This window comes from Corvus hawaiiensis, chromosome 1 (genome assembly GCF_020740725.1).
Source record: "Corvus hawaiiensis isolate bCorHaw1 chromosome 1, bCorHaw1.pri.cur, whole genome shotgun sequence".
NCBI classification, from domain to species: domain Eukaryota; kingdom Metazoa; phylum Chordata; class Aves; order Passeriformes; family Corvidae; genus Corvus; species Corvus hawaiiensis.
The window spans coordinates 19,928,834-20,000,922 of NC_063213.1; the positions used below are offsets into that span (position 1 = coordinate 19,928,834).

The 72,089-nt window shown below is 38.4% G+C and overlaps 1 long non-coding RNA gene across 2 annotated transcripts; it reads left to right on the forward strand.

Moving 5' to 3' along the window:
• Nucleotides 1-17,908: 17,908 nt before the first annotated feature.
• On the forward strand, nt 17,909-26,314 carry LOC125321999. 2 transcript variants are annotated; one of them, XR_007201800.1, is made up of 4 exons: nt 17,909-17,966; nt 22,889-22,959; nt 25,174-25,261; nt 25,372-26,314. It is a non-coding gene; the product is annotated as an uncharacterized LOC125321999 (long non-coding RNA). The 2 variants fall into 2 exon arrangements; XR_007201802.1 differs by having other exon boundaries at nt 17,911-17,988.
• Nucleotides 26,315-72,089: the final 45,775 nt, after the last annotated feature.

Genomic DNA, 72,089 nt, shown 5'->3' on the forward strand with positions numbered 1-72,089 from the left:
AGACAAGACTTAAATCTGAGAGCCCCTTCCCAAAAATATCATATTCATATTATCATATGACCATTCTAATTTTAAACTGTCAAACTGTAACTGAAAGACTTCTGTACAGTAGCAGAAAGTCAAGCAATCACAGTTACCCCAAAGTGATCCATTTTTAACAAGAATTGACAGAATTCTTTCTTTTGATGTGACAGGTAATAATTGCATGGCATCTGCTTCCAGTTAAGTGGCGCTAATGCAATAGTTATCTTGAAAAAGGAATAGGATATTAATATATTGGACTAAAAAGGGTTCTGGGTAACTGTTCTTATTACTCATCTCTGCTAAAAGAAATTAGTAAAATCAATTGAGAGGTTAAAACCAAACAGTGCACTGATCAGTGCACAGCATGAGCACTATAATTACAACTAGTAAAGGAAAACATTCCATAATATTAGGAAAAGGTGTGATGAACTAGATATAATCAGGTCAAAGTCCTAGATCATTACAGTCTGAAAAAAGATTACACTTCAGGAAACAATTTGGTAGCATATTTTCCATCTTTGTAATGACAGACCATATAAATTTCAAGAGGAGATCACATGTGCTGATAAAGAGAAAGTAGAGAAAATATTTAGTGGGAGATACTAAAATCCCTGTGTATACCACGTACTACAAATTGTCTCTGCACCTAGAGTTTGAAGAAAAAAACTACTTCAATTCTGAACTGTCAAGAACTGCCCCTCTTTCTGTAAACCGCAAAGTAAGAAGAGGGGAAAAATTTCCAGAAGTGCTTCTAGTCCATAAAATAATATCCTATTAGAAGGCAAAACTATTAATTGGCATAAACTCTGATCATGCAGAAGCTTTTCTACCTCCTGCCTATATGCGCTTCTTCAGGGAAATAAGAATGGAATAAAGATTTTCTCAGCATTTGCTTTGCAGACCAAAGACTTCCAACGGGTTTCAGCATGTACTGCTCCCACACTGTCTTTCCTCTATCACATCATTCTACCAAGAATTTTGGTCTGTTCTCTCCTATAAGCAGCTCCCTGGTCCCTGCAAGGGACCTACAGCAAGTAGCACTGTCTCACAGGAGAGTGAAACCCATGAGGCAGAGGACCTGAGGCATTATGTGGTATGAACTATTACACAACATGGCTAAGGATGTTTCAGAAGGTGTTTAACTTAAACTAGCCCCAGACTAGTCCTGGGAAGAAACACCCATCGGTGGCCAAGGAGTGCTCCCAGAGTCCATTCTCTGCTCTAGTCTCATGCAAGGGTGTCCATTTCACACTCTCTGTGGTTCCTCTGCTTCAGGTCACTCCGGGTGCAGGGATTGTTGGAACATTTCTTTCAATAATGCAGCCCTCATTAGAACCAAAATGTTAACGTGCTAAGCATGCTTAGCAACTCTTGGAAAAAGAGCTGGCCTTCCCTTCCTCCTAAGGAACATAAACAGATCTAATTTTCTTTCAAAGTGTGGTGAAAAAACCATATTATAAAAACTAAACCTGAACCAAATGAAACAGTTATAAATTAAATTATCCATCTCAACTCATCTATCCAAACCTTGGCTGCCAGAGACTGGGACAGCAACCAAAGACATTAGAGGTAGCACAGACAGATAAACACCTCCTCAGGACAAACCACCCAAAGAGGTCTATCTCTGAGTGAAACAACTTTAGAGATGCCTGATGTTTTTTAACAGTAAAATAAACTTACCCTTTGGTATCACTTCTAAATATGCAATGAGGGCAAATAAATCCTTCCAATGGTCTGTCTGCTTCTGTCATACACAACATTAGTTAGAAAAAACAGCACAATCAGGGAGAAATCTGGAAGAAAGAAATATCCCTGGGCTCGTCTCCCATAACTGGAGCTAAATCAGCACAGCCGAGGTTTGTGTCTCCAGAAATATTAACTTTAGTTCTGAAACATGTCCATATGCCCAAGAGCTGAAAATTAGGCTGCTAAGATCTAGAGAGAGTCTCAACAAAGTATACACCTTAGTAACCAGACTAAAAATAAAAACCCCTTATCTACCAAGTTTTCCCATATTACTGATTTTGTCCTTAGGACATCTCTGGCATGACACTGCTCCTGAGGATTTCCAAGCAGTCATGCTCGCTCTACATATTTCTAGAAATTATTCCTGAAAAAGAGACAGGAGGTATGTTATTACAAATCTTTCTTGGTCAAAACTCCCCTTTATCTCAATTTCCTCATCCATAAACAAATAAGTGGTCTGAAAAATTCTCAATTTCTCTGATCCCCCCTGATAAATAAGACTAAATAGAAACTAATGATCCTGAGTAACCTTTCTCCATCAATTGTAAGTCAACCTTCAATATAATAGCAATTTCTTGATATCCAAAGAAATAATATTCCACTAAGAGAGGGATATTTGTCAGCTCTGATTTTCAGAGATATTAGATGAAAGGATAACATCCTGAACAGAGAATAGCTCCTTTGAAATATACTTTCAGTGAAATTAATACTATGTTCAACTTTATGCAATGAAGGCACATGCTTTGGGAAAAGTCCTAGGAATTAAAGCACTATGGATATTAATTGTAGTAGCTTAGCACTTACAATGAAATTGTGTAAAACTTCAGAGTACATGCTTCACTTGGAAAAAAAAAAAAGAGTCAGAGGATAACTCTGTGCTGCCTCAATAAAACAGCTCTATCCTAAGTCTAAAATGCCTAGTTATACTTCTTAAATTAACCCAGACATATTAAAAATTCCATTTAGAGTAATCACTTTTCAATTGGAGCTATGTGTTACTTAGAGCAGTTTCACACTTCAAGGAGCTGTAGGAAATATTCTATCACTGTTATTAATTTCTTGACTATCTTTCATTCTATCATTACCAAAAAAAAAAAAATTATTTAGATCTAGAGATCCATTTAATCCTTAAATCTAAGATAAATGAATATGAATTGGAGTCTAGATGCATTATCAAGTTAATGTGAAATGTAGTACATTCTCATAGATCACCAAAATGTTAGCACATTCCTTGCAGGTTTTAACAACTTGTTAATGTTGCTTTGTACTTTGGGTGACTTTGTTTACAGTGATAGATCAATGGGATAAGCAAAGAAATGAACAAACAGAACATACAAACAAACAAACCTTCTTATGTCCTTCCTAAGCCAGCTGCCACTAAGACATGGACATTTTTCCAATACTGTAAAAACTCTCATAAAGCAACAGCTGTAGGTATAGCTCAAAGGGACATTGAAGCTGCTCCAGATGATATTTCTAGAACCACCCCAGACAGGGAATGAATCAGAAACACCCCATACCTCTATTTCCATCTCCCAATCACACAAAATAACCCTAGACCTCCTGACCACTTCTAGGAAAAGGGGGTGTAGCTGACAGACTAGACAAGTCCCTGGTAGTTGAAGTAAACACATTATTCTCTCCAATCACAGAAAAAAACCCAAACCAACAAACAAAAAAGTAAATCCCATTCAGAGCCCCAGACTCCTAAATACCTTAGTCTACCATGCAGAATCTAAATCTTCCCAATTTCCTATTCTTCCTCTACAGTTCTTACCCAGACTGCTACTTATCCCTACAGGATTCCTTACACCTGCATTAAAGTGACGAGTTTTCAGCTGCTCTCTTAGGAAAAAAAAGCAGAATGGTTTTATCTACAAGCTTCCTAGAAACTTGATAGATTTTGTTTCCTCGAAAAAGCTTGTAGTCTTGGAGTACCAATGCCAGAGAAGCTGCCATGATGTGGGTCCACCACCATGGGGGCTGTCCTCCTGCAGCAAGCAAAGATTCTTCCAGAGTTGCTTTGAATGCAGTTGAGTGTATCAAAATTAGAGATAAAAAGAAATATTTTCTCATTTTATCCCCTCCTCCATGAAATGCATCACACATTTGCAGACTGCAGCTGGCAAAGTTGTGATTGAGATTTTGAATCACCCAGCACTTGTTTTCAAAGTTTACATGGTTGCTGTTTTTCACAGTTTAGGTATCACCTACCATCAGCAGCAATAGTGTTCAGTCCTTATCAGACTTATTGAATGCTTTTCTTGAATTACAAAGTTTAAAATGAATGTGGTGTTTATAGATAATGACAGGTTATTTCAAGTATGGCAATAAAATTTATTGCTTTTCCTTACCAATTTAAAATTCTAGACAGCTGCTGTGAGCTAGGTATTTACCACATCAAAAAGACAACTCACCTGAGTGAACAAATTCCCATCTGTATTTTTTTCAAATATATAAGCAGCAGCTCAAATAAACAATTCTAATGAAGATTTTAGCTGAATATTATCAAAACAACAAAAACTTGAGTCTTGAGAATGTCTAAGTTAGGCCAAAAGTTTGCCCCAAAGGATAAATGCTTAGATGTCCACCACACTAAAAAGAGGCAGAATTGTTTCACCAACTCCCATGGCTGTATTTCAGTATCAAATAACTTAAATCTTAAATATATAAAACTGTTACACTCAAAATTTTCAGTAATAGGGAAACACATAAGTGTAGACCTAAGAATTTTAAACAGCAAAATTTCTAATTGTCCAAGTTATCTAAGAAAATCCTCATTAATTAAGTTGATGTACATGACATTCCAAGTGTCTAATTATTTTCTTCCTGTTGTGTTCATCTCTACAATGGTCCTCTGGGTCTTAACATCAGCAACTTCAATCTCCCTCAAAAAGAATAGGGAAGTATTGAGTCAAGTCATCAACAACCTGAAGTCTGCACCAGAAGGGCAACTATGGTCTTTTAGGGGTATAATTCAGACAGTCTTCATCTTTGGTCTAGGATGCATTTGGGTCCAATTTATCACACTTTCTCTTAGGAGCTTTCTTCCTTGTCCTTGGTTCCCAAGTGAAGTATGAGAGTTATTCAATGCCTCCCTCATCCTCAGCTAAAGTAAATGACTGTTGTTTGTTCAGGGAATGTATACATTTTTCAGACATTTGCTGCAGAGCAATTATCACAGAGTTTATGCTAAAATGGGACTACAATGAATTGGCCTGTATAAAACTGTTTAAACAAGCTCAAACAGGGCAAGACAAGCCTTGATGAGCTCTGAGATCTATGCTGTCACATTGACATGAAGGCTACAGCCTGTGACTCTATATCGAATATCTTATATAGTGGGCTATGAAAAAGGATGGAAAACAATTTAATATTTGGCTTTTTTATCCTTGATCATGCCATATATGTCATCTGGACCTATTCTGTGAGCTCTTTCAATAAAAAGTGAGTTATGCTTTCCACCGGTGACACATAATTTCAGATCTACAGTTTCAAAACCTTCAAGATGCAGTACCTATCACTGAGACTCACTGGGTATCACTGGGTTCCTATTCCCAGTAAAAGCCTATTGATTAATGAGCTTTCTGCTTGTCTTTATAAGGTCAAAAGCCTCACTGGCTGCAGTGAAGGATATCTGAGGACTTCAGATCATACTGAAGCAATTTGAGCATAACCTTCAGAGGACAAAAAATTAGAAACCAACCAGTAATTGCAGGTAGTCAGAGCTCTACCCTAAACAGTTAATCTTCAGAGATTGGTAAATGTATATTAATTGATTTACCGCCTATTACTACTCTATTTTGGAAAGAAAATTCTCAAGACAATAAATAAATGACTGGATATCCATTACTGTAAGAAAATTACATTTTTAGCATTAATTATGTATAAATGAAGTAACTTATCAAAGAATAGTTGCATAACTTAATATCGGGTAAATTTACAGTTGTGGAGGAGGTAGAAGCCCAGTGTAATGTTTCACAAGCAGACAGAAACTACTTTATAACAAGCAGTTAATCATTTTCTGGATCTCTGGTAAATACAGACTATACACTCGAGCCCATCTTCAATATTCTTGTAAGATTATTAATGGAAATTCATTAAAAAAAAATTCTGACAAGATCATAGAAAAAAACCCTGAAAATTTGAGACGAAATTATTAGTAAATTGAGATTGCTCTGTACATGTGTACCTAGACAAGCTTACCTTAAAATTAAGTTTTTATAGCAGAAGTTTTCTACTAACAAACTTAGAAAAAGTATCATCACCTGTCCAATTAAACAGAATATACCAAGTACAATGGTGAGTATTCACCTTACCTACTGTCACTTCACACGTGAGCTAGAAGTTAGCAATGTCCCTGAAACAGATTCTCAAGATATTTAAAATGTCAGAGCTCCTTTAGATTTTTGTCAGCTTACTTCAGACTTTGTTGCTCTTCAGCTCCTTTGTTCTTCTGCTGAGGCTGCTGCCAGCAAGGTGCCAGTTCTTGCTATAGTAATTCCTGTGACATACAACATGGACAGCTTTGACATTGCTGACTCTTTCCATGGGAGACAAGCAAACACCACCTGACAGATACTAATGAATTTCAGCCCTGGTGGCACAAAGGAAATGTTCACAGCAATGGCTGAAGATGTGTACCAAGAAAGCAGAAGTTTGTGGTACAAAGAATACAAGTTTGTGGTACAAACCTACCAGTGCATATCTGCAGCATGCCTGGATGGAAAATACACAGTCACGTCAGCCAATGACTCATGAAAAATTAGGGACTTTCCTTCTAATTGAAACAGCAAGAAGTTTTGAATAAATAGCTCCAAAGCAGAGGTCAACTCAAAACATAATGCAGAATGATCAGCAGGAGAAGAGAATGAGTGTCTGGCAACAGGCAGGTCCTGAAGCTGGCTGGATGCAGGGGGAGGAAGTATTGACAGATTTGTTACGTTGTCCCTTGCACTCAAACCCTCTTGAAAATGGATTACTGACAAGAGAACTACACTGTCGGTGATATAACCCTTCCCCAGAGGAAAACTAGACCTCGCTGGGCGAATAATACCTACCAAAGCCAAGAAAGACAGTTTGGAGGCAGACAATGAAAACACCCTCTGCCTACAACACAGGTCCAGTGTTCTACTATCTCCTTCCATACAACACACTGTGAAATGTGTGCTCTAAGCATTATTAGACTGGAAAAGAGTGGTTATGACAAGCAGGAAACAAATTTTTTCTCATTGTCTTTTTTCCTGTGACATCATAGTGGCAAAGTCTTTCTAAAGAAAACACAGAAATCATGGCAATGGTTAGTGTTTGTCCAGAGGTGTTCAGGGAAGTGACAGGAACAAAGCACCATCACAGAGCAAAAGCCTAGGTGAGGAAGACATTAGGTTTTCAGTTAATAGCTAAGAATTTATTTTGAAATTATAAGTTCTAGCACAATAGAAACCAATTAGCAAAAACTATTCACCTTGAGGGAAGGTAAAAACTGGTGGTATACATCAAATACAGTATGATATCTTCCATTCCAACATATGAACTCTTAGGAGGTTTTGAAGATGGGAACTTAAGTGAAAACTTTCCTCTTTCTTTCTGGTAATAAATTACCTTCTGACAGTGTAATCAACAGCTGTAGAAATAAATTTTCTCTGGAATTCTTGAGAATAAAACAAGATCAAAACCTGCTGGCAACATCAACCGGACCCCAGTTTAGAGTTCAATTTTGTATTTAGTTTTATTTGATGGAACAAATAAACACAGCTTAATAGACACAGGGGTTTTTGAGAGAAAATACACTTTGTTGGTTAGGAGAAGAGGGCTGAAAACTTTGTTTCTAACTCCTAACTTGCGACTTAGGAAACTGCAATCTTTAATATTCCCATATGCTATAGGAACATAATTATATGTACTACTGATGGACAACTGCTGGTTTAAATTGTTGTGGACAGTCAGACCAGATGATCAGAAAAATCTTCTTTTGTCTTAAACTCTGTCCTCCTAATGTTATCATAAAGATGGGATTTATTAAAGTTTAGATGCATCTTTAAGAGTCTTGGAAAGACATTATTAATGCCCATTTGAGTAATGACTTTTTTTTATTTAATTAAGCACAAATGAGAGTGTATTTCTCATGACAAGTGGCCACATTTCTGGCAGACACTCAATGATACAAGAGTGGAAATGATTTATCAAATAAAGAGAAAGGGGATTTTAAAAATCAAAGTGCAACAGAAAATAAAGCTAAAACTGGAAAGTCACAGAAAAATAATGCTAAGACTGGAAAGTCAGCCTTAGAACAAAATCTCATGAAACAAAAAATAGAACAGGTCAGAAATGTGCCAGAATGTACAAGACAGATGGGGTAAGGGTTGCTACATCTAAGTTCCATACAAATGTCCAAACAAGTAAATTATAAGTAGTTACTTAGGAAACACATCCCTGCTAGCAGTTCCACCACTAAAGGGCACAATGTCAGAATTCTCAGTGCAACAATCTGCAGTTAATTTAATTTGTTAGCAGAATTGCTTTCTGAAATTTTAAATAATACTGTTACATGCCTCCCACAGTCACTCACAGCTAAAAGCGCTTACAGAATGAAAGCACTGTGCAGCAAAATGAAAACAAATCTGTCACCCCCACAGAAGTATACACATCTCCAAAATGAGAGAAATGGGCATTTATCCAAAGAGTCTGCTAGCACCACAACACTAGTTGATCTTTGATTTGGCTCACTTTTGAAAAAATAATTGGGATTTTTGTTGAGCTGGACTATCCTAAACTTAAATCCCACTGGGGATGGGAGGTAGAAAAACAGGGCCAGTGGACTGTGGCACAGCTGCCTCTTCTAGAAAAAATCAATTCTTTATTCTTGTTTTCTTAAATTTGTATGAAAGACAGTGGCAAAGGAAGTGCAATATTCCTTTTTCATACGTTGGAAATGAAGGGAGCCTCCATGATTTTCAGCTTTGCAGAGGCAAGCAGCCACTTTAAAGCCTATACTTACTCCACATTTTTGTCCAGGTCTGGTACCAGAACACCAAAAAAAAAGAGAATGCAATGGAAAGCATGAAAAAAAAAGTACATAACTCATGGCAACAGCTCCTGTGCTACTTAGAATATAAACAGGGCTATCAACAGGAATACCCAATATATGCAAGTACAGAAAAGTTATGCTCAGGAGGCAAGACTTGGCAGACATGAGGCTCATGGAGGACAGAGCAGGTGTTTACCAGCAATTGTGTCCATGCATGCTCACATGGACTAACAATGGCATCTCTTAGATTCCCAGATTTGCTCCTGAATGCAAACTTTATTCAAAGTTAAGGCTGCTAGGGGAACAAGTCCTACCACTTGGACAGGCTTTCTGATCAAAACAGATGTGGATGAAGTACACACAATTAAAGAAACTTTCTATCAATCTTTTAGTAAATGAAGGTCTTCCATTTCTGTCCCAGTGTAATGCCAAGAAGGCTGAACAAACTCCTATCCCATCCACAGAACTAAAACGCCAATAAAATTAAGCAGGATTAAGACATAACCATAATTATGATGATAAAAATTAACTTTAAAGACAAAAGAAGTGTTCTTTTAATTACTGACAGTAAGTAAAATGTCAGTGGATGTTGCATAAATTGGAAAATCATTCACTGTGTAATAGAAGCTCCAAATAGGCTTATAGATGAAAAGTAAATGAACTGGAAAAGAAAGAATAAATGTGCTGGGAATGCTGTTTTTCATATTATGTATTGTGTGAATCTGAAGAGATCCCACTAAACTGGCTTTTTCACTTCAGTTTAGATGGAAATGTACTGGCTTAATAGAGAAACACATTTGCATTTCATTTCTTAACCTTTCTAAGCGTTTAAGAATATTAAATCCATTTCCTTTCCATAAGTACTAAAAAATTACATATTTCATTGTCAAAATCATATATCCAACATTATAATAATAATTTTTCCCAGGATCATTAATCTCCAGATACAGATGATGTATTTGTCTTAAATATCAAATAACTTGCTTTATTTTACTGAAAAATGAAGTGAAAGTATAAACAGGAGTAAGAAATTACACCCTGGTTGATCTGACTATAAGAATATATTCAATTTTATCTTTCTATAAAGATAAAAGGCAGAGTAAATACGCATGGCAGAACCCGGGTAGCATCCTCTACCTCCTCAGTCAATACTTAGGCTTTAAAGCCCTGCAGCCAAAGGAAATGCTATTAATAATTCCAAAAAGCTTTGAATCAAGACCTTTGGAAGTCACCAGGACTATTCACAAGTATAATATTACAGTGTATTGTGGTGGCTGATTGACCAGTGGTACAAGAGGCAGAGAGAGCTCTTGGTGAGACAGTCTCTGGTGCCAAAGACTTAGGTTACAGTGAGGGAAAGAAGCCTCTCCCAGGATGCCGTGTTGGGTTTCGGTAATGTACCCCAGTTCAGCTTCCCCGCTTGGATCCTGTGTTAGCCACAGCCCTGTACTTACCCTGAGCTGTCACGTGCTCGGGGTCATTGGCCTCTGGAAACCTTCACAAGTTGTAGCAATGAACTGCTTTCTGTGGAACTCTAAGCAAGGACCCTTCTCAACTCCTTGCCGTCGGCTCAATATTACTGAAGCCATCCCTGCGTCTGTGCGTTCATGCGTGTGAGCCACAGAGCCGTAGGGGACGCAGTAATAGTGAATTCCTATGCTTATCGGCCTTGTGAAGCCAGAACATATTTCTGACACTGGTTGCAAAGCCTAAACCGGCTTTTGTCATAGGGAGCATCAACCCATAGTTCCTTAATACAGTATTTAACTGGGATAATAAATGCTCCATCTTTCTGATTTTTCTGCCTCTGTTCATCTTTCAGGCATTCAATTCCAATATTTTCATCTAAGTTTATATAAATTATATCATACCCTTTTCTTTGTCACAGTTGTTTTCTTCTTATATGCAAATATAGATGTGTAACTATGGCAGGAACATGAGTCTGAAATTTCTCCCACCAGTCTACAAAGCTTTTTGTTACAACAACTGATAATGTTTTCAGATTGAAATTCTTAAGATAAATGAGTTTTTTATTAGATAAATGAAGATGGTTAATAGTCCTTAAGATTGTGAAAAACCCACTTTCATCATACTTATAATTACTATTCCATTACCACCATCTTCAGGTTTCTACCCAAGCAAATATCAGATGAATCTAGAACACAGATAGAAATTGAAAGGCAAAAATGAAAATGTTGTCAGAGAGCAGTGTTTCCTGAAATATTATAAAATCATTATGGATTAGGCAGCGCAACATCATGTGTCTGGGGGGTTTTTTGGCTTTTTTTTATATTTGTCTTAGCTCTGCTTCTTAATATCAGACCTTTCAAATAAGATTTATAAGGTAAATCAAATAGAGTCTGATGAGTTGCTTTATGGGGCCCAAAAAATGACACTAATATGGTATTTATAACCATAATTTTTGATCCATTCCTTCATATTTTTTAAAAAATGAGAAACCTCTAGTCTCTGAATATACCACATGTACAGAAGGAAGGGTTGTTAACACCCCATGTAATACTCCTACATCCAGGACTTCATTTAAAACCTTTCTACAAGTTTCTCTCAGGTCTGTTTTCCCAGTTTATTCCTAATCTATTTGTTCTGACTGTGGTTTTGATTTACACTGTCATATCCACAGTTTTTCTCCTCTTTCACTCAGATACAGAAACATTCACAGAATCATAGAATGGTTTGGTTTGGAAAGGACCTTAAAGATCATCTAGTTCCAATCCCCCTTCTGTGGGCAGGGAAACACTCCATTGGACCGGACTGCCCAAAGCCCCATCCATTAAAGAAATGGGGCATGCCTAACACCAAAAATTTCTTTGTAATACCTAATCTAAACCTGCTTTCTTGCATTTAAAGCCATTCCCTTTTGTCCTATCACTACAGGCTTTCACATAAACTCCCTCTCCAGCATTTTTCTAGGCCCCCTTTAGGTACAGCAAGGCTGGTCTAAGGGCTCCCCTCCAGCTGAATCCCATGAACTCTCCCAGCCTCTCTCTACAGCAGAGGAGCTCCATCTCTGATTGTCTTTGTGCCCCTCCTCTGGACTTGATGTAACAGATCCACACCCTTCTCATCCTGGGGGCCCCAGAGCTGGATGCATTACTCCAAATAGGGTCATCCATCAAGCAAGGGACAGCCAGCTGCCTTGCTGGTGTATGTGTAATTTAGTTTGTCTGAGTTTGGGGTAGTGCTGAGTACCAGCACTTTAGATTATGGTTTTTGGTTTAGCTGGTAACATGAAATAGCTAATGTTTCATTTCATTTACTGAAGAGTGGTTTCATTCACAGTGTGAACAAGTTTTAACTCAACACTTAAAACTCATAATATTCATGCAAGCAGAAGGGACAACTGGTTTTAAATGGGTCTGCCCACCTGCTTTGACTACCAGTGGTGGTTGTAGAGCTTAATTGCCTGAAGTGTGGCTTATATAATTGTCTCTATTTCAGGCATAATATACATAACTAGGTGATCATAGATATAATGCAGGTGATTTCAGATTTTTAAGGCTTTCCTGAGTACACTTATTATTATTACTAGGATTTTCACAGGTATATAATGATTTTTAAAATAAAGTCTTAATTCATCCCCTTAAACTTTTACTAACATAGTGCTATACTTGGAATTGCAGAAATTAATTTTTCTAGTTTAGTTATTCAAACTGACATTTTATCTAGACATCTGCTTCTGTCAAAAAAAGATCCTTTATTACATCTCAATTTTTTATAACTCTCTTTTTTCAAACACGTTGTATGTATAATATTATTTTCTTTATTTTTTCAAGGGCTTTTTCCTTCATAAAAGTAAAAAGTAAAATACCATTTACTTTTTTAAATGAAATATAATAACGGTGAAAACAGTTGTGGGAGGGGAGATGATTGTTGTTGCCAACTTGTTGTATGGATATTTTTATAGCATTAGCATACAACTTTTTTACCTAGAATCAACATGTGCTTGATTCAGGATGAACACAGCAAGAAAACGTCTTTGTTTCTTAGTGCTTTGTTTCAATGAATGAATTTGTCCCATGCAAGCAGATTACTGAGGAAAAGCTAAGATGCAGGAGTGGATCTGGATATTTTTTCTGAAAATGGTTAAATTTTCTGAAAGATATGAAGAGGAAGAGTTCACTCAGCTATTCAAAGTGTTCATACTTTTTAGTGAGTGATTTTACTGCTATCAAGTGTATGCAAAGGCAGCTCACATTCACTTGATGCCTTCATCATCAGAAGTACAGGAACACAGTGGCCCAAATTTTATTTGATACACTGTTGTGTATCAAATTTTATTCTGATACACTGTTGCAGTCTTAAGCTTTATAATAGCAATGAGAAAATTATGGACAAAGAAGCTGGTTTTAAAAAAAAGGCAACAACAATGGAATGAGGTAATTCTTTTAATGGATGAATATCTAATTATGCTGACAAATCATAATTTAGACCTTCCATAACCATAAACATTAAACCATAAACATTAAACCTACAGTAAAAAAAAAATACCATGTTCTCAAATATATCAGCTTCTAAAGAGAAGCTTCTCTAATAGATGTACATACTCCAGCTATGAATTTTCCTCCAGGAGTTCCAATATGCATAAAAGGGAGGAGGTCAAATAGCCTGACTAACAATGAAGCTAAGCAAAGGCAGAGAGTATAGCAAGACAAATCTGATGCCATCACAATTTTGAAGAAATGACCATCATTCTTCTGCTGCTCATCACTTTCTTGAAAATAAATTAATTAGTAAATTAGATTTACTACTTTGTTACAGAATGTGAAAAACTTGCCACTGACCTTGAAAAAAATTGTGGATATTTATTTAGGAAACATAGCAGAGAAGAATGCAGTTTTCCACTTCTCTATAGGAAGCAAAAATTCTGTTCTACTTCCACCCCACCAAGTAAATAATTTGCAGAATTGTCAGCACTGAAGGAAGGAGCCACTAAGATAAAGTCACGCACTCACTAAACTAATAATGTAATTATAATCATCAGAGCAACACTGCAAATGGCCTTGATGGTATTGCTTGACCCAACAACCAGCCAGAAATTATTAGGAGGTTTGTTGGAACTCTTTTTTAAACTGGCGGACTTTTCCAATTAAAACGGTATTTGCTGCCTTTGTCTCTAAAACAGTCAGTTATGGAAAGATTTCCCAATAGTCCCCAGCACACAAATATTACGTGTCATTAAAACCATTAAAGTTCTTTTTGGGAGCTGATTGCTTCTCTTATTGCTCTACTTTGGTCGATTGCCAATATTGTTAGAAATGCATATGTTTTTGTCAATGTATCTTTGTAGGGTGCTCAGTTATGATTTCTTTATGTGGTACCAATACCATTAAAATCTGTGGAAGAGAAAACTTCTTGCCATAGAAACATCCAGATAAAACAGCTTATTTCTTAGGTAAGAAGCTGGCGCATTCATACAGTCTTTGAAGGTACATAAGATACAAAGTGTGGTCGCCAGTGAGCCTAGAATACAACGCACAAAGAGACTCCACTGGTAGGACCGCCCCTAGTACCAGAGATTCCTCTCCAGGTTAGGGTGACCAGAAAGGCTTCTCCCACGATGCTCTGTTCTGCTATGTTAATGTACCCCAGTTCTGCCTTCCTGGTTGGCCATTGGCCTCTCCACCCCCTTTTTACCTTATATGTCCCAAGCCCTAGAAGTTTTTCCTCTCCAGGTTCCCCCAATTGCCCCTTGCCCCATAGCCACTCCCTCAGAGTTTCCTATTGGCTCCCATTCCCTAGTCCCACCTGTGTACCACCCCCGTGCCTTCAGATCATTGGTCTCTGATGCTCAGCCCGTTCCCATACTTAAACCTGGACCTTCCATTGTCTTTTGTCTTCATCCCTGGGTTCCTTCATGTTGTGGCTACAATAAAGCTGCATCTGTGGAACTCTACACGGAGACCCTTCCCAGATCTTTGCCATGGACTCATGCTACTGGAGCTATCCATTTGTGTGTGCATGCACTCGTGTTTGAATGTGTGCTGATGCTGCTGAGCGGCTTCGCTAAGGAGATGCTTTTGAAATGTCACTGCATCACGCTCCGGCACTGCAAAGCCACACGTGGCAAGCGACAATAAGGCACAGAAGAAATTTCAAATAATCATCCTGTGTTACATATGTATAATTTTATTCCTTTTTTTAATGCAGTGAAAGTCTATTCAATGAAACTATGAAGAAATTTAAATTTATTAGCCAAGGAAATATTAGTGGCATTACATTTTATTGTTCAACCGTAGAAAGTAGGTTTGCATTTAAATGTGTGATGAAAGAACGTTTTCTTCTTGCATGCATGTAAAAATAATTAATTTAAAAAGCACAAGCAAAAGCACTTGCAATAAGTTAACTAAGATACAATGAAAAATAGATCAGATATTTTTGTTTAACTTTTTACTATTGTCATTACAGTAATGTTCTTTTCATTTTGTGTTAACTTACTATGCTTAAAATGATGGGGTCTTTAAAGATGAGGCCATCACCAGTAGCTTGGATTCAGTGTGTTAAGACCACGAACTGCATTGTTTGGAGAAGACTCCAAATGCAGTATTGAAAACCATAAATATAGCTCATCAGCAAGTCAGACTTGGATACAGAAGTAATTAACTGTGTCAGAAGAATGAACATTCTGCCTTCAAGGAAATAACAAAAGTTGCATAGAATTTGCATACAGTATATGAAATATGGAAATTTTTCTGTAAACAGATGTTTTTTCAGCTTTGATTTACTGTCATCACTAAATGATGAGGATGTGCATGAATACTAATATGATGGTATTACATTATTCATTTACTAGAGAAGGGGAGAAAAGACAGAGCGAGAAAGAGAGAGAGATAGAGAAAGTAAATTGCCTTAAATTTGTAGAAAGAACTTTTTTATTTGATGGAGGTTAAGTAGATAAAGAAACAACTTGTTCAATTTGATGCTGGAAGAGAAGGTAGGAGGTTCACACAGAAAATTTTAAAATTATGTGGACATAAAAGCTTGAAACGAAGGAATAATACTGTTTATACAAAATATATTTTTGCTTTATGGCTGAAATTGAACACAAAGCTCATATGTAAACACTCGAAAGACAGGTTTATTCTCTTTCTGTGACAGAAGTTTTCATGTGTTCTGGTCAAATCTTCTCAAGAAATGGCAGTGGGACATAATCGAAATCTATCTGGACCTAATTTTATCCAGCCCAGCTGACCAGCTTGAATTTTAAAAGACATTTGAATGCCTACCTTTAGCCTGTGAAAATAGGTGTCAAGTTCCTACTTAAGTAAATGGCGTGAAATTTTAAGCACTGTTGATAATGCTTAGAATGTAGACCAATTCCAAAAAGGACTGAGAAAATAAAATATAAGCAGAATATTGTAAGAAAATAAAGAGGGTCTTAAAAAAGATTCTTACATCATATTCAGTAGATGTCCTACAGACTTATGATTGTTTACACTGCATGTGTTCTATTCCAATTTTCTATTTTCTTAGTGTTTGATAATGGTCAATGCCATTTCAGTTCAGTCATTTTCACAGCTGTCTTGTATTTCCTATGTCCTCTTACAATGAATGTAAAAATATACTTTAGGCAAGCTTAAGGAGAAAAATCTGGATATTGTCATGCTGCAGGGACACAGTTTTGTATCCTGGAAATCTACTCACTATTGGAATCTTGTGTTGTGCATATGCTGCTTACATAAACAGTAGATTTGTTTAGATCAACAGCATAAATAAACATTCACCTAATACTAATCAACTTTTAACTCAATGCTCTGTACAAATCCTGTTATATGAGTTTTATACATATAATCAGTATGTAAAACTAAGAATGTCCAAAGTCTTCTCCACATGAAGAGCTTTGGACATGTAAACAAAAAAATCTGCCTCAGAGTCTTTTGCATGAAGATTCAGTTGGAGGCCTGTCACTAGAGGTGTCCCCCAAGGTCCCATACTGGGCTCAGTATTGTTTGACTTTTTCATCAGTTGCTTGGATGAAGGTGCAGAGGCGTCATTAGCAAGTTCACTGATGACACAAAGCTGAGAGGAGTGGCCAATGCCCCAGAGTGCTGTGCAGCCCTTCGGAGGGACCTTGACAGGCTGGAGGGATTGGCAATGAGGACCTGTCTGAAATTCAGCAAAGGCAAATGCAGGGTCCTGCACCTGGGGAAGAATAACCCCACACACCAGCACAGGCTGGGGGCTGACCTGCTGGAAAACAGCTCTGAGGAGAAGGACCTGGAGGTCCTGATGGAAAATAAGCTGTCCATGAGCCAGCAGTGCCCTTGTGGCCAGGCACGCAGAGGTTACGCGGGGCCATCCTTCGCTAATGAAATAATAGACTGTATAGACCATTTCAGACCTGTGGGCTCAAAGATAGTTCTAACTTAAGGTATCAATAAGGAATTCTAGAATTTCATTAGCAGTGTTAATGACAATCAAACTAGGTGTGAATCAAAATCCTATTCTGCTATTATTTATTTTGGTATTTCTGTTTTACAAGGATCATTTTATTTGTGTATGTACACCAAAATGTTGAGCTAACATCTTCAGTGAGCACGAAAGTCATTCAACAGACACCTGCAGAAAGGCTGGATCAGATAATTCTTGAGTATGAATTACATTAGTTTTGTGAGAGTAAAATCACTCATATTTCAATCCCAGACTCACTAAGAAAATAATCACCCCTTCATAAAAACCACTCATAAAATATTTAGTCTTCAATCATTGAGTTATGTTTACTAAGGTTTCTTTACATGCCATTAAAAATCCAAAATTTGAAAGTAATACAGCAACATCAATAAAGGCCAATATTGCAATGACAAACTCTGTATGCATCAACTAGCCAGATTTTGCCTTGAGTGATGTCACCAGGTTATTTTGAAGTTTCTATCTGACATTTAAGTTAACTGTTAAATATAAGTATGGGAACCATCTGGAGATCTATTGTAGGCAGAATATTCCAATAAATGTGATGTGCAATGATGACATGCCTTTAGATTATTTATATCTTCTGTTTGATTGTAATCTGAACTGATAATTTGTTTCCTATTTTTTAGAAAATTCAGATTTAAATCTTAGTACTAATTTTTGCATATAGTTTTATTTTATTACAGTTTCCTCTGGAGATCTGACTCTAGATCTTGGACTCACTTTGCTGAACAGGAGACCAGTGAGTCAAGTTTGTTTACAAAGTGAGCAGTGCCCTGGTCAGGACAAGATGTTGTTGCTTGGTATCTTCACCTTAAAACATGTCAAAATGGCAGTGCAATAGTCAAAATGATAAATTGAGAGAATAAGTGTGAAGAACTCTCAAACCTTCTCACAGATAAGAAATGAAATATTCTCTGCAATCAGCAAAATAAATTAAGTCAGGAATTTCATGCTTAATTGTGTATGGTCAGTCACCTGAATATTCACAATACCCTGCATCACAGTGAAAAATTAAGGAATCATTTCTGCTGATTTCTTGGACCAAACCCAGCCAATTTTTCTGTTAAGCAATAAATTATACTGTCTTGATATACCTCTATTTATCCTGTGAACTCAGCCTCCCAGCAATTCTCCTCTCGTATTAGTCCTGAACAGCACCAGAGCTCTGTATATTATCTGCTTCCTGAGGGTCCCAAAAAATTCCATAATGCCTGTGGAAACCTTAACTAGCTTTTCTTCACCCTCAGGTTGGGGGAAGGAATAGATATGAAAGACTGACTTTCCCATAACTATTAAATATGTGCTGTTCTACTCATCTTGAATTTCAAAAATTATTTTTCTGTGTCTGTGACCCACTGTGACTATTACACCAATTAAAATTCCATGAATTGTGGCTGAATAGTCTTTAAATATCTGGCTTCATGTTCCTAGGGCAATTTAAAATTCTTAAACGTGTCACCAGAAATTATCGTAAACAGCACTATTTTAATTTTCACTTAGCTATGCATGTGAGGTTTCACCTTATCAGCCCTGACCCAGCAAAAAAAGCAAGAAAATCAGAACCTTTGTATTGGCACTATTCCAGATTTTGGCTGAAGGCTTATGCTTCATTAGACTTAGATAATTTAATATCATTTCATTAGACTTAAACAGAAATAAATCTAGGCACCATTGGTTTATGAATCATCAGTCACAGTCTGGGCATTTCAAAGCAAGCCACACATGCTTGCCAACAAAAATAGGTGCTCCAAGAAAAAGCCTGAAGAACCCAAGGATGACAATTCTAATGGAAGATGATCACCAGAGATAGGTGGTGTGCAGAAGATTTAAATCAAGTAATATGTTAAAAATTGTTTGGATTCTGTTTTACCTCTGAAATCCATCCTAACCTGAAGTTAGATTTTTAGAAAGCAATTCAATAGCACATCTTGTACATTTATATCACTGATGCATCATTGCTAGATATTCTTTGACCACACACCTGTTTTCTCTCTTCCAAAAGCCCTGAAGAAACAATCCCATGCATATTAAAAAGAAGAATAAACTGTAACCCAGGAAGCCATAATATACTGTAGTCTTTTCAATTAATAATGTCACAGGCAGTAGAGCACCTTGGAAACAGAAGCTTCACAATGCGCTACTCCACATTTCACAAGCAAAAAAGTATGACATATAGAGTCTTATTACTTAGAAGAACAATGGAGCTTGAAACTCTTGCATTAAGTTTGAGCAGCCTTGGTGAAAATGAGATCTCGTTCCCTCATTATGCAATCTGACATCCTTCATCTAAAACCAAATGAGATAATAAAGTAAGAGAGATGAGATATATTTTCTGCATAAAGAACCACATAATCCTTTATCTCATTTAAATAATAGATTCATAAAATCTTTTTTTAAACATCCAACTAAATGATGCAGTGAAATATTAATATATCTGCATATTTAATAATACTAATATCACATGCTAAATGATAGATTAATTTATATTCTTAGAGATATACCAAACAACACCAACACAGCTGTGATAGGCTCTTGAAGTTTGTAAAGCCCTACATATAGCAACAGGTCTCAGTATTGTGCAGATTCTGTGAAGTGCTGTGTATCAGCACAGCACTAAAATACTGACTATTTCATGCTTACATAAGTATTCATTGAAGAGGTGTCTGTGCTGATATTTGAGACTGAGTATCAAGAGATTGAGTATCAAGAGCTAACATTCTTAGTGCTTTACAAGGCAATTTCTTAACTTGTCATGAGAAAAGAATCTCACCAGTTGTTGAGAATCAACCTGATGCTGTGTTTTCAGGCATACTGAAAAACACGTGAGGCATTTACCCCATCCTTGCACTAGGAGTGGGGCCCAAATAGACCCTTTTCTCCTCCCTAACTTCTTTGTAGCTGTGTCAAGTTACTGTTAAAAATAAAATGTCAGATAAGAATTTAGATTAGTAAGCAATGAGCCATTAAACACAAATCAAAATTATCCTGACTTTGCCTGAAGTAGATGAGAAATGGAGATCCAAACACACAGCTGGGGAAATGCCTGACAGACTTAATCTTCAGAAACAACAGGGACAGGAACAGGAAAATGTTTCTTGTTTTCTTCTGTCTGTAAATTCTTTTCTACATCTTTAAAAATTTTTAAGTATTACACAGCCAGGAATTAATTTATCTTCATAACCACTTTTTTATGTACAGGAGGGTCTTCAGTCTCTTAAGAACCAAAAACTGAGGCATAGAATTGTAAGGCTGAAATCCAAAATAGACTGTGTTGAAATATCTAGTGAAAATTAAGCAGAATAGAGGCACATAGTTTGAATCTGAAACCCCTTAGAGGTCATTCACTACCTGTTTCTGGGGACCCCTAAAGCACTAAGTGCTTTATTCACCAACGTTAATGTTTCCAAAGTCATGGTGCTCCCTCAGAAGTACCCTAGAGCTGGCAGTGTGAAGCAACCTGATTAGTTGTTTAAAGTCCCTAATCCCAGTCATGGTCTCTGACACATTTTCTTATTTACTGGAAGTGGCAATGGGAATGTCATCTCATATGACTCTGCAGAATTTAACAACAGATACCACATGCTTCAAAAGGACAGTGGAAGACACAGCTACAATACACAAATACTCTGGAAGAAGGACTGACCTAGGAGTCTCTGTGTTAACACCTAGGCTAATGTCCTAGCAAAATGCATTTTTAACTTCCAGTTCCAGAAAATAACAAACACTGGAGACTCTGAAAGGGGTGCATTAGGATAGGGTAAAATGACTGTGAAAAGCACAGGTTCAGAGGAGTCTCACTGATGTCTAAAATATAAGTTTAGTGGAGATGACAGGAGAGGAGAAGGTCTCATCAGATAACAGCTGACAATATCATGTAGCCACAAAAGAAGCTGCATAATGAACAGAGTGAAGGAGCATAACCCCATTGTCCAAAGCTTTAGTGACAATGCAGAACAAATACTTTGCAGAGAATTAGTCCTTCATTTACAAGAAAAGTTTAGTTGCAGCAATAAATATAAACTACCTAGACTCAGAGAAGACATGAAGAGACTAAAATAATCTGAAGAACCAAACCAAGGCAAGCAGACAGAAGGGTAAACACATCAAAAGGACTTACTTGAAATAAAATGGTGTTGGGAGAAAAATTATCAGGCATAAAGTACCCATGACTAAATCTCTAACCGACAGAAGAGTGTAATTTTGGAATACAAACTGGGGCCAAAATGTCACTTTTAATCCACTAAAGAAAGATGTTGTGGCATATGGGTGTCTGAAATCACAGGGGACTGGATGTCAGCAGGCCAAAGGCACACTTTTCATTCCATTTTCCAGGGTGCAAGTGGAGAACTTGCAAAGTGAAGTGAAGAATTTTCCAAGATTTCTATGTGTACTAGAAGGGAAGGCTACTTGGTTAAAAACCACATTAGTGAAGGATAAAACTGAAAAATACATATTGCATATTGTGACGCTTACATATGTAATGTAAATCCAAATACTGAGTATACAGAATCTGTCCAAAGAAATGAGTCTAACTTTCCTGAAGTTTATAAATACATGAAAACTAGTAAATATATACTGATTTTCCACTGGTGATACTTATATGCTATTATTTCATAAAGTGTTTCCAATTTCAGAAAATAATGTGTATTTTATGGCTAATTTTCAAAGATCTAGGGTTAAAAATTAATCCAGTTATGCATGTGGAAAAGGCAAAAGATCTCGATAAAAGCTATTTCATAATACTTTCAGATATATTTCTTTCCTGAGGAGAAAACAAGGTGGTATCTCAGAGGACAAGCACAGACTACCCTAAGAATCCTCAGTGCATACCTTATAATAGACTTATTTATCTGCCCAGGAAAAGAGAAACAGGAAAAAGAATCATATTAAATAAGGGCAGGCCACAGTGATGAGAAGAGGAAATAAACATAAAATCAAAATATAGTGTGTATTTCCAGTGGTCCTTTCAATATCTCCTTTTTGCTTTCTGCCATCTTAAATGCATACACATTTGTGATGATCCAAGGTAAAACTGGAGCATTTTTAGTGCGACAACACAGTCCGATTGGTCCAAATTGGATTTTTTATCTATGTGGGAAGATAAATTATTTGATTTTACTGCCTACAGTGAATTTAGAGGTGTGGCAGTTCTAAAGGCTTCTTTTTAATGGCGAAGGTGATTTATTACAGTATAAGTAAAAACCCAGGAGCATCCAAGTGTCAACATTGCTGTCACTCTTTCAAAATCTAAACTCTCTTCAGTCTGACCCTCGCACTTTATATGAACATAAAGCACAGAGACACTTTGCTAATATATATTTTAATTATTTAATGTTCTCCTTCCCTCCAGCAATATATTCTTTCCAAGGTGCATTTCAAATTGTATATGGTCAGCCAAGAAATGACAGAACAGCTTTTTATTCAAAAAGAACTGCTTCCTTTAGGCTGGTGGTAGTATCATCTTTGTGTTATTCAGGATGATATATGTCCTCATACATAGTCTCCAAACATACTCTGTGGTATAAAGCCTTATTTATATAGGGATGATAGTTTCAGTAGAGCAGATTAAATGAAATGGCATAATTGAATGTAAGGCTAAAGCATGAATTCATTTTGAATTGCCTGGTTTTCATTTGCTAGCATTTGTTGTGTCCTATACAGTGAAATGCCAAGATGTTTGCCTGACCTCCTAATGAAAGTCCAAGTGATCAGCCATGTCCTACAAGACAAAGGTATGTGTGTCTGTACCTATGTACATATATATCTCTGTGTATGTATCTATACTTGACTATTCCCACATATGCACACACATATATATACTATTCTTGGTGACTATACAGAGTATAATTATATCTTTGCATGTTATGTATGCAATACATGCAACCAGCACATGCAGGAAGCATGCAAAAAGTGACTATCTAGTCATAACCTCGACTTTGAATTTGTTAGACAAGAACAAAACTATATGATGTCTGGGAAATAAAGAAGTTGAGATCTGTACCCCTTTTTCTTTTCTTTGTCTCATTTAGACCAAGTAAATCAGAAAAGTACTATCAGAGACTTTTTGGAATAAGACACAGGTGCATTTCAAGTAGGTAGAAGGTGGAGAGGTTTGAGGTTTGTTTAAATGCTTGTAATTAACTGATTAATCCATTGACATGGTTCCTTATGAAAAATTCAAGTTTTAAACAAAACTAAAACAAATCCAAACACTAGTTAACATAACTGATGATCAGACAACAGTAAAAAGACTTGTCTGTATAAAAATAGTAGACTAAGAATAATAAATTTTTGCCTAGCAAGAGCTTCTCCCACAATCAGTTGCGGCAATGAGTCAAAAACATTTTTACCCTCACTACTGTAGACAATGAGATACTGATACAAAGGCATATACATATTTCTTTTCAGTACATGGAATGATTCTAAAACTTAAATGTCCTCAGATCACTTTCAAGCTCATGTTTATCAAGACACAGACATTTTCTGTAAAATATTTCCCATGACCTAAACCCACTGGTTTTACAAAAATAAATTACTACTTGATTTTCATTCTTTAACATGCTTCACCTAAAACTAATGCCATTTGATTTCATCTCATAATATCATTATGAAGATATATCTTCATATATTCCAATAAAATAATCACTGCAATAGCAACTTGATTGCATGAAGAATAGTGGCCATCAGGATATATTATCATTATACAACGTGCACCTAAAATGAAGCAAATTTAAAGCAATGTTCTACCACTTCATTATCATGACAAATGAAGACTAAGTCATTTTACCCTTACGTTCTCATATAACTTCCAAATAGCTCAAAGTGTACAGCAATTAGTACACTTTGGAAAGATTCTCTTTTTTTCATAAGTAGTAGGACATTATAGATGGAATCAGCTTGAGGAGGGTATTGCCTGATGGAATTGCACCATTCTTGATTACACTTTAGAGAAGCATATCATTGTTTTCAGTAGATGGAATTACATGACATGAGAGCAATAATACACATGCTCTTTGAATTGACATTCCTTGTCTTCAATTTTTAATACCAAGGTGCACTATTATAATGGCATTATTTATGTTACCATGATTAGCAAATAATACTTTTCAAAACAATTCAGGAAAGATCTAGTTTGAAATATGCTGCGCTCTGGAACTAAAAATCAATCCAAGGTGTTTCAAAATGTTGAAGATGCAAAGAATAAGAAACAAACTGAAATCCTGAGCTACACATTCCATTGGCAAGTTTTGATGTAAAATACTTGGCACATGCTTGGGTGGTTTAGCCTTTAAAAAAAATAATATCAGAAGAGGTTATGGAAGTCTTTATAAAAGCCTATAGAGTAAAAAGTGCTTGCAATACACTTGTTATAATGCATCATATTTCTGGAGAAAAGAACATTTTTATACAAACCATAGAAAAAAAATTGCCAGTGAAAAACAGGCTTGTGTCTTTACGCCCATATGAAGTTTGGCTTCATATGTCTTTACACCATACTCAAGACAGAGGTGTTACTTTAGCAGTGATGGTTACTTCACTGAAGGTGGATGCCAAAGCAATGGAATGACAGGCATTTCTGCTTCCCACTGCTCTGAGCTGCAGATCCTCAGCACAGTTTGAACAGGTCTGGCGCGAACTAACTCAATAATGTAGATGGCAGCAACATTACTAAATTTTATTGTTTTAATCTGTATGACTTAAGTATAACATAACTTACTCCTGTTATTTGTCTTACACCAGATGGAATAAACCAAGTAACTAGTTGAAGCTGGTAGGTTAGGGAAAATAACAATCACAGCAGTCACATTAGAGAATAAACATTTTTCAACAGGTTTGATTAGATTGGTGCAGATGTTCTGCAAGCAAAATTTTATTTAAATACCTTATTATGGAAATCGACTTTAAAATCATTCCCTTGCATATTCACATGCTGTCTTCTTTATCAGGCAGGATACAGTGATCAGAAAGCACTCCACTACAGCTTCAGGAATTAAACTTCATCTGTATCTCGCTGCAAATAGAGGACCTGAGCAGGTAAAGGTGACTGAGACAAGATTAATCACATGAGGCATTTTGTATCACTGGCTATAGAAATTGTCAGCCATGCTGGCCAATTTCACCAGTTCTTCCTCCTTTCTTTCAAGGGTACAGACTATTTTCTGGTAGAGGAAAGACAGTGTTTACAGACCTCTCCCCTGGCACTCTGGCATAAGATGACAGAAGAGAATCTTGACTGCATCCATCCCAGCCCTATGCAGTTTGGAAAATGCACCACTTCCATCATGGGACAAGTTTGAAAAAATTCTTCATAAACTGAGATCAAGACAGAAATGTGTCCATAATTTTTGGAATAAAATTAAGTGCTAAGCAATGTTTCCCAAATTATCTCCCTGTAACTGTTCACCAACTGTTTCTGAAGCCATTTCTTCAGGAAATAATGAAAGTCTCAGAAACTTATCCTAGATGTCTTCTTCAGTTAACAAGATATGTCAATAATAAAACAGTGAGGGTAAAAGAGAATGGAAATCAAAATAAATTAGAAGTTATGAAGTGTATAGAAGTGGGAAAGGATAGTAAGTACTTTGGGAAAAACCAATTGTTGCCAGAACAAAACACAAAACCCCAAGTGTTTTAAGCACATTGAAAAATATTTTATTCATTATCAGATGGAAATGCTAATGATAATAATAACAGCAACAACTAACATGCAGACCGAAGTGTTCAATAAATATTTCTATTTTACATTTGGGAAGATGCAGGATAATGTACAAATTGAAAAATGTGGGAGACTATGGGGAGAGATGTGATAGAATTGGGTTATGGGCTGTGGGACACGCCTGCAGAGGCACATGGCAGCACAAAGGAGCACATGGCAGCACAGAGAGGCTTGTCTCCACTGGACCCTGGGGGGAGGAGGTGTCACACTGCAGACCCCTATGGAGAGGGACCTGCCCGGAGCTGACAGACGGGTGAAGTGATCACCCCACAGAAGGGCATTTAGGAGGCGTGTTACTGACGTGGCAACATGGGATAGGTCATGTAGTGAGAATTGCCATGTAAGGAAATACTGTGCCTTGAAAAAGTGTATGAAACCAGCTTCTTTCTTTTGAATAAACAATTCAGATTCCCTGCCAGTCTGAGTCCATGTCTCGGTCATTCACAGAAGACTTCACAATAATAGCTAAACAAACTGTTAATCAACACTTAGTAGTGATGGTCAAATTTTCAAACTAGTGGACAATCTTTGGTCTTTCCATGTTCCTTCAAATAAATCTGGAACTTCAAGGAAATGCTAAAATATTGTTGGAGTGTTTGCCAAAGTCACAAAAGGCAAAGAGGATTACAGGAGTAACCATTTAGATCAAACAAGACAAACTTGGAAAACCTGCTACAGGAATCAAATAATTTAATTTGTAATTGTCTTACAGGAAACTGATCTTGTCAAGCAAAGCTGACTTAATCATTGGATGAAATGGCAAATTTGTTTAAGTGTTCCTACTGTAGAAGTATAAGACTAAAGGACTAATAAAGGCATTTGAATTAACACTTCTAGTGCATAATGAGAAGATTGTAAATTGGCTTATTAGTCAAGCTTGAAAGGACAGTCTTTGTGACTCATAATTTTTCTAATAACAGCTAGATTTCATAGTATGGAACTACTGGTGCTCAGATCGGAATATAAAGGTCTTGCTTATAAAATGACACACCAAATAAAATAGATTTCTTAGTTAAGGATTGGTTTTCAAAATCTTGATTCAATACAGCTGAATGTAAACATTTACAGCAAGAAACAAGGAATGCAGTTGGGAACAAAAACTACAGAAATTATGTGGGAGCTATAAACAGCCAGATCCCAAGGAACCACCATGAAGAAAAAAGGGTTTAATACGATTGTTACTTGCAAAAACAAGGACTAGCAAAAAGGGAACTATGATGATTTTACTTCTGTTTAATAAGATCAAGACTGGAATATTCTGAAAAGAACCTACCCGGGAAGAAAAAATCTTTCTCAGCTAAAATATCATTTTTTTAAAAATTGAATTGAGGTGAAAATAAAAAATGGCAAGCAACTTCATAAAATGAAATTTCAGCGCAAATCTATCACACAAAAGAGAAAACAAAAACATGACAAAACAACTTCTCAGCTGGTATGCACATGAAAGACAGTATCTGAACTCAAGTCAGAAGTCTATCAGCTATCATATTGATTTTTCTGTAAGGTTTGATATATTAGATTTAGAAATGGGTTTTTGGAAAGTTTTAGTTTTAGAAAAGTGAATATTTTCCTATTAAAATGTTTTGACTATATCTGGTGGTTTAGAATAGTTTTTTAAAACTGCAAGATTTTTCAAATAATAAAAATAAAGTGTAATGAAATTATATAAGTAAATAGCACCTTAGGTAAAGGAAAGCACCAGGATGTTAAGGGACCACTTAGGTTATAGAAAGAAGCTGACAACTCCACCCAAAACAAGTGAAATGGGGAATAAGGATTTTATTTTATAATCAGGGTGATTAACCACTGGATGGGATTTCTCCAAAACAGTAACAGACTCTGCAGGTCAGTTTTTGATTCCTTCTAATCTAATTCCTGGATAAAATTAAATACCGTGTAGTAAAAAGGAGGTCTGACTGGATGGTCTACATGGTCTATAATCTAGTAATCTATTTCAGGCATAAATTTTCAGGGGGTGTGATACGGGCTACCCTTTCTGACACTGACAGTGCTTTCCAGCTGTAGGTGACAGTACACAAAGCAGTAATTAAGCTCCCCATTGGCATGTAACTGCCAATGTTACTTCAATAGCTGCAGACACCAGCACAATTTGAATAGGGAGCATTATATGTTAATATTTGAATTCAACAGATTTCTCCCTTTACCCTCAGTGAGGATAATTACAGCAAAGATCATTCTCCATAGCACTGTAGCAAGGAATTATGTATTCTAGTTCAACACACAGAGCCAAATTCCCCTTCTTATATTTAAAAATATTATTAATGGACTTGCTCTCAGTAAAAAATAGGTTATCATGTGGGATATATCCGAAGACTTTTACTGTCCTTCGTCAAAACACAGGGTAGTTCATAACTCAGCCAGAAATAAATCGTTCCCTTGATGCTACACTTGATTAGCATTCCACTAAAGCAAATTCTATATTGAATCCAAAGAAAACATCTTTATTTTGGTTGAACAAGTTAATCAATAAAGTAATGAAGGCATAATAGCAGCAAAATTGTCATTCTGTCATGTAACTGTATGTTTCACACCACATCTCAGAAAGGGAAAGGACATTGTATTTAGCTTATTTTTCTTGTTTTATGTGCAACATATTGTATTTAGTTTAGTTTTCTTGTTTTATGTACAACCCTCATTTCCTCCTCCTTCCTGCTATCATGTACATTCACTTCATCATCTCCTATTTCTGCCTCATGGAGCAAGGCAAGTCTTCTACCACCAGGAAACAGAAGAAATAGGACTGATTTACATCTGAGTTACAAGCCTCATAAAATTACCATACATAGTAGACATCTTATTTTAAATGTTATAGTATTTTATACACCTTTAATCGAAGTATCAGACCCATTGAAACAGCAAAGAAAGCAGTGTTTTGCCAATACTTACTACAATTTTTCCTAAAGTATTTAAAAAATATTAAATTAAGAATCAACATTCCCTCAGGAAATAAATGAAGGAGAGGCAATGTAAGCAGATCACTCACCCACTGCAGCATTGCCACTAGACAGCAATTGCTCACAACAGCTAGGAACAGATAGTGAGAAAAGAATCTCATATCCAGATGAAATGGCATGGGGAGTTTGGGAAGGCAGAATGCAATTATCTGAGATGGAATTTCATCAGGATGGTAAGGTTGTACCAACGGAACATTAATGATCACTTTAGAGCCTCCTTTGAAGGAGAGAAGCTGGACTCAGGTATAATAATGCACTCAAAGGATTCAGGGCATAGGGACAGAGAGATTTCAGATTTCCTACACCTCCTAGTTTGCACACTGAAATACAGTGTGCCCCTTTTGAGGCATTTTTTCCCTCCTAGAGTTCACCATTACAGTACCTGAGCAACAGGCTTAAAAGAGCTCTGACATGCCAAGGAGTTCATAAGAAGACTTCAGTCACAAAACAAAGCTGTAACTGCAAGACTGAAAGCCTCATGACTGATCTCAGCAGAAGGCACAGCCAAAACCCTGAAGGGTCCTGAGAACATTCAGGGGGATACGAGCTGTGGAGTGCACATTGCCCTCTTGTATCGTATAGACCCTGCAAGAGATGACATTGCAAACCCTTTTCAAGGCTTCTTTATCCTTCCTCAACTCTGAACAGCCATGAAGGAGGCAGATGCCACACAGCCCCAAGAACCTAAAGAAGCTCTCACTTATAACTTTCAATACCTCTGATAAAGATCACAGGACTATGTTCTTAACAGTGGATTATTCCTTGCTGCAAAAGTTTGATCTAATGTATTGCCAGATGCACTAAAAAAGGTACAGCACAGCACAGCACCACCTCACTAAGGCTTTAAGCACATAAACTGTTTGGATACATATTTCCTTGACACTTTAGATTACAATGTTATTTTTTCTTGGCACTTTTAGGAACTGGAATATAATGAAGTTTTGATGAACTGCAATATGGTCTGTTGCTTCTAACAAATCACTGTGACCAAAGCTGACCTCATTAGAAAGACTAATTTTTAATACAAAGGGCCAACCACTGGCAAAATTTAGTTTGGATTTTTTTAAGCATTCATAATTAATTTAAATAGCAGTTTCTATGTAAAGACAAACACAACCTTGACTGAAGAGGGGGAAATAAAAAGCTGGTTTATTACAGATTAAATTCTGTTCTGAGAATAGCCTGCTTGACAAGCAGAAAATCCACTCTGTACATCCTCAAAAATATGCAACTATCAGTCATTTCCAGTCAATAATAAAGTGATGAATTATCTCTGCTAATTTTTTTGTTTTCTATAATCCCAGAATTTCAGGTATATCAGAAAATTTGTATAGCCCTTTTCACTTCTGCTCACTTTTTCACTTCTGACCCCTTCTCTTTCTATTGGATTATTTAACTCGTAACACCTTTTACTGGTTTATAGACAAGACTGCTGTTGATATACGTATTCAAATTGACCCAGATTTGAGTTGTAGTGTGTGTTGAATGAGAGCAGTGGTGATCTCAAGCCTGTTTTATGCAGGGGTCCATAGTCCCAAAGTAATGTGAAAGAAAACCTTCGTAATACACACTTCATAGTGTGATACATTGCCATGAATATATTTCAGTTGTTCTTCACCTCTGCAATTAGTTCTGATCTCTTTCTTTTAGGATTCAATGTAGTGATTGTAAAGGTCTGCCCATTCAGGAGCCATGTTTCATGGAAGTAATTTCCCATATATTAAGGTAGGGGGACAAAATAGCCATCCTCTGAACAGTTTCTTATTTCAAGGTTCATACTCATTCCTAGGAATAAAATATTGGATTTGAGATTTTAACATAAAACATTTTTTTGGTCAAAATTCTCTATCAACAATGGAGCATAATGGGAAACTGACCTATTTCCCTCAGACAGTATGTCTGCTTTGTCCAACTTCGAATTACTTGCTGTCTGACGAAAAGGTGGAGCTACATCTGGAAATTGATCCATGAACTCTTCTGTGGCAAAATTGGCAGCAGTTTGGAGAAAAAAATCTTGTCTGTCTTGGAGACAAAAACACTTTCACAGTGGCAGATATATCTTATGGACAGTAATACAAGCAATCATTCTGAATTCACATAGTATATTACCTATATTCCTCATGAAACTAGGCAAGTTAAAGTATGTTCCTTTAAATCAGATAATATCTCACTGGAATTAACATCATATCTTTGAAATGATGGGAAAAAAATACACCAGTGATTACAAACAAGTGAATTTCTGGCAAACACTATCCAAAGAAACACTGATGTTGCTAATATATCTGATCTGTAACTATGCTTCTTATAGACTGTGTCTTTATTTCATCCTCAGAAATTAATTTTAAGGGCTAAAAATGTCTCCTTCCAGGACATTTTGGACTCCATTTGTGGGCACAGTTGCTTTTATAGTTTGGTTCAATACTGTCTAAAAATGTGCTATTTTTCATTACCTCGTGTTTTCCTACTCCTTTATTGGTCACTGTATTGAAGGGAAACTACATTTTTTAAAGTCTCAAAATTCAATTCATAAGAATTTCATATTTGATTAAATATTGAATGAGGGTTCTCAAATTTGATGTATGCATATCATAATGGTTCCAATAAATAATGCTTATAAGTATAGAAATATATATTCATCCAACAATGCAAACAAATATATCTATAAACACATATATATGGATATAAAAAGAAAGGGTATTTTTTAGAAAATGAGAACTCTGATAAAGTGACATTGAACAACTACGAAAAATAATAATGTGCACAAAGAAGTCCTAATGACCTTAAGAGGATAAAGCAAACTTTATTTAGACCATAATTCATAGCTATAAGTTAGGACAGGGACTATTCTACAGATGCAGCTGTAGTCATTAAAATTCAATATCACTACACTTGTGTCTAGCAGTGTCCTTTAAAATCTTTAGCTTTATCCCCTAAAGATCTTTTGGAAATTGAACTTCTTGACCCCGCACAGTCTTTTCCAGTCATACACTTCCTTCTGGTTATCTATTACCTGAAAAGGTCCAGATGGGGTCAAAGTCATTATCTGTAAATTCTGAACACCAGAGAGAAGGAAAAAAATAGTACAACTTTTCTGTTATCCCTAAAACATGGTTTTGGATAAAGAGTATTTTGTCCCAAGTATCAATAAATATGATGCACAGCTGGTGTATCCTTTTAAACACCAGGGAATCTATGGGCTGTACTACCTAGTTGAAAACATAAGAGCTGATGATGTAAGGACTAATAATAAATGTTTAGTAGGTATTCCAAAATCAGAGATGAATAGACTGTGGAGCCATAAAATGAAAGTGTAAAAGAAGTTCTTAAAGAAGATAAGCTTCCAAATCCTTTATACCTGTAATCATTGTAGAGATATTAGAAAAGTTGTGATTACTGAAACTTTCTTTACTTGGAATAGACTGAAGAATCTGACTCTGATAAAAGTGTTAGAAGAAGAGGCTTTAGAAAAATATATAAAATGAAATGACAGATGTTAATATTAGAAAAAATTCTGAAAAAGAAAAGAAAAATAAAATGTCAAGACTATAAACTGTGCTGCTAAACTAAATTCCTTAAAATTTAAGTAATACCAGGTGAATAGAACCTAGCAAAAAAATCTTTGAAAGCTCTGAAAATAAAATATTGACAACTGTTTCTGACATCTGCACTGGGAAAACTGGTAGAAGCTGTAACAATCAAAAAAACATGGAAATGCAGAATCAGTGAGATTGGAGGAAATCTCTGGAGATTGTTTTGAGGTAATCGAATTCCTGCTCAAAGCCAGAAAAGAGAAGTCAGCTTACAGAAATACCCAGTCAAATGAATGTCTCCAAGGATGAGACTCCACACCCCCCTGGGCAACCTGTTCCTTGTTCAAACACTCTCACAGTAAAAAAGTTTTACTTTTTTACATGTGAATTCCAATGTGTCCAAGACTTGCTTGTTCTGGGGAGTCCAGCAGTGGACAGGGCACTCCAGATGTGACTCACCAGGGCTGAGCAGAGAAGGACCACCTCCCCTGACCTGCTAGCAATGTTCTAACACAACCTAGCACAGCCCAGGAACCTGGGGGCCTTCTGTGCTGTAAGGGTATCTTGCTGACTCATGCTTTACTCCTTGTCCACCAGCATTCCTAGGGACTTCCCTGCAGAACTCTGGTATAGATGGCTGGCCCCAGCTTGTACTGGTGCATGGGGTTATTTCTCCCCAGGGAGGAGACGTCTCCATTTGATGAGCTTCACGGGTTTCCTGTTTTCCTTTTTGCTTTTTTTTGTTTCTCCAGCCTGTAAAGGTCCCTTTAAAAAGTGGGGCAACATTCTGGTGTGATCAACCACCCTTCCAATTTTTAATCATCAACAAACTTTCTGAGAGTGCTTTATTCCAGTTCTCAGAAAACTTCCCCTGTCACTATGACATTTCAAAGATGATCAGTAGTGGCCTCAAAATGACATCAACCAACTTCCTCAGAACTTGGGGTGTATCCCAACAGGTTCCCATGGGCTGTAGGAAGTCCAGTTGGTTTAAAAAGCTTCTAACCTGATCCTCCTCTACCAAGAACAAGACTTCCTTTCTTTAAACTTTCACACTGATTCCAGGGGCCTGGAATTCCTGAAAGCCTTACTAGTAAAGACAGAGGTGAAGGAGGTGAACCTTTTCTGTGTCCTTTGTCACCAGGTCCCGTGAACCATTGAACAGCAAGCCAACATTTTTCCTAGTCTTTCTTTTGCAGATGAAAAACCTTCAGAAGCTTTTCTTGTTGCCCTTCATGCCCTCCCTAACCCCATTCCTGCCTGTCCAGACAGTACCTCTATACTCTTCCCAGGACACCTGTGCCTGCTTCTAAGTCTTGTATGCTTCCTTGTTCCCTCTGATTTTAGTCAGAATTTAGGTCTTTGTTCGTCCTTATAGACATTCTGCTGCCTTTGTCTGACTTCCTGCACATTGCTGTGGGTCAGTCTTGAGCCTGGAAGTGGTGATTCTTGAAAATCAGGCAGCTCTCGTGCACTCCTCTCCAGGGACATATCCCATAGGATACTTCCAAGAAAGTCCTTGCACAGGCAAAAGACTGCTCTCCAGAGGTCAAGGAAATCCTGCTTTTTGCCTTGTACTCTGCTCTCAGGATCCTGAACTCCACGGTCACTACAGCCAAAGCTGTCCCTGACCTTCGCACCTGTAGTGATCCTAAATGGCAGATGGTAAAGCCTCCCACCAGGATCAAATTCTGCAAATACAAGGTTTCTTCTAGTTGTCTGGAAAGGCCACGTCTATTTCTTCTTTCTGCTCAGGCAGTGTGCAGCAGATGTCCACTACAATATCCTGTATGTGTCTGCCTGCTGATTGTGACCAAAGAAGAAAATGGATCAGTAGGTACATTAAGAAAATGGGAATTTTGAGGAACAACCAGTGTAGATTCTGCAGAGAGGAGTCGTGACTAAATATCTTTGGAGCTTCCAGAATGAACCAAAATAAGTTTATAGACCAGAGTAAATACATCATTTAATCGTGGTTTTCTGTGGTTTTTTTTCAGTGAAGTTCTTGTCAATATAAGAATATAGAATATTAATGTCATGAGATAAGAAAGAAAATTGTCTTGTGGATTCTTAGCTGCAAAATAGGAAGCAGAGTAAGAATAAGCTCAAAAGGTGAGAGACTCATTTGCATGCCAGAGGAAGCTTAGTTAAATCTGATACTTTTCAAAACACATATAAATGGTTAACTCTGGCAAGTGTACACAAATTTGGGGAAGGTAAAAAAAGGAAGATAACAATATCTTATCATGCTTATAAATTTAAGCTAGTAAACACAAAAGCCTGAAGAAAATGACTAAGAAAGGACATGCTGGAGGTAAGTCATTGAACAATGTACTGGGAAGTAAATTACTGATAAAGGTAAGGTAATGCACGTAGGAAAACTAACACAGACTAGATGCATACACACTGATGCATTCTGAACTAGCTGACATTCCTCATAATATGTTAAACAGGATACTTTCAGAAAAGCAACTATGATGTTAATATTTTTCAGGAAAGGAATATTGACTATAGCACAAAATATCCCTACACTATGGAATAAATCCACAATACATTTTAAATGGGTGTTCCAATTCTGTCACTAAGACACCTAAGTAGAACTAGAACAGCTGCAAAGAAAGACAAAAAAGTATAAAATAGTGCACACTGAAAATGTAACTCAATAGATTTAGACTCTGAAGTCTGGAAAACAATTGTCTGCAAGGAAATGTAATGAAACTTTTTAAAAACATGAGTAAAGGGAAATAAGGAACAGATGCAAAAATCAGAAGATATCAAATGCAAGTGGCAAATAAAAAAAATAGAATGCTTCTTCCACAGAAATCAGAGGTAAACTGTGCAATTCATTGTCCCAAGATGCTGAGAATGCTAGTTTACTTGGTTTCAGAAGTAACCAGACACCTTAATTGAGCAGAAATACATTAAGGAGTACTAAACACAAAGTAATGACATCTAATCTCTGAGCCATAGGTTGCTGGAAGCTGGGACACTGCATTTGGGAGCTACTTCCTCAACCTTGCTTTGTTCCTAACCATGTTCTTATACTGCTTCTTGGCTGTGTGCTTTGAGCCATTGTGCTTCAGTGAAAAAAGTCATTTGATGAAAGAGATCACACCTGAAAAGCATGGAATGGAAAATCATGGTTATAAATGAAGAAAAATCTCAAATTCATCTGATCTGGGAATTAAAGGGAATTAAATATGCATTAACAATATCTAAAGATGAAAGCAAAAAGAATTTCTAGACCTACTTTTTTTTTTTTTCCCCATATCCTCAACTTTCAGAAAGCTGTACAAAATCATGTTTGCCCTGCCTGTTCAGGAAGCACTATCATCAGATATTTCTGAAGAGTTATAGTACCCTCAGGAAGCAGAGAACTGTACATAAATGTTCGATGTATTTGAATAATATTCCTCACTGAGTCATAGACTATCAGTAGATCTGAAACAAGTTTCGGTAAATTTTTAAGTTAAAGAGTTTATATTTTGTAGAAAATAGCATAAAATAAGCCAGTTGCCATATTTTTTTTTCTTTAGAGTAGCCTAGAAAAGTACACAATGTTTTTTAATTTTAAATAGCTCCACATTTCACAATAGAGCATCCTGTTATCATCTCATTTTGCATCATTTACTACCCTATTTATGCCAAATCTGATTTAATTCACATCAGGGACATTCCCTTTACTTAACAGTTAAAGCAAAGATAGACTCCTTCCAAGTGAGCTTTTTATACTCTTATATTATACCCAGTGATTTTTAGGAATCAAAGAAAAATTTCTTTCTTTCATTAGAGGCCTCAAGCCAGATGTAACAAAAAGGCCTTTGCAATGACAGGCATCAGTTCAGATGGTTGAATATGCATCTTGCCCTGAGCTTCTAGGAAGGAAAACAGCTTCTCTATAGGATGCTTTTATTATCGCCACCTTTTTTAGTGAGAAAGCAAAGTATTTGTATTCCCGTGTGAGGCTAAAAGAATCATCCAGTATCTCCTTCCCCCAGTGCTAGCTCTCAAATGTAAAACTGTAGCACTGTAACGCTTATAGGGAATTCTTGTATTTCAGGATAGTGTGGTCTCTGTGCAAGTATAAAGACCAGAATGTCATTAAATGTTCAAGACATAGGCTTACTGGGAGAGCTAAAGGGACTGGACCCCATCTTCCCTGCAGCATGGGCCAGTCACAGAGATGGTCATAGTCCTGCCACTTCTGGTGGGGTCTGCCACAGGCACAGCAGTTCCTGATCAGACATGATTTAGATTGTGAGAGATTCAAACTGGCAAATTATTCAAGTCCAGAATGGTCACACAGGGAGCACAAAAGTCTTTCAAGCGAAGCCACAGAATTCCATCACTGCATGGAAACTCCAGTTGGAAGAGAGGAACTATAAAGCAAGTGAGACACAAGTATTCTTATTACTAGTCAAATCTTATCCATTTAGTAAAGTCTAAATGCAGTTAGAACAAGCTTTTCTGGTTCCTCTCTCACTTCTTGTCCTTCAGTTTGGATGAATCTGTCTTGATCCTTTCTAGGGTTTAGAGTTCTCTCGGACATGCGCTATATATATATATATATATTAAAAAAAAAAAAAATTAGAAAATGAAGCAATGAAAAAACCCACTACTTTCCTTGCTATGTTACCAGACAGTTATATCACTTTATCTTTCCTGGAGCAGAAATGCCTAAATTTTCTTAGGTCACTTCCTTATTTACATATGTATTTTAGTGCTGATAGAACAGATGCTGCCATCAGTTATGAGAGAGCTGCTGCAGGAACAGGACTCAGGAGCTCATGCTTGCTTCATCTTCTGCCTGACAACCTGTCTCAATCTCAGTGGTACTAAATCACATACTCTATAAAAATCAAAATTCTGGTTCTATAAAGCTCAGCCATGCTTGGCTTTGCAATGAATTCCTCTTGGTATTTCTTAGGTTTTTTTCATTTCTTGATTAAATTTGTAGAGATTTTATTTTTTAGGAAAGAAAGGAAGACTTTCAGTTAGAATGATGTTGTCTGAGCCTGAGACTCACAATTTCCACTGTGAATCTCATAAAGTGTTTGCTTAACTCGAAGCACAAGAGTAATGCCACTGAGTTCTCAGGCTCCGACTGACATCCCTGTAGTACATTTTACCCTGCTATACACTTCTCTCTAAGCAGCAAATGTGAGGTACTGCAGTCTCCAGTATAATAGTCAGAGCACAACTTCAGAGAACCAAATCCTGCTTATGCTGTCCTTGGAAACGATGTCACTGATGTCAGTGAAAATGTTCAAGTGAGAGAGCAGCCCTATCGTGGATTATCTTTCCAAACTGGCATACATACTTTTGCTGGATAAATAGTACAGCTTTCTGTATCCACACAGTTATGTTTTAAAACTGCAAGTTTTATACAAACACTGTGTACGTAACATTAATATCAATCTGTTTCCTCTTTACGTAATAAAAAAATCACAATTAAAAATCAACCGTTGTTTTTGCCGAGATTTTGTTCATCTTCATTGCCAGAAAAGACATTTAAAAGGCATTTTAGAAAATCATTATTCCCTGCATGTGAAAGTATGCTTCCTTTATCTTTTGCTATGTTTTAAAACTGCAGGAAGACGCTGGCTCTCACCCAAGATTGTGATTACCCTGTCATAAGTATGGACACACACATGTCAATAAGAAATCCTTAGGATTTCTAGATGTCTATTTAAAATTAACATAACCTTTTCTTTTTCTTTCTGAAACAAAACATTTATCAACAATGAAGTGTTATTAAAGCAGTTCTGCAAAATGTAGTCCTAATCATTGTCCACTTCATCACTCATATTGTTACAGAGTCATTGAATGGCTGGGGTTGGAGGGGACCTCTGGAGATCATCTAGCCCAGCCCCCTTACTAAAGCAGGTTCACCTAGAAAAGTTTGCACAGGTTCACTTTTAAAACTAAGTTCCTATGAGACAGAACTGATTGCTCCAGTTTAAATTATTTAAAGTGGTACACCCTTTCTTCGGACAAGCTCCCTTTCTTACTGTCAACCTGATGTTTTTCACAAATGCTACACTTTAAAAATCATTCTAGAAAAGCAGACATGTTGTTATAAATATTACAGGGAAGACCTCTACATACTCAGGGGATGAGCAATGCTTCTGGGGGACCAGCACTGACTTAACTCACCTGTTATGATTCCTCCCTTAAGAAATATTGAGTAGAAGAGTGTGACAGCAGGGAAGGGAAATACATATCTTTTCGTTATGTGAAATCCTGCTGCACACTGCATTACACTGACCTCTTCAGGTTTTCTATGTTTTGATTGTCTACTGTACAATGCACCTCATTCCTCAAAGGTTAATGAGGCTAAACAGAAGACAAACAAAAAGGTCAGACAAAAAAATGCTGATCTATTGACAAAGGCTACGGAATGCAAAAGTAATGCAGAACTCCAATACCGTCATTCCTGCATTGCTGACACCACACTGAAACAAATGCCCACAGACACCTCCTTCAGAAAATTTTGCTGTGCATGAGGCAGAGAAGTGACCCTCTCTCTCAAGTTCAAAAAGCTGAATCAACGCTGTTACACCCCAAGGGCTAAAGTTCCTATTTCAGGATAACTGTGGCATGAGGAAGAGCAAAGAGCAAACTAGGGAAGAAGTCAGGAAAATTACCTCTCTAACTAATTACACATTCGTTGGAGCAGGTACATGTGTGAGAGGACTGAGGTCTGCCTACCAGCTAACCATGTCACTTCTCCGGGCTCAGGTCTTTCACCAAGGCCAAGTAAGTGCCGGCTGTCCCAGACACTCCGCTGCTCAGAGGTTGTACGAGCAAGTGTGTTACAGCTGAAACTTTTGTCTTCCTGTCACCAAGGCTGAAAGTAGAAAATGGCAGAGAATCTGTCCCTCAATCCAAATGATGAGCAAGAATAATGACTAAGGAGCAACTTACTATGAGAACATTTTTCCATTGTAAAAATTTGATTGTTCCAGGCACCCAGCTTTTCATAGGAAATGGCACTTCAGTCAATAGGAAGAAATGTCTGGTCAAAATGAGCAAGGGAAAAAATGTATATTCCTTCACATCTCTGTCTGTCTGAGCAGGGATTTAAAGATGCTATTTTTTTTTATAAGAGGAGAAAGGATTTGTTCAGATTCAGAGCTCAAGATACCTGGGGATCTGATTTGCTTCAGAAAAATGCAAATTTTTAACTTCCACAAGTATTTTAACAAGTCTGTTCTGGCTGCTGGAAGCAGAATGAATACTGTTTAAAAATAATCTGCTTTGTTTACCTAACACAGATCTCCATCAATTTAAAAATGCATTTTTTTTTCTTTTGTTCCATTTCTTTGACAACCAAGAGTTTAGAAGAAAGCAATAGCTTGCAAAGCCCTTCCTGGACTCCTTCTTTAAGTAACAGCAATGCTGAAAAAAAATTACACTACTGATAATTACCAGAAAGTTGTAGGACTATAGAGTTAAATAGAAATATCTAGAGAATCAGATTTGAAAGAACAGTCTAAAACAATACATGCATCTGCAAGAACGATGTGGAGAGCTGATGTGGAAAAAATATTTTACCTTTGTGCTTGCAAACCTGCCCTTTACAGTTAAATTAAAAAATGGTAAAAGTTGCCTTGGCAGACAGCTTCATCAGTAAAGCTAAAAAGTAAAGGAAAAAGGAAACAAAAAAGAAGGATTGAAAATGTTTTCTTTGCATAGTGAACCAGAATAAAAATGAATAATCTAATAGAGTTGATTCCAGAAATTACAAAGCATAAAATAATACTGAATACCTAAAAACACTGTCTCATGTTTTATAGTTCCCCACAGTCCCTTTTTGGTTTGTTGCATTTTGGAGGGATGGGAAGTGAGGCACCAGCGCCTGTCACTAGACCACTAAACAAATAATGGGTCTTCTCTTTGCATGGGCCACTAGAATGGAATTGCTGCCTGGTGCTCCTATTACTTCTCCCTTGACATAAATTATGAGCCACTTACAATGATGTAAAAGGATAGATTTTTTTCTTTGACTGGAAACTTACCTGCTGATTACTCTGGAGCTTTGATTAATGTTTCTGCCCCATTTTGTATGAAGGCTAGCAAACTAAATATAGTTGGTAGTCAGTAACTGCATCAGTACAGTGGACAATAACGAGCCGTGGCTGGAAACAACTGAAGGTTTTAAATTGCTAGTGGCATAAATGAGACTAGTTACAGACCGCCAGGCTGAGTCAGAAGGGGAACTCCTCCATCCTCTGTCATGATGGTGATAGACCAAGCTGTTAGGTACTCAGAAATTTTGGGTATGGAATACTAAATACAGCACTGAATTAGTAGTTGAGGGATCTGTCTCTTACCACTGGGAAGTACTTTTCTGAGGTATTTCTTTTGTGATAAATTATTAATGGCTGTTATATTACCATGGAAAAAAAAAAGCAGATACTTGAGACAGTGGGTGCCCTGAAGGCAGCAGCTGATACTGGTCCTCATGTCTGGGGACCACAGGCAGTGAAAATGCAGCCAGCATCCACAAGAAAGTTTAAGCTTAAGGAATTTCTTACACTAGTTTGCACAATCATGCAGGGACATCAGTTTCCAAACAAAAGCGGGATATGACAGCAGGAGGACAGCATAGGAAAGGGAGGGTAATTTATTGTTTTGATCAACTGTAAGTACAAAGGGTAAATTCAGAATTAACTACTGCAATTGTAAATTCCTCTTTTTGAAGAAAAAGATGGAAACTACTCATTATTAATATCTGGTCAACTACAGTAATATTACTGGTACATTATTAAAACTGTTGGAAGTAAATTTGCTTTCTTTTCTCCAGTATATAGCCCCCTGCAATCTAAGTGATATTTCAAAGTCTGGAGCTGCGGGGCCAAACACATTTCACTGTTTCCATGTGACCACAGATGGTTGCCTGAAAGTCCACCAAACAATGCTCAGGGCCATGAATTCAGAGTTTACTGTCTAAGGAAAACCTTTGCTGAGTGTAAGAGCAAAGTGGAGCAGGAGGGACTGTGAAATGTCACCTGGAGCCATTTGCAAGGAGCCCATTTAGTCCAGCCCTCTGCTCAGCTGCTAGTTTTGGTTCACAAGAGAGTTTTCTTCATGTTCACGTATTTCTTTTTCCACTTATAATTTTTTATAATATATTACCTTTCTAAACAATAAACACACATGCAACCCCCTCTATATATGTATGCAAGAACATAAATAAAGATTATAGTGACTATGTATGAAGCAATAGTTGGATGACACATACAAGAATATATTTTAAAAGATAAAAAGACTGTTAAGGTTGCTGAAAAGAATAGATGAGGTTATATGACAAGGTTACTTGGCCAGGTTCAAACAAGAATATTTATTATTCCATAGGCTTTATGTACAAAATGGACTGTAAGGATTACTTAGTTTAAAATTTTGCATAACATAAGTTATAAATGTTACAAGGCATTTACTGGGTGGGGGGAAAATTGCTATTTTCTGCAGTCATTGCATGTTTCTTTTAAGCATCAATGATTGAACTTTCTAAATAGAACGTTCATCAATATTAAAAATAAGGCTATATTAATTAAGAAATAAATTACCAGGTTCTTGTTGATTTGACTAAACATAATGAAAAATTGACTCGGTCAATGAGAAAATGAAAATGAGGTAAATTAACTAGTTTCAGACAAACCTTCTTAGGCATGTCTGTGTCTTTAGAGTGTTCAGTGAGGCAAAAAGGCACATCTGAACCATCACCCTGGGCATGGCCATTCTGAATACCTCTCTTACTGCCTGTGCAAACTCCTTCTAGTTATAGTCCTTGCAACTTAGAATTAATCGACCTTAATAAATTCTGAGGCTGCACAACAAATTCACTTTAACCACTTAAAGACCATTGCAGACCCTTTTTAATAAAGGTTGGTGGGAACATTTATCCTGTTACAACTGGATTTTAACTCCCTTGTGGATAGCGAATTGACAATTACTTTTGTAATGGGTTGACCTTGCCTAGATGCCAGGTGCACACCAATCTGCTCTATCACTCCTGCTTCTCAACAGGACAGGAGGAGAAAAATATGAAAAAAATCTCATGGGTCAATATGCCGTGGTCTGTGCACTTCATCCTGCTCCAGAATGGAGTTCCTCCCATCCAATACAGTCCTTCATGAAGTTCCCCAACGTGGGTCATTCCCAAAGGCTGCAGTTCTTCACAAACCGCTCCCATGTGGGTCCCTTTCACAGTGTCCAGTCCCTCAGGAACCGGCTGCTCCAGCATGAATTCCCCTCAGGGTCACAAGTCCTGCCAGCAAACCTGCTCCAGTATGGACTCCTTTCTCCACAAGGCCACAGGTCCTAGCAGAAACCTGCTCCAGTATGAGCTCTCCATGGAGGAACAACCTCCTTCAGGCATCCAGCTTATCCAGTATGGGATCCTCCATGGGCGGCAGTTGGATCTCTGCTCCACAATGGGCCTCCATGGACTGCAGGGAGCCTGTCTCACCATGTCTTCACCACAGCTTGCAGGGGAATCTCTGCTCTGACACCTGGAGCACCTCCTGCCCCTCCTACATCACTTACCTTGGTGTCTGCAGATTTCTTGTTCTCATTTTTCACTCCTTTTCCTCAAGTGCTCTCGCGCAGCACTTCTTGCCCTTTCTTAAACGTTGTCACACCAATGTCACCAGTGGGCTCTGCTTTGGCCAGTTGTAGATCCCTCTTGCAGACAGCTGGCATTGGCTCTGTCTGATATGGGGGAAGCTTCTGGTGTCTTCTCACAGAGGCTGCCTCTGCAGCCCTCCTGATACCAAAACCTTGCCACATAAACCCAGTGCAACATTTTCAAGCTATGATCAGCGATGGTCACTCATTCATGAAATGTCTGCCTCTGATTAAATTGATGATGGTCAACTTCCTATTTTAGTTATCCAATTTTCATGACTCAAAGTTTGTTGTTGTTTCAACTAGCAAAAAGTATTTATCACTCTGGGTCTTTTGAAAGGAAACCCCCTCTTCATTTCATGGAATCAGGTGACGTTCATTTCCTACAACACTAATATGTAGCTGCTAAAAAAGCTGCAAGTATTTTATTTTTTCCAATGTATCACTATATCCTAAACGGTATTACAAATATATATTAAAGAAGTGTCATTACAGGAACACTCAGAACTCTTGGAATACATTTGCATGTAAACAAGTAAAATAATTATTAATGTAAGACCTTGTGTCTTCAAATCCTGCTTTTATAACAAAGTGGCATTTTTCAATTGAACTATCGAGTCTTGAGTTAAAGAACTGTCTCACTAAATCAATTTTAAGCTCCATTAAGCTCATGGAGGTCTACTCCTCTCTTCAGAAGGCTGAACTCTGTGCAGCATTTCCCCTTGAAATTGTGTACCACTAGAACTGGGAACATTCCACACACCACAGAACTGAGCTTACTCTTGCTCTACATGGCCAATCTAGGTCTTCTTATAAAGCTTTCGTTTTAAATTTGATTAAGTCCCCAGTATCTCAAAGCAGTACAGATGTAATTAAGGAATCTATTTTAGTTACAAGTGCATGCAAAGGGTATTTAAGTTAAGTTTAAAATATGACTCAGACACGTGCTCAGGTTGACATTGTTTAAGAGGTCACTAGTTGAAAACTAGGCTGTGGCAGCCTGTCCACCCCAAACCTGTAGCAAAATGAAGCAATGCCACTTACTTAAATCTTGTTTAGCTGAGACTTAAGCAGACTTAACTTGTGACTTGTCCTGTCTGTAGCTGCATTGTGGGTAATTCAGGATAGAGGGGGGGAAATGTAGGTGATTAGGGATAGGAGTTCGGAAGATATCGCGTTGTACGGGACAGGTAGAACCCCTCCCCTCTACAGGTAATACGTGAGCAGAAGGAAGTGACGCGGCAAACCCAGGTTATTTAACCCTATGTAGTCCATGAATAAACGCCATTTGCCGTCCACCACATTGGTGTCTGTGAGCTGATGGTCCGAACGACCTGAGGTGGTCGTTGTGCCATTCCTGAACGAGGTCGCTACGCCTCCAAGAGGCAACAAGTGGTGCCGAAACCCGGGATCCGGAATCGGAATCGGGATCGGGAATTCGCCTGGACGGGTGAACGGCGGCCAGTGCAGCAGGACCAGCCTGGCGGGGGGGACGCTCCCGGACCAGCAGGGAGGATGGAAGCTCTCGCGAAGGTCGTATCTCAGATTCATAAGCAATGGGGTATTGATAGCAAGCCAAAAGATTTTACACTCGCTGTTGCGAGGTTATTGGAAATTGGGGTCATAGACCGACCGGTGGATGTACTCCACCCAGAAGTATGGGACAAATGTTCCAAGGTTCTAGCTGATGAAACAATGTCCTCGGGTTCGGGGAAATACCTTAAATTATGGGGAAAAGTCGTGCAGGCTTTGTGTAAGGCCCTGCAAGAGCAGGAGACCTGGAAAGCCGCATGGAACTGTTTGCTGGCCACACCTCGGTTGGGAGTTGGGGCGGCCACGCAAACTACAGATGAAAGCAGCCCTGCCGAGCGCACAGACTCGCAGGAGCAAGCACCCTCTCCACGGCCCCCCAGCCCAACCCTACCTACAGAGGGAAAAGAGCGGGCACAGTCATTCTGGGGCGGGCTGGTGGAGGAGGCCAGGGGGGCTGCCATTAAAGCGGAGTCCGGAACGGCGTGGGCGAGACCCCCGCCCTATTCCCCTCAGAATGGCGCCGACCCCTGAGGGGATGGGGGGGGTGCATACGCGGCCGGTGGGAGCGGGGGAGGTGCGCCAGGTAACACAGACGCGGCCGGCGGGAGCGGGGGAGGTGCGCCAGATAACGCAGACACGGCCGGTGGGATCAAAGAAGGTCCGCTAGGTACTGCAGACGCGCGTGAACGGAAAAGGGGGGGGAATCCCGGAGGGGGAACCAGGGCCAACCAGAGCGCTCGCCCAGAAACATGCCCATATATAGCAAGAGCCTCCCTCAGCAAGGCAAGGCAAGGCGAGGCAAGCCCAGGGGGAAGTATCGGCCCAATCCTAAGAGAAAGGGGCGGGGTAGGAGCCCGGCGAAAAAGCTCCGGAGCCCGGAAGTATCCAGTCAGTCGACTTCCGACTCCGAGTCGGACTATAGCTGGAGTGAGTGGCCTGACGAATGGTCCGTAACTGACTCTGACTCCGACAAAGATGATTTAAGAATAGATAAAAGCTATAACCACCGTGCTCCTACTGGGGCCAAGGGGAATTCGAAAAAGAACGTACTCTGCTTACAGACTGGAGAAAGATAAAAACAGCCTGTGCTGAATGGGCCCCTTCAGCCACGCTAGCTTTCCCGGTCCGAGTAGGAGGGCAAGCCGGAAACCAGAGGACTTACTCACCGATAAATCCTAAAGATATACAAGCAATTGTTAAAGCAATTGCAGACAGAGGGATTAATTCGGCTATGGTTTCCACCCTCATCGACAGCCTTTTTGGAGGGGATGACATGCTCCCATTTGACATTAAACAAACCTGCAGATTAATTTTTGATGGGGCAGGGATGATTGTTTTCAAACAAGAGTGGGAAGACAATTGTGCAAAGCAACTAGCCCTAGTAACTGGGGCAGACCACTCCCTCCACGGCTCCAGCCTACAGTGGCTAATGGGCACGGACACAACCATGATCAACCCCCAGGTGCAGGCCGAGGGCCTACGGGCCCACGAAGTCATGGTAACTACCTGCGCCGCTAGAGAAGCTATCCGCTCTGCTTCCAGAGTTATTGCTAGACCACCGCCATGGTCCACAATAAAGCAGAGCGAGAGCGAAAGTTTCACACAGTTTGTGGACTGCCTCCAGGCAGCAGTCGATTCCTCTAACTTGCCCTCAGAAGCAAAGGGCCCTGTGGTGGCAGAATGCTTGCGTCAACAATGCAATTCTGCCACTAAGGACATATTACGGTCATTACCAACCGGGTCCAGTATTGCAGATATGATTAAGCATGTCGCAAAAGAAGAACATCTGGCCCCGATCCAGGCAGCCGTCCGCACTGCGATAACCAGCGTAATGGCATGCTTTAAGTGTGGCCAGGCAGGCCACGTTGTAATGAATTGCCCCCAATTAGAGCCTCCATCAACAGCAGTTCCCCCACGCCAGACACAACCTAGAGGGCCATGCTGGGCATGTGGGAAAAAGGGACATTTTGCCAGAGAATGCAGATCCAAGCTCCAGGGAAACGGGAGGGGGAGGGGGCATCCGGGCCACACACAGCTCCCTCCCACTCGGGACGTGAAGCAGCCCAACTATGCCAATCCTCAATGGGCCATGGAGCTCCCGCACCCACTGCCCCCCCGGGAAATGAACAATTCCACAGCTCAACCGATGGCTCAATTGAACCTGTCTGCGCTCCAGGCACAGCAGGAACAATCCCCTGGGAGCCAGATCCCTGGGTGGCTTTGGCCATGAAGGTGGGCAGCCACCCGCCGATCGTGTGGGGAGTTTGCTGTCTCCGTAACAACTCAGGTGACTGCTATTCGTCTCCCCTTTTTGATTGATATGGGATCAGATGTTACCGTCGTCCCAGAAACGTACTGGCCTATACATTGGGAACTGGAGGAGGCCCCCATGGTGGGCGGAGTTGGGGGACTATCTCGGGCCCAAAAAAGCACCCAACTGATAGCGATAACGCTCCGCACCGAAAGAGGACCGGAGAAAACTATCACCTTTTTCCCATATGTTATGCCAAAATGTCCACCCTTGTTGGGGAGAGATGCCCTTGCCCTACTGAAAGTCAGGGTGACAAATTTATTCTAAGGGCCACTGCCGCGTACCCACCGCTGCCCATCAAACTGGTATGGAAATCGGTTGATTCGGTGTGGGTCGAGCAGTGGCCTTTGTCAAAGCCTTGAATGACCGCCCTCCTCGAGCTAGTTAGCCGCGAGCTACAGCGGAACCACATAGAGCCCTCCACAAGCCCATGGAACACCCCGGTTTTTGTAATACCCAAACGATCTGGCGAGGGCTTTCGCCTCCTGCACGACCTGCGGGAGGTGAACAAGAAAATCCAACCAATAGGTCCAGTCAAAACTTTGCTGCCCATGAACTCGATGATACCAAAAGGGCAGCCTTGCGCGGTGCTTGACATTAAAGACTGTTTCTTTTCCATACCCCTGCATGATGAAGACAAAGAGCGGTTTGCCTTTTCCATCGTCTTCCTGAACAGTCAATGGCCTAACCTGCGCTTCCAGTGGAAGGTGTTGCCCCAAGGGATGGTCAACTCCCCCACCATCTTCCAGATCACGGTAGACCGAGCACTAGCGCCAGTCCAGCGCAGCGACCCAGCCGCGACCATTATTCAGTACATGGATGACATCCTGATCGCCGTGCCATCAATGAGCCAGGTAGACCGACTAGTGTCGACAGTCCCAGAGACCCTGAAAGCAAATGTCTTTGAAATCGCGAGCGCAAAAATAAAAAAGGGACCATGTGTAACCTTTCTAGGAGTAGGAATTACAAGCTCCTACATAACCCCACTCCAGATAAAAATCCGCAGGGATATCAAGACGCTCCATGATATGCAGCAGCTGGTGGGATCTCTACAATGGCTCCGTAACATCATCCTGATTCCTCCCGAGGTCATGGACCCCTTAAATGACCTCCTGAGAGGAAAAAACTCATGGGAACAGAAAGTTCTGACACCAGAAGCGACAAGCTCACTCGACTTTATTGAGCAGCAAATGTCTGTGAGTACGCTTACTAGGTGGGACCCAGGAGCACCACTTGATATATATGTTCACTTTACAAAGAAAGGAGGGGTAGGAGCGCTAGCCCAGGGGCCCCCTGACAAAGCCCAACCGATACAGTGGGTAGTCTTGGGAAAGCCGTCGCGCGCATTTTCCCCGGGAGTTGAGTGTCTTGGCAACCTTATCATGAAAGGGAGAAGACTTGCCCTGAGGTACTTGGGCACAGAACCCGCCAGGATATACCTACCCTTCCGCAAACAGCTCTCCATGCAATCAACGACAATATCAGAGCTTTTAGCCATAGCCCTCGCTGGTTTTGGAGGAGAGATTCGCTATGCTGCAAAACCCCCATGGACCCAGCTGCTTGCGATCATCGACATCGATCTCCCACCAAAAGTCATCGACCAACCGCAACCGGGACTGACGGTCTTCACAGATGCATCGTCGCTAACCTCAACTGCAGCAGCGGTGTGGCAGTCGGGAGAGCAGTGGCAGTGCATCAAAGCAACCGACCCTACGCTTTCAGTCCAACAACTCGAAGCAGCCGCCGTAGTGCTGGCGTGTGGACTGTTCCCGGAAGAGCACCTCAACATTGTAACTGACTCTATGTTTGTGGCTAAGCTCTGCCTAGCCATGTCAGGGCCCTGCGTGTCAGTGTCCACGGTGGCTGTGATGCTTGAAGAAGCACTCTTTTTGCGGAAGGGCACCATATCTGTCATCCACGTTAACAGCCACAATCCGGTTAAAGGATTCTTTCAAATCGGAAACAACAGGGCAGATGCCACCGCAAAAGGACTGTGGACACTGAGAGATGCCCGTCAGCTACATGAGTCTCTCCACATCGGAGCTAGAGCACTAGCAAAAAGGTGCGGGATTTCAACTGCTGATGCGAAACACATCCTAGCCACATGCCCCCAACTGTCAAAAATCACCGCTGTGGTCCAGCGGAGTCAACCCCAGAGGCCTTAAAGCCTCAGAGATATGGCAAACAGACTTTACGCTATGTCATCTACTAAAACCCCGAGCGTGGCTTGCAGTGACTGTGGACACATATAGCGGAATGATCGTGGCCACACAACACCTAAGAACTGATTCTAAAGCAACCATCCAACATTGGCTAACAGCTATGGCGTGGCTCGGCGTTCCGAAGCAGATCAAGACAGACAACGGTCCAAACTTTATTTCAAAATCAAGCCAAACATTTGTTTCAAAGTGGGGTATCACTCTGGTACATGGCATCCCGTACCATAGCGCCGGGCAGGCCATTGTTGAGCGGGCAAATCAAACCCTGAAAACCAAATTGGAAGTGTTAGCAAAACCAGAGGGCTTTACCAATTCTATTCCCCCAGGGGACCAGGCGCGCATACTGGCAACTGCCCTGCTAGCACTGAACCAATTCCCTAGGGGGGATGGGACAAACAGTCCCGCCCAAAAACACTGGGCCACTCGAGCACTAGATGAAGGCCCGCAAGTTGTAATCAAAAATGAGCTGGGGGAATGGGAACAAGGCTGGAGACTAGTGCTCACGGGGCAAGGATACGCGGCTGTTAAAAAAGATGGTAGAGTCAAATGGTGTCCACTTAAGTCAATCAAACCTGACCTTCAGAATAAGACTAATGAAAGCTGCGAGGTTTTGTTTGCAGGACTGGATCTTTGGACGCTCCCGTGCCCCATACATCCCAGTGCCTGAAGGAAGCGACAAGTCATCGAGTAGCCCAACAGCGCCCAAGAATCCTACACCAGTGAAATCCAAGCAACAACGGTATCTTTGCGTAATTTTGCTTTTACAGCTCCTTGGCAGAGGGCAAGCCGATGCGGAACATCACCCTCACCAGCCATTCAGGTGGGTCCTATGCCACCTTTCGGGCGACAAAGCAATCAAAGAAACCATCACACCAGACAGCCCATCTTTAGAGTTTAAGCTAAAAGACGTTTTTCCCTCGCATCTACAATTCCCCAATTTTGGTGATTTCTCACTGTACCAAACCTATTGGTGTCCTGCTTCAAACCCAGGTAAAAGCTACTGTAACTATCCAGGGTACAGTTATTGTGGGTATTGGGGGTGTGAAACTATCGTGACAAGCGATAGATGGCAACCACAGCAACCTGATGAGTTCCTCCAAGTCCTTGCACCCCAAGGCTGTCGCGAGCCAAAATTCGCACTTGACAAGCGAATATACCTGCCCCAAGACGGGAGGAGACACACTTGCAAACACTACAGAATGACAATTCTACAGCCGGCCCATAAGAACTGGGCCTCAGGTAGAGCGTGGACAGTGTATGTTCGCGCTCCTCACAACTATTGGGTGAACGTACAAATTGTCAAGCTCCTACTGTCAGAATCCCGACCAGTCGGGCCTAATCAGATTCTTACGGTAAATAGAAACCCTATCTTCACCCCACCTGGCCCATTAGTTACCTATCAAATACCTAAATCAGCTCCTTACGATCTGTTTCTCAGCGTACTGAACGCTACCTTTTTGTCATTGAATCAATCAAACCCAAACCTTACAGAATCATGCTGGCTGTGTTATGACGTGCAACCCCCTTTTTATGAGGGCATTGCACTTAATGTTCCTTTTGGCTACTCAGCAGCACAAAATCCACACCAGTGCAGGTGGGACGCCCCCCGGAGAGGAGTTACTCTGAGTCAGGTCACAGGCCAAGGCAAGTGCTTTGGCAATGCAGTCTTAGCAAAACGAATAGGCAATGTCTGTACTGAATTTGTCAAACTTGACAAAACGATCAATAAGTGGGTGGTCCCATCCGCGTCAGGAATGTTTGTTTGCCAGCAATCTGGAATAAGCCCCTGTGTGCTTCTTGATAAATTCGACAACTCTGCTGATTTTTGTGTCCAAGTTTTAATTGTTCTTAGAGTCCTGTATCACCAAGAAGAAGAAATGTACCACCTTTTTGAAGAACCTAGCCAGCTCCACAAGAGAGAAGTAATAACAGGCATAACCATCGCAATGCTGCTCGGCCTTGGAGCCACCAGCGCGGCCACAGGTGTTTCAGCCCTCGTGACCCAGCACCAGGGACTTTCTCAGCTGCAGATGACTATTGATGAGGACTTACAAAGAATTGAAAAATCCATCTCCTTTCTAGAGAAATCTGTCTCCTCTCTCTCAGAGGTCATCCTGCAGAACAGGCGAGGACTGGACCTCTTGCTCATGCAACAAGGAGGCCTGTGTGCCGCCTTGAAAGAGGAATGCTGCTTTTATGCAGACTACACCGGAGTCGTATGGGACTCAATGACCAAACTAAGAGAAAGGCTAGCCCAGAGAAAAAGAGAAAGAGAAGCCCAACAAGGATGGTTCGAGTCATGGTTTAACCAGTCTCCATGGCTGACCACCCTTGTTTCCACTCTAATAGGCCCCCTCACTATGTTTCTCCTAACGTTGATTTTTGGGCCTTGCATACTAAACAAATTGGTGTCATTTGTTAAAAGCCGGTTAGAAAAGGTTAACATTCTATTTGTTGACCGCCAACAATTGCTCTAGAGTGCATTTATTTTGTAAATGTTATATCACTTTTTATAACTTGTTATGTAGGTTTTTACTAGTTCTTGAAATTTTATACCATTTATACTTTGCATGTTTTTTAATCAATCATGGCGGGGGGGGAAATGTGGGTAATTCAAGATAGAGGGGGGGGAAATGTAGGTGATTAGGGATAGGCGTTCGGAAGATATCGCGTTGTACGGGACAGGTAGAACCCCTCCCCTCTACAGGTAATACGTGAGCAGAAGGAAGTGACGCGGCAAACCCAGGTTATTTAACCCTATGTAGTCCATGAATAAACGCCATTTGCCGTCCACCACATTGGTGTCTGTGAGCTGATGGTCCGAACGACCTGAGGTGGTCGTTGTGCCATTCCTGAACGAGGTCGCTACGCCTCCAAGAGGCAACACTGCATGAATGAGTAATTATCATGATCAAATGGATGCATGTTGGGCTAACTTGTATGTCTGTTCCTTAAATTAATATGCAATCATATCCTTTTGGATTGCTTTAATTAAATTGATTTTTAAATTATTCTTTTAAGATACATACATCCTTTGTGTTTCCATAGCAATGTGCTAACTGGTGTTTTTCAGGGAGAGAAAAAAAATTGAATTAAGAAAAGAGAATGTAGCTATCACGCAGAGAAAAATATTGCTTTTCTTTGCAATGCCACAGTTTCAAATAAACAAGCTTCTCTTCCTTCAGCAATAAAATCTGGTTTTGGAACAAGATGCTACCAAATAATTTATGTTTTCATTAAATAGCTATTTAATTTTGGCCTGCTGATCTGCCTAATTTGTGGTTGCATATTTGGCATGGCTCTGTGGACTTTGAGAAAGTACTACTTACAACTGATAAACAGCCAAGAAATTTCATCAGTTTTATAGAGATTTTTATGTCCTTGCCACTTCCTATCAGCTAATTTCCTTTTTTCTTCCTAGTTCCCAGAAATAATTGTTTTTCTAATTGAAAAATAATTCCTTCCAGAGATAAAAGCTTTTGAAACATTTAATATCGAACAAGGTAACACTGAAATTGGAGCCAGTCCTACACACACAAAAAGAAGTCAATACAGCAGTAAAGACCAATATAAAACTTTTTAAAAAGCAACAAAAAAATTCCAAGTGGATTAAGATCTTTAACTGCATTAACCTAATTTCTCTCGAACAATGTTTAGTGTTTTCTTTGCATATCAGCAGCTACTCCCAAATTCTTAAGCAATTCCAGAGTTTCTGTGCTAATCCAGGAAGCAAAGTAGTTTATACCACTGCAGCCCGTTAAAAAGTTATATATGCAGTGGGATTATTAGAAAGATTTCAAGCTACTCTTGAGACATTATAACATCAGAGAATATGAAAGCCAGAATACCATGTGCCACGTGACTTGTCTCCAGGTCAGCAGTTTGTACCAGGCTCAGGATTTTCAGGCCTGCTTTTAGAGGGTTCACAGCTTCTTAGTAACTTAAAAGAATGACTGAACCAAAATACCTTCACATCAATTATGTTCATAAGGTGACTTCGTTGCTCTTCCAATGCATGTATGAAAGAGCTCTTGCCTATATGTAGTTTTATAATACATGTAAGGGAGCTTTGGGGTTAAATATTTCTATCTAACTTATAATGATTATTAGAGATGAATAAATTATACTGAAAGACATACATTTAGCCAAATATTAACAGAAATTTTTGTTGCTAAACTGGCATCAAAGACACATTTGAATGGATGTCCATTGATTAAGTCAGGAAGATTCTGATACAGTAAAACCTCATTTTTGGTCTATGTCATTGGGTAAGTAATGGAAGTACTTTATCTCCATGTATATGAGTACATTTATTCAATGAAATTAATATATTGCTAAAAAGAAAAAAAAAGAAAAGAAAACCGAAAACTTTATTACTAAATGTGATGGCTGGTGGAACAACTGCATGGTGGGAGGTTCATATTGTGTTTGAGCTGTTCACTTTAATGGTTTCAGGTAATCTGGTGTTTCATGCATGCGTGCATGTGTGTCTTTGGCTTTTTGAGGTCATTGGGATGGTGAGGACATCATAGGTTTCTTTGTTTAATAAAAGATTAAATATGATTGCAAAGGAGGTTTCACAAGTGAATGGGGGATTTCAGAAAAGACATTAGCTCCATCTAAGCACTTCTACATTCAAGGAGACTCTATGCCATTATTGGCACTTACGAATAGTTTGAACAAAGCTCTTATAAATTCTGACATATTGGTATTAGTGGAGTGCCTTATTCCTGCTGCTACAGGTCTTAAAAGTCTGGACTATTAATGAAAGAAAATGCAGTTAAGGAAAACACGACCTGAATTAGAAAAAGGCCAGGGCTGGGTAATAGAGTGTATGCTACCGTCAGTTACAATATGCTGCAAAAATACCTCTATGAGAAAGGCTACTGGTAAATGCAGAATTGTATTTAATAAATAGAAATACTACATATTACTATAGTATCCTGCTCTGGTTTTTAACCATGGAAATAATTCCTTTTGTACAGATGGGAAAGCTGATCAGTAAGATTATGCCAAACAAGTCAGAAATCGAGTCACCTGCTTTTAGTCCCCTGAGGATGTGACTGAAATAGTAGAATCTCATACAAATTGATTTATAACCACGGAGACATAAAATGTGCGTTCACGCTGATTTTATTTGCATACACACAATTGTACACAAAGTGATGTTCAGAAGGGCAGTCGGACTTTATGATGCAATTGCATGGAGTGACTTGCTAGTGAGGAGTACCAGATTAATTTCCCTTTTAAAATGTTATCACTCAGCATTCTTTCATCCTCCTGCCATGTAGGGCTGTATGATCTGTGTGATCTATAGCAACCTGTACAAAATTAACCTTAGTCTTTCCTAGTTTGCATTCAGTTCTTGGACTCAATAATAATTTTTGCAGTCCTAGTGGGCCTCTTTCTTTGGATGACATCTAAAAATGCTAGCTCAGAAGTTAGCTGAGATCAAATCCTATTTTGGAGGCAGCAGGAGCACCAGAGAGGGTTTGTTTGTTTGGGTTATTTTCTCTATTAGCACTAACCTTATACACAAGACAAGGAATAGAGCTGTCAAAGAGCCACTGAATGCAGATATCTGCAGTCAGTGACTCCACTTTCCACATCAAAAAAAGTATTCAAAATTGAACAGGGGAGAGTATCAGCAAAAAGTGGGAAAATAAGCTATAGCAATGCTGAACAAGATGATACAGTAAAATTAAAACTACAAGCTCAGTAATATTACCTAACAGTCTAGAAGAGAAATCTGCACATCTTTTAAACATAATTGATTGAACCCCACAATACATGATGAGAATTATCATCTTCAGTTGAAGGATGGAGCATCATGAATTGACAAGTGGCAGTTTCAGATAGATGACAGAATTGGGCCTTAGCTGTGAGTCTGGTGGCACTTAACCAAAGAGAGTCAGTGAATCTAAGAAAGTCTATAAAAGATAGAAAAGCAGAACAAGGCAAAAAATGGCTGATGAAAGGCCAGGGAAGTTTGGAATATTAGGTCACAGAGTAGATTTTTGAAGTGTGATATTGCTAAGGGTATGATTTTCCTCTTAAGCAAAAGCATTTAGCAGGAATAATTAGGGAGTGGTATTAATTTAAATTTTCTCCAGCAGTAAGGCAGCCACCTCAAACTGAAAGCCAAACAAATTGAGAATGAAACAGAGAAAATTCAAAGAAGCTGTTCAGGTTACCTTTGACACCTGCTCTGCATAGTTTACGGTGAAGGTCTCAGAACGTCTTATATTAGTACTATGGAAAACACAAAGTTTCTTCCACAGGAGGAGCTCAGACAGGAGTGTTTTTTCTATATGCATGATTGTCATACTAGGTTAAAATTGCATGAAATCTTTCTTCATTTATTCTTTGGAAGTTTTACAGTTCTCCTATAAGCAGAGGTTCATGGAGGTGATTTCAGTAGTAGGAGCCTGTACTTTGATCAGTCAATCATAACAACTAATGAATACACTGAGATTTGTATAGCACTAATTATGATCTTTCTGAATTAAGTAGATTGGAGCTCTTTATTCAAGTACTGGTGAGTCCAATTATCCTTCTATCATACCAAGCTGCACACCTAGACAAGTTTGATGTTCTTTGTCAAGTTATCTTGTTATTCAAAGCAACTTTCATTTTGCAACAATGACCCAAACATCCATTAAGAAACATCTTAATAGCTCTTTGTAGACAGTGTACTGATTTTCCACTCCACAGCTGTCAGGTGGATATTTTTTGCAGATATAACTTCATTAATTCCCAGTAAATTATGCTGACCTTATCTTAGAGCAAACCTTAGCTGGTTTATGTCTTCATAGCAAGGAGTAGAAAAAGTCTGAATTTTTTTACTTAATTTCTCTTGGAGTAACAGAGGTTCAAGCTCACTTACGTTGATATTGGAAGGAAAAGATCATCAAACTTCTCTTGAAAGCTAAAATGCTCAAACTGAGTACACTTCTACTGTAACATTTCCTTAGTGTGGATGTCCCTGACACCGCAAAATATTCTGTGTCAAGTAAAATTGCCATGGAAAAGCAATTTGTGTACTCTGGCTAATAAAGGGAGGGAGGGGGGAAAGAGGAGGCAGGAAGGCAGAAATCAGATTAATTTAAACACTCAACCTCCTTTTACTCATTTATTCATTTGCTCAATCTTTTTATGTTTGAGGATTTTTTGCTAGAAATGAAAACATTCTGTGCTGGTTTCTCCACATCAGCCCCACTAGTAAAGGCTGTACACTCCATCTGCTCACCTTTACTCATAGCAGCACTTCCATGAACAGCTTTCTGTTTGAATGGAAAGTGAACAAAAATTAAAGCAAAGCTGTTTTAGGAGAATGATGACACTTCCATTTCTCATAGCATGCAGCCATACCAAGTTAAATGGGCATGGAAATCTGCTTACCTCCAGGCTGGTGTTTCTCCAGAATATCACTTCCAGAAGGACTTCCAGTTCCATGAACACAGCAACCATCTTCTTTACATCATACAAATTACTATTTTGTTTTCAGGATGTTTGTTTGAAGAAACTCTTGTCTGGATTTTTATTTTGTATTTATTTTGGTGAGTGATTTTTTTTACCAGCCATATTTTAAAAGTGCTTATAGCAAATAGCACTAAATACTCATCACATATTAGAGTAAAAACCACACAGACACTGGAAACCACAGTTTTTCACCAAAGTTCAGTACAGGTCTGTCAAGGCTGCAGAATTGTGAAGTTTACAACATCTGTCAAGACTGTCAGAGTGTGTGTAAGAGGGATTGGCTCTACAGGCAGAAAAAAATCAAAGCTACTGAACTTCCAGCAAATTTATCAGCAGAACAACATAGATTGTGGAGTACAGAGGTTTTTTTTTCCATATACATGGAAGAACAGACTGAATAAAAAGGAAAATATTCTTGTTCTATTTTGGACAGGTATATGTGGCTTATCTAAATAAAAACTTTGTTCGAGACATGTAAACGAAGAAAAAAAGGAATGTATAAAACGGAAAGATATACTGAAATGAAAATGAGCATTTTCCTAAACTGCTTTTCATAGGCTCTAAGATAGATTTGTTCTGTTTTTAAAAAGCCTTTTTTTACAGTTCCTGTGATTAGCCTGTAAGCAATCAATCAATAACTCTCTATCACTCTGACACAAAAAAAGATTTGGGAATAGCAATCCTTTGAATAAGGAGATATTAGCATTTGGAAACGTGCAGAGCTATAATAAAAATTTCCACTTGACTTAGTGTATTGTTTCTAATTCTTTGCTGAGAATCCCTTTCACTGCAGAAATGGTGATAAGGTCTTGACTTCTTGAGTTCAAACTACAACTGGTGCTAAATGGTGTTGTCTCAAAAATTTCAACAAACAAATCTACTATAGCTGAATCTTTTGCCCAGTGTTTGGAGCTGTATTTACAGACAGGAGAAACTGTGCATATTTCTAGTTACATGTTCCTTTAGATCATATGACTGCTTTGTCTTATAGCCTGGCAGTTAATATATGGATTTTTCAACAGAAGTTATGAAAGATTGCTGGCACATCATGTGCTCATACACACTACCTCTCTATATGTGCATTTTATGATCATTCTTTCCCCTGAGCACTGGGCAGAGCAAGTATTGCAGGAGCCATAATTCTGATTTGTTCTAGATGGGGATACTTTTGTTCCTCTTCCAAGTCATACACCAAGCTTCTCTTCATTAAATTTGCTTTTGCTAGTTGACACAGGCAGGGATGCTGCAAAAGTTTCAGAACAGAATCAAACTCGGTGGCTCTTCATCAAAAGCTGAAAGCTTTTGGAGTTCACCAATCTGTACTGCACCATTAGTGAGTGTTCATTTACAACTTTCAAGGAAGCCCATTAAATAGATAATAAAAATAATATGATAGTTAAAAGTTCATATTATAATTGTGGCTTAATATTTAATCTTTTTTGTAAAATACAAATGGGGCAGTTTCTAGTTTTTACACGCCATTACTGTATTCACTGAAATAATTTTTTTTAAATAAAACACACTGAATGCAATCAGAGTTTCCAGTTATCAATTCTTATATGTTATACCTCAATATCTTAGAGGGAAACAGAAATTCCACATTCAGCTCTCACCTAAAACTATGCCTTTTAGTCCTATTAGCATACATACAAATTTTATGAACGAAGAAAATACATTCCTCACTTCAATACACATTTATCTCAGTCTTTGCACAAAAAATAATAATACATTAACATATATAATTAGGGACTATTCTATATAAACATTCTATATATTATAGATGAAAAAAATTTAAAATAAATGTTTTAATGTATTTTTTATCAATATTATTGTTCTTCATGGTATCAGAAGCAATCACACACACAGCAGAAAGAAATATATGCCACTTGTGGAACTAAAATAGGCAGATGTTCTTCTGCACCAGATAGATTGCACTATTGCATGTTCATTTTTTGTACTGGTGCTATACTGCAAATTAAATTAGCAATTTGCAGGACAAAAAACAAACAAACGAACAAAAAACCCAGATGTGAAATTTTGCTTCCTGCTGCTTTGTAAGTTCCACAGGCCATTTGTAGGAAACCTTTCCCCTCAGACAACAAAAGAAAACAAAACTAGAGTGTGAGATTTATGGCAACCTGAATACAGCTTTCAAAAGCACTATCATTAAACAATTAGTACAAAGTGATGAGTACCTAGAGTTTTAATTGAAGCTAACATGAGTCCTGGGTGCCCTAAAGCTTTGAAAGCCATCCAAATTGTGGCCACTTCCTTGAAAAAGTTCTTGTGTAACTTAAGGCATCAAATCCTAACACCATTTTATACTGTAGCACAAAGTTGAAGCCATTTTCTATCACCTTCCATGGGTTTTTTTCTATACAATAGTTGAAAAAAGGACTTATGTCTGAAGTTATGATTACTGAGATGAAAAATAGACATTAAAAATATGTGGAGCATATAAAAATATGTGGAGCAGGAAACTGCAAACTTCTCCAGGAAGCTTTTATCCAAAGAGCAAAAAACAATGATATCTATGCTTCAGAGGTGGAATTATCTGACTTGTTCCTCTTTAGATTCCAGAAAACACTGGAACATGGAAAACATGAAGATGTGATGTCACAGAAAAAAAAGCCAGGATGAACAGAACAGACAAGTTTTATGATACTAACATTATTGTGCTAGTTTAATCAGCTTCTCCATAATTATAAATTATGTCTTTTTAATTATTGCACTAGGTCTCACTCAGCACTTTTAAAATTGAAATTACATGGAGTGGAAAGCTCTGAGTAATAAAGTGTTCATCTAACAACTCTTCCGACACTTTACAAGATTTGCATCTGTGCTACTGAAATAAATAAGAAAACAAAACAAGCACGTCAGCTGCTTCCATCTTTACATTATAATGTTGAACTGCTTATTTCTTAGGGACAGGTTACATAGAAATCGCACCTGAGTTTTGTAAAATGGCAGGTATGCCTCACATACCTGTGAGACATCTCAGATATGTTGATGGATTACTAAGGAGAACATTTCAAACAAAGCTGGATGATAAATGTAAGGAATTTCTATGTTTTCCATATCAAAAATCATGAAAGATTCTGTAATATATAAATCATTAGACACCAAACTACTGCAGTCTTGAATACAGTTGTTTGCCAGCAACATAGAAAAAGAGTGGCAGCAAAGGTAAACATGCACTAAAACAAGCAATGTATGTGTTATGGAAAAAAAGTTGTAAGTTAATGTAAAATAGCACAAGTGAATGAAAACTCCATTTGCATACTGAAGCTGATCCAAGTGGGGCTACTGAAACACCATACCAGGGAATTTTTTTCTCTGTTATTCCCTTTACCATTACTTAATCCACTTCAGGCAATGCTCTCTTACAAAATTAGAGTTTTAAAATGTAGCTTTAAACATTTGCCCTTAGAGAAGGATTACACAAATCTCACCATATCCATCCTACATGGCTGAACTTCACCCAGGAAAAGTTACTACTATTTGTGGCAGAAAAAGCCTTGTGAACATGAGTGATTCCTAGCAAGACTAGTATTCAGTCAGTGGTGGTGGAGGGCAATGGGGACAAGCAACAGGTCTCTGTAAGAGCCCTATTCCCATCAAGACCAATGCACAGAAAATGGCAGAGCCTCCAACCATTGCTCTCAAAACTACTGATCATCACTGCTGGTGAGATGGTGAGAAAGAGAGGTCATGAATTTTTGGCATTATATACCTTATAGCCCATTTAGAAAGACTCAGTTAATTTATGTCAGGCACACATTTAAATGGACTGAGTCACCAACTAAATGATTGTCATTGAATGTCAATCATACAATGCACAGTCTGTGGCCTGTGCCCTTTCCTCTCATATAGAAATGACTGGCTGAAGAGAAAATTGTAAATTTGTGTTAGTTTCTCTTGTGTGGCTTCTGACCCACTCTTTTGCCATCACAGGCTGGAAGCAGCAAAGAGAAAGCTTCAAAGAGCCAAGGATCTACAGATGTGGGGAGCTTCAGGTGCTTCACCTATGGAGCCCCAGACAGATCTGTATGTTCCCATGGTCTCTTCTCCAAGTCTGCTTCAATTCCTAGTTGAAATATATCTTGTGATAGCTGAAGTCTGCCTTAGTGGATCCTGAATGTTACAGTCTTTCTTTGCTGCTGGCAGAGGTGGGCAGCCAGAGCAGCACTGTGGGATGCAGCTCAACATGAGCCCCACTGAGGGAGATGGGAGGTGTCGGACTCCAGGAAGATGCTTTGCTAAGCCAGCACATTCATTTTGCGAGTGGGAAACAGACCAAAAGCCATGGCATCCTCTGCAGCAACAGTATAACATGCAGATCTAGGAGAGTGAGGAGTTGAGCAAGCTTTTGCTGGGAACAACCAGTTTGAGGAGCCACCCCTCCTGCTGACTTTCCTGTGGAACCTATGAAATCACCAAAGCTAATAACATGAACCGTGCTAGAGCCTCAGCTCCATAATAGTTGTTCCTAAGTGTTCTGCTCTGCACTGTAGTTTATAAGGAATGAATAATGACATTTTCAGCTACCCATTTTTGCTTAAAAATAACCATAACATGAAAAGAACAAATAAACAAATGATTCCAATATAAAGCAATATCACCTCCCTCGTCTCCCATGTTGCCTAACAAGTTAAGCACTAGTTAAGCACTAACTAGTTAAGCATAGAAGTAAGTAGTTTAAATTGTGCCTTGCCACTTTCACTCTTACATTTCAAATACATGAGCTGTGTCTCCAGTTACTGAGGGTATATGAGAATATGTGAAATACAGAGTTAATACTCCATCTCGTGGCAGATCATTATGTTCCCTGCAGACAAAAATACACTTACAAAAAATCAAGACTGTATAATTTCATTAAGACTATTGTATAATTCTGTTAAGATTAAAAATATAAAAATAGACACCTTTCCCCAGAATTAGAGTAGAAATATCTGCACATATGTATGTGGTGGTAGAAAGGAATTGCAGTTTTAAATCCCCAGTTTGATGTAAAACTTCTCCCTACCAAAAAACCCAATCCCCAAACCACCACCACCACCAAAAACAAGAACAAAGAAAAAAACCAAATCCCATAACAAACAAACAAAAAACCCCAATCAAATTAAAAATGAAATAGAATTCCTGGAATATAAAAACTCAGCACATTGTTTTCTGATATAAATTCTTCACATATTTAATAGAAAATACAGCAAAAGAGAATAACAGGATGAGTTAATTTGACTTCTTGTGTGTTATAGATCTGTAAGTATTGATTAAATATTCTAATACATACACAAAATATTGTAGCCTTCCAAAATAAAATCTATGCTCTAAGAAAAGAACGTGTGTTGCCACCTTAATTCTTCAGAGATACACTTATTTATGTGTATTTTTTGTGTATATATGTGTATATACAAAAAATAATATGTATATTATTTATCTAACCCCTGATCCACACATAAATAAAATCAATCATCAAACCATTCTCTGGTTCATTTGCAAAACTAGCACTGTCAAGCAGCTAGAAGCCCTTGAAATTAGTTGGATCTTACCAATATCAAATTATAATACTGAATCAAGTCAAGTAAACAGAAAGTCAAAGAACCCAAAAAGCCTAACAGCAGTTCAGTTGAATATTGGGAACATGGCACCAAGTTATTCCTTTCCTGACAATCATGTGAGCAGACAGTGACAGTTCTGAAAAGTCCTGGAAAAAATCAACAATAGAAAAATACGATCCTGAAACTATTTCATATATGGAGGTGTTACTCTTAAGGGCTCAAAGAGATAATGTTCTTTGTAGGTCCAGGCTGCTATAATCTGTTAATTCTCTAAGAAATCACAATTTTCCTTCAAGATCTTTTGTTGTGTCTCCACAAATAGCTTTAGGAGATACTACAGGTAGTAAACAACAAAAATGATATATTTTATACTCCACAGTGTCTGTTGTGGGAACACATTAGGATGTTTCTATATTATTGGAGCCTCCCCTGCTTCATCAGACTGGAGCATATTTTAGGTTCTCTGCAGAGTGCTCCAGTCATATACTGACTCCCTTTTAGGGTAAAGTTAACAAACACTAGTCCCTTCTCCAAACATTTCTTTCCATGGAAAGGAACTATAATTTTGCAGATTAGATGGAATCACAGAATTGATTGGGTTGGAAGGCACCACTGAGGGTCATCTGGTCCAACATCCCTGGTCCATCTTTAGCAAAGTGGAAAACGTGAGTTTGTAGGCAGCCTGAATGCTTGCAAGGCTTCTGCCTCTGCTTCTGAGCACAGCTAGGACCTTTATTAGAGATAACATGCATGTTTTGAAGGGAGAAATCTGTTATTAAATACCCACACACTAACAAACAATGCTAAAGAAGCCGTCGCACTACTGATGGCACTAGTTAACTTCTCACACCATAGATTTATTTTAAGAATAATACCAAATTGAGAAATTTATAGAAAGTCTGCTACATTATCTGGACATCCATGTTCCTGAACAACGCTGTCAGACTCAGATCACATGAGAGGCACAGGGCATGGCACTGGACTCACAGATCACCTCTCCCTTACCCATGGTGGAACACACAACCAGAATTCACCACTACCGCTTGTAGCAGACAACTGCTTAAATGCTTTAGAGGTGAAAAGTAATAGTGAATAATCATTGCAAACTGAACCAAAACTTGACTATTTAGACTTTCATTTTCAAGATCTTTCTTAAGGAAAGCACATGGCTTTGTTAGCCAGCAGAAATGCACATGAAAGTTGTCCAGATGTCTAGTTATATTAAATTTGAGGGACAAGCGTATCCCAGCCCATTCCCACCCCAAGCCTTGCTGTTTAACTTTCGATGGAAGAAGAAGTATCAAAACAGACAGGCAGAAAGAAAAGAATTTTCTTGGTTTTTTCCTCCAATATCACTCAAGGGAGAACTACAAACTTAGGATTCATTGTAAGTCTTTACTACCTTGTATTCCCACTACAGCTACAGTCATCTGCCTCTGGGTAGAAAGCTGTCTTTTTTAGGGACATACAGTTGTTTCAGACTTCAGCTGTTCAGCTGTGTTCTTCGGCTACAATCATCATAGCTAAGAATGTCCAAAAATAGCATTTTTTGGACAGTCCTAAATACTGTACCTGTTTACTAAGTGTCAGAGGTCACCATGAATACTCCAGACTACCACTTCGCTGTCTACACTGAGTCTCAAAAAATAGTGAGGTTCAAGAGCTCTTTTCTGATATGCACAGTCTTCTGTGGTATTAGAACTCACTTTATCCCCTGAAGGGGCCCTGAAAAATTGATTAAAAATTGTTAGAATGTCCACCAAGAACCAGTTTTATTTTTAACACTGTATTTGTGCCAGGAAACTCATGTGAAAAGTATGACAAGGACATTAATAATAGACAAGGAGAATGCTGTATGATCTGTTTGTGATTAAAGCCTCTCAGATATCGAATACTTGGATAAAACTATAAAGTAATATACAAATCAGTATTTAGTCAAGACTTTGCAGTCAGCATCATCATCTTAACACATTCTTTCCCTTCTGGTAAGAAATATTAATGAATTTTGATAAACAATATGTTTTTGCCATTTAATGTTATTCTGGGAGACAGCGAGTAAAAAGAGAATCAGATAGTTAATAACCGATCATTTATCTCAAAGTCATTATTACCTCTCAGTAAATGTCTTAGCCTCAGCAGACAGACTTATGAAAACCTATGAAGGAAACAATAACCAAGAAGACAAATAACCAACAGAACCTTAAAATGAGTGGTCTCCAAGAAAATCAGGGCTCTGCTTATGTAAAAGATTCCTGAGATGGAGTGGGGTGGGAGAAGCTAATTTAGAATTAGAAGAAAAAGAACATTTCTAGACCTCAAGGAGGAATGTTTACCTTATTAGGTTTTGAAATCATCAGGATCAGACAGTACAGGCAAATATTATTAAACAGAGAATTAAATATGACTTTTTCTGATAAAATCTGTTTAAAGATAACCATGGAAATATGTTCAGTAATGTAAGCAATCCATCATCACTATTTTATCTGTTATGATCTTGCTTCTACAGACAGCACATTTTTTAACTTAACTGAAACAAATTAAAATGGCTTCATATTACATTCTGACTAACTGAATGCCCCTTCCTGTGTTAATTAGATATATTCACTTCATGCTCCTTTACTCAACAGCTGATGTTTACAGCCCTGAAGCATATCATGTGTTGGTGTAGGTGCAGCAATTTATTCTCTACTCATAATCTGCAATGTCATTGGGGCAAAAAAGGTGCCATAAACATCAAATTACTATGCATATTTTTCATTTGGATAAGTTAGTGTCTCTGGACTTCATAAAATTCTTCTCTATGTATGCTGAAACCTCCCCACCAACACCTGCATCCCAGAGACACCTCTCTGCTCGAAGTGGGGCCAGACATGTCCCTCTCCTGTGGCATTATCTGGAGACTTCCCACTGGAGACAATACATGTAACAACATATATAGAAAAGGACAATGAAAACCAGCATAAAATATGAATATGTAGAGGAATCAGAGGGAACTAATTTTCCTTTTAAATTGTGGAATAAAGTAACTCCTAAAAGGAAATAAAAAACCAGAGTGTTTTCAAGATCCTTCCATAAGAAGGATCAGCTACTAAGGATGTGAAAACGTGGTCGGGACACTTGGCTGGTGGATGTTTTAACAGGAAATGCTAATCTGGTGTTGTATCACCTTTGTAGAGGTAGTACAACCTACATTTCCACTGGACATTCCTTTTCAAAATATTCTGGGATTGCTCAAAAATCCAGAGAGGAAAGGGTTTCCAAGGTAGTGCCTCACTGACAGCTGTCCAAAAAATTAGTTCTAGTACACTAATTGATTACATATGTTTTGCAGTCTAGTTGTACAAACCATTTCAATTAAAAATATTTAAGTTCTGATTTTATAGAGTATTTATTCTGAAAGAATAGAATGAGAAGGAAGATTAGCTTATTATCTGAAGCACTGATGAACTTTTCTCTGGTCATACCATATCCGGTTTCTGCTGATGCTTTAGCACAGACATTGACAAACAGGAGAACAATCAGAAAAGAGTTGCAAAAACTAGTCTAGATTTGGGAAAACACTTTTAGATTGAAACAATTTTTAAAAAGTCAATTTAATGTGATTTAAGGAGGTTTAAAATAAAGAGTAAGATATCTAATATGATGTTCGACAGCAGAAAGCTTTCTGTGCTAGTCAGATTCCTCCCCCCCACCAAAAAAAGATCAACTGAGAAGACAAGCATGTCAGCATTTCCTCAGTCATTTCTATGAACTAAGATCATTAAAAAGAGGAAAGGGGTAGGGAAGAGAATGCAGTATGAGTTTGAATAAAAGGGGATAGATGAGAGATGGATTATTGGTTTTCATATGCTAATATAGAATGATTAATATCTATCAATATGATACTAAACTTCGGCTTGTCATATTATGATAATTATAGTATTTGACCCAAGAGAGAATAAAATTTTTTATCATCTCCAGTACTTGTAAGTCTTCATCCTTTCTTAAACTTCAGTTAAATCACTAATTTGACCTACTTTCTTCTAATATAGTTGGACAGGATATGCCACATAACATGGGACATGGGAATTTTTATCCCACCTTCTCTGTGACCTTCTGCAGCTTCTTTTTCCAGTAAGCTTTTCTTTCTCCTGCTTATTCAAAAACTGTCTGTACTTTTTCCACCTTCTGGGTTTCTTCAGCCCAGTATGGGGCCTGAAGCTCGTTCCAGCTCTGTTGCTGGGGAGAGCTGTAACTAAGGAGCATCAAAGACACTCAGTACTGTAGAAAAGGAGGGTAGTAGGCACTGTCTTCAAGAGTTTTGAGAGTGAAGTCCAGCGAGTCAAACACTGCTGGTCATCACCTGCTTTTCATGTTGTTTCATGGAAACTTTAATAAACTTGGTGGAAACACTCTGGAAAGCAGGATAACTTTAAAAGATTTTAAGGTTGTGGAAACTGGAGGAGCATAGGAGGGAAAAGCCACTCAATATTTGTTCAGGTCTCCATCTCCTTTCCAGGTATCTGCTACATTTCCTCATGATAAAGAGGATGCTTGGGAGCAATTTTTGTTCTAATTCCATTCAGCCCAAATCAGGTAGGGTGAAGAAAAATACAAGATAAAGACAGAGAGATTAAAATAAAATGCACAGATATTTCTCAATGGTCTCACACATTTCTCATCTGTTTCTTTGACTATCTTTTCTCTTGCTTCCTTAATGCTACATAAGTCCCATACCAGCTAATCTACTCCCTTTCTGATTTCTGAATGCTTTCATGAGCACTCACTTCAGAGAATTGTGCAGCCTGTGCCTGGAGTGAACCAGTTATCACTGTCTTCTGAGGGACGGATACAGGGTCCCTGCAGCAGCTGTGCCAAGCCCACACCATGCCACATCCATTATTTTCATTTGAAAAGAAAGGGAACAGAGATTCAGTACCTGCACTCCACCGAGTTGGCCATATTTTCTTTTTGTTGGATACATTCTTTTCCCTTTTGGTTCTCATTAATGATCAAGACAAATTCATGCAAAATGACAGCACACACTTGAGAATCTACAGCACTGTTTGTCATGAGGCAAAGGAGTATTTTTGTGCTCCTGTAGTTATGTAGCTATATCATGGAGAAAATACAAGTTGTTCCCCATCAGTTCCTCGTCTGTTCCTAATTAGAAAAGCATGCCTTTATGCAGTTCCAAACTTCATACTTGAATGAGTTGAATATGTAAAAGTCATGATAGAAAAGTTGGTTCTCAGAAATAACATTCTAGATGGTGCTGTGCTCACCACTATATGAAGTTCCTCTTTCACAAGACACTAACTCAACATTTAGGATTATTATGATGCTACAATGCTATTTCATAAAGTTAAATTTACATATAAGCAATGAAACAATTAATCACAAGCTTATACCTTATTATAGAAATGGTTCTGCCCTTAAAGATGTTTCGGTAATTTATTTTGTAATACCTATTTTCAAAAGGCACAGTGGTTTCAGAAACCATTACCCTATACCCTTGTCAAACTTAAGATGCTATCAATGGCCCAGGGACTGGCTCTTGAAAGAATTTTTTTCCTTATAGCTTCTTGGAATGAAAAACAAACAAAAAATATACAAATAAAAAAAGATTTTTTCACCTATCTACTTCCAAATTTTGTCATAACTCTGGCAACACTTAGGGAATCAAGCATGAATTACAGTGAATTTAATTTGAAAAGAACAAGAATAAACTTCTGTTCTTTTATTAGAGGTGACAAAAGTGAATCAGTTGAAAAGGATCAAAAATTTGGAGGCGAACACAATGATATCCCTTTATTAAGTACATCTTTTTCTTTTAAACTTCATGCCACTCAGCCTCTTCATGCTGATTTGTAGGTACTCATGCTCCAGGTTGGCAATACAATTTAAAATTCAGGGCATAGGTTAAAGGTTTAAATGGAATATCCACCAAGTAAGAGTGAGGAAAATGAAATCCACCTGTCTGAGGATGCTTGAGCTGATTTGGGGAAAAATAGAAAAAAAAAAGAACTCTTTGAATTCTTACACTAATGAACCTAAATTGTTGATCACCACAACAGGATGTGGTCTTTCCATTTCCACCTTAATTTTTCACTTTACTGACCTTTACCACTTCTGTGTTGTAGATAGTATTTTTAAAATGTCCTAGAATAATTCAAGAAACTTAAGAGCAGCTTCTGTTCTGGTCTATTGAGGCAGACTGCTCCTCTCCTCTCTTTAAGAAAAGATAGAGTCCTTACAAGGTCTCCATTAAATATCTTATTAAATATTCATAAAGATTTTGGCTTTAATTAAAAAGAACACATTTTGGGGTCTTGACCTATCCCAATTTGAGAATTACCTTTGAGATTTGTCTCGTCATTATCACACATCCTTTTAATTAGTAGGTGGACAATGATATGACCGACAGTATTCTAGCAAGAAATGCTAAATTATGTTTCCACTAATTTGATGTAAAGCCCATGAGAGGAATTTAGCTATTTGCAAAGTAGGCACATAGTGGCAGTGCCAGAAGGAAAGTCCTTACTCTACTTCTTCATTTATAAAGCAAGAAAGTCCTCCTATAATAACAGAAGGTGAAAAAAAATGCTTCTGTTAAAGTACACTGAATGAAGACAAAGAAATAATATCCTAAAGATTGACTTATAAAATGCTAAGTGAAGTTAGCAGGGCTGACAGCTTCATACAAGAAAATTACCCCATCACTACCAAAATCTAAGGGAAAGAGAGCATAAATGAGCAGTAGATCCTCTTATAGGGTGAGACAATAGGCTTCTCATCTAATGCAGCCTACTCCTTTGAGCAGTGTCAACACTGAATTCAGGCCTTGCCGTAATAAGAGGCTTCAAAGCCAGAATCTGCATTCCAGCCTACTTTTCATATGGATAGGGCATTTTTAAATCAAAAACATTGGTATCAATTATTATCAGAATCTCCATCCAGCACTTCAGGAGATATACCTGCACAGCAAAAGAAACATCCTCTTTAACTAAAGCATTTGCTGGCTACCCTTCTTTTTTTTTTTTCTTTAAAAATTAGATGTATTTTTGGCATCAGAGACAAAGCATATATAAGGGCTGTGCAAAAATTTACATAAGCATTTACAGGCAAGACACTGTAGTACTCTGATAGTCCAGATCACAATAAATGAAGATAGTAGAGGCATAAAAGTGGTAGAAAGTATTTTGTTTTTGGAAAAATTGTTTAATGACATGAATAAAGCCACCTAATGGACATTTTGCACCCAAGTATTTCCCTAAGGCCTCATTGGCTGCAATCCAGTTGTCAGACAACAGATATTTATTAATTTTCTTAGCACAATAAACTTCCTTCTAAAAGAAAAAAAATATTTTTTGCAAGAAAACATAAGGATTTTTATTAAAACAAAACTCTATTTTAAACTCAAAGTATAAACACTGGCACAGAAACCCATAAAATGCCTTTAGACCCCTTTGAACTTCCTACTTGCTCTCTATTGCTGAAGACAGTATCCTGAGACTGTGATAATGCAAAGACCTTGTTCCAAATGGCAGACAGGCTGAACAAAAAGCAAACAGGATTAGTGGCAGAATGCTACCATTATTCTCCAAAAAAAGTACAAACAAATAATTTATTACCTCATTATCTAGTTAGGAAAAAGCTTTCTGTCTAATAACTTCAGCACTGAAACATAAAAACATCTATGCCAGACACTGAAAATATAAATCTGTGTGTCTTTTTGCTGCATGCTTCTGTATAAGATTTTTTCTAGGAATGTAACCCAAATGTTTACTGGCACTTCATTTTTTGTAAAGGAAAGAAGTCTGCAGTAAATTTACAAATAATCCAAGAACTGCAGACCAAATTATTTCACCCACTCTATGTCCCATAACCAAACTAGTCCCTCTATATTGCTCTTTTACATTTCCAGTATCAGTAGAGAAACTATCATACAGAAAGGTATGTTTTGTTTGTGCATTAATTCCCGTATTTTCTAAGACATGGTGTATATTTGATGTTAGAGTGAAACTACTTAAGAAATTACTAAATGGATGCAATTGGAATATTGCCCAATTGCCCTTAAATTCAATGAAAGAGTTTCTAGATTCTGTTACAGAATTTAAAAAGCCTATATTCAAGAATTCTAAATCTATAAAATCTTGCAGTCAAACACCTAAACCCAAGCTTCTGGTTTGCTAGAAGCCAATGAAATACAATACATGGACAAGATAAAGTGGAAGACAAAACAGGTGCTGTCCCTGCTGAATTTTTCTGTACAAACAACAAGCTGTTCAGATCAATATTTATGGCATATTGTCCAATGGGATCAAAGATGTAAATTTAGGTGTTGAATTTTTTTTTCAGAATAAATGTTAGAGTCCTTCAAAACCACAAGCTGTGGAATACATAATAATGGCATAGTAACAAGAAATTATCACAAATCGTTGCATAAGAAATATTTGTCATCTAGAGAGTAATTGCAAGTTTTCCATTATGTAATATATTTTCATCAGTATGACACTGAGTTGTAAGTCTGAAAACACTGAAACTGTCAACAATGGGTAAAAAAGTGTTCTTGTGTGCTACCTGAAACTTAGGACCCCTAGATGGTAGAGTATTTCATAATGACACTCTTAATAGAAACGGATACCAGCCCCAGAGCAGAGTGCAGAAAAAACACAAAGCAAAGCTGACCAAATAATGCTTTGATGCCTTGGAGTATTGTGCAAATTACAGAAAGGAGATTTAGGCATTCCATTTAGAAAGAGCATGCTTGCTCTTTCTAAATAGAAAGCTCATGCTTGCACGAGAGAAAATGTACTAGAGAAAAATCGTTAAAAGAAAATTAAATAAAAGTAAATAAGAAGTACATATCTACAAAGAAAATGTATGAAAAGGAAAATGTTGATGCAGATAGTGCAAACAGACTGCAATTTAAGTTCATATTTGGACATGTTTTGTCTGCTGCATTTACCCTCTCATACAGTGTTTGAAGTGAAAGAAAGAAATTTAAATGTGGGAAATAAATTCTAACCATGTAGCTCGGGGAAGAGTTCTTTAAGAGCAACCTTATTCATCTTCAGACAAAACACAGTCCTTGAATTCAGAAGGATTTCCTGAGCTGCAATGATCTCCCACTGACTTCAGCAGAAGGATTTGATGTGAAATCTTGCAAGCTCCCTCCAGGTCCTGCCCATGTCCCCACTGTCCACAGACTGAAGCCATTGGGCACCTGGGTGCTGTCAGACCATCCCATGCCTCTGTGCTGACTGAAGCTGCCCCTCAAGGTTTGCTTTTCCTTGGCCAAGGAGTCTCTCCTATACATGGATGACAATTTTCACTGAAGTTATGCAAAAGATGGTACCTCTTGGGTTTTCACCACTCTGCTAGATTGTTGGGAAAAAAAATAGATTCTGAAGTTGTTAGGCAAGAATGACAGGTGAAAAAAAGTTAAGGGACTCACCTGCTTAAATACTGGTGTCTAGTGCCATATTTATGCCTCAAGCACCCACAATACCCACACCAGATGACCCAAACATGACCCAGAACCTACTGGACTCCATTCCCTTTTGCAGTTGCAGCTAGAAGCCAAATGAGAATTTTCAATACTTTAGGTATTGAAAATAAAGGCTTTTTTCTTGTACTGTTCATCAGATTTTTACTTTTTTTTTTTTTTTTTTTTTTTTATGAATATTGGACAAATAACAGGACAATCTCTAACTTTTCTTTATCTCATTACAAAATTGCTTTACATTCCTGGATGCATTTCTAGGTACCAAACACTGCTCTATCTAGGTTTCAGCTCACTTCCTCTTTTTTTACATGGGTGCATTTCTATAGAGGATAACAGCCATTATTTTTCGTTCTTCAGTGCTCTAAAATGCAACATTATTAAATGAAAAACTCAGCTATCATTATCTGCCAGCT